Source organism: Malania oleifera, chromosome 2, assembly GCF_029873635.1.
Source record: "Malania oleifera isolate guangnan ecotype guangnan chromosome 2, ASM2987363v1, whole genome shotgun sequence".
Taxonomy (NCBI): Eukaryota; Viridiplantae; Streptophyta; class Magnoliopsida; order Santalales; family Ximeniaceae; genus Malania; species Malania oleifera.
Genome location: NC_080418.1, coordinates 70835057 through 70907145, shown reverse-complemented (window position 1 = coordinate 70907145; position 72089 = coordinate 70835057). Strand labels below are relative to the sequence as shown.

The 72089-nt window shown below is 35.2% G+C and overlaps 2 protein-coding genes across 8 annotated transcripts; both read right to left on the bottom strand.

Moving 5' to 3' along the window:
• Window positions 1-11971: 11971 nt before the first annotated feature.
• On the bottom strand, window positions 11972-50168 carry LOC131148685 (tetraspanin-19). The gene is made up of 6 exons (XM_058098569.1): window positions 49856-50168; window positions 48568-48667; window positions 42079-42159; window positions 41850-41954; window positions 13657-13851; window positions 11972-12277 (listed from the first exon to the last, which is right to left on the bottom strand). Exons 1-5 carry the CDS (start codon window positions 50020-50022, stop codon window positions 13687-13689), a joined length of 618 nt encoding a protein of 205 aa, XP_057954552.1. The 5' UTR covers window positions 50023-50168; the 3' UTR covers window positions 11972-12277; window positions 13657-13686.
• Window positions 50169-51847: 1679 nt separating this feature from the next.
• LOC131148684 (uncharacterized) lies at window positions 51848-62466 on the bottom strand. 7 transcript variants are annotated; one of them, XM_058098567.1, is made up of 4 exons: window positions 62232-62436; window positions 60875-60979; window positions 54259-54543; window positions 51848-52031 (listed from the first exon to the last, which is right to left on the bottom strand). In XM_058098567.1, the coding sequence occupies exons 3-4, from the start codon at window positions 54509-54511 to the stop codon at window positions 51997-51999; spliced, it is 288 nt and encodes a 95-aa protein (XP_057954550.1). In that variant the 5' UTR covers window positions 54512-54543; window positions 60875-60979; window positions 62232-62436; the 3' UTR covers window positions 51848-51996. The 7 variants fall into 7 exon arrangements, with proteins under 7 accessions (XP_057954550.1, XP_057954548.1, XP_057954547.1 ...); XM_058098565.1 differs by lacking the exon at window positions 60875-60979 and having other exon boundaries at window positions 62232-62466; XM_058098564.1 differs by lacking the exon at window positions 60875-60979 and having other exon boundaries at window positions 51848-52240; window positions 54259-54557.
• Between the last annotated feature and the right edge of the window lie 9623 nt (window positions 62467-72089).

Below are 72089 nucleotides of genomic sequence, written 5' to 3'. Positions count from 1 at the left end.
AATTAAGTTTTTACAGTCAACTGACCTTGGAACTTTGCCTTTTTGTATTCCCCAGTCAACCGACACTGTTCACTCGACCGACTGGCTCTTGTGGACAGCCGAACGAACTAACGAAGGGTTCGGAATCTCCTTTGGTTAGCCGACTGGCAATTTGCTTAGTCGACTGAGCCCCTAAAAACTTTGAATTTTTAGCTTCAATAAGCCGACCGACGAAGTCGTCAATCGATTGACCCTTTCAGGTTGCCAAATTTTTTAATAATTCCCTCCGTGTCCCTAATGGTCAAATTTTCTGGGAACTCTATATATAGTCCATTCATAAGCTTGATTAAAAACTTTGATTAGCCAAAAATCCTCTCAAACTTTTTGGGTATTTTTCTTTCGGAAAATCAAAGTTCCCCCACATTTTATCTTACAAAAATCTTTTTGGGGCAAAAACTTATACTCTCTCCTACTTTCTTTGTTTTACAAAATCATTTGAGAGAGATTATTTAATTTCTCATACTCCTTTATTTTGAATATAATTTGGAGAAATTAATTTTTAAGTTATTCAAAAAGGCTTGAGTAATGTATTCAAAAGGCTTGAGTAATGTATTCAAGTTCATATATGTTTGCTTGAAAGGGTTTTTATTTTATTTATTTCATATGCTTCAAAGATAAAATTCTCTCATATTCTTCTTTTGAAAAATTATTTTTGAGAAATTATTTGTTCTTCAAGTTGGGCTTGAGCACATATTTTCATTTATATATATGGTGCTTGAAAAGTCTATTTGCATTTGTGCTTTCATAAAATTTTCTTAAAATCACTTGAAAGCAAAAACCCTAAGTTCTCCTACTTTTTATTAAAAACATTTTTGGAGAAGTATTTTGTTAGGGTTTGAATCTTTGAGTATTTATCATATAAATCTGATTCAAAGATCACATAAATTATTTTTGGTAAAAATACACAAACCCTATTGAGCATCATTTCATATCATTTAAGAGTGCATTTAGATCTTCAATTTGTACATCTTTGCTTATTTTGAAAAGCAATCATTTTGTACAAAAAAAAACTCATATTTGAGTACTAGTTTAACTCAAGTCCGGTGAGGTGAGCTGGGGAGACTCCGCCTCGTAAGGAGGAACCAGTTTGGCTCAGCCTAATAATTGAGCTGGGGAGACTTTGCCCCGTAAAGAGGAACCAATTTGACTCAACCTAGTAGTTGAGTTAGGGAAACTCCGCCCCATAAGGAGAAGTGTAAACGGCTTCTGCTCTACCCGTTTAAGTGAGCAAGTTAGTGGAATCTTTAGGGGGTTTGCCCAAGGCGGGGATGTAGGCAAGATTAGCCGAACCTCAATAACAAATCTTGTGTGTGTGTGTGTGTCTCTCTCTCTCTCTCTCTCACTATCTCTTTTAATTTTTGCACTTTAAATTATGTACGTGTTTCTTGTTCATTCAATGTTATGATTATTTTGTATGCACACATTTAATTTAAATGAGATATACTCTACACGTGTATGCTTGTACTCATTACTTAAATCATTTTACATACACGCTTATATTTTGAACAAAATATGATTTTTGGTGAATGGGAAATTTAATTTAGCCAAAAAGTTTTAAAACCCAATTCACCCACCTCTTGGGATCACACCATAACTGTCAATTGGTATCAGAGCCTAGTTGTAATAAGCTTAATCGTTTTTGCATAAAGATTGCAAGGGCTCATATTTGGTGTATCCCTGTTTTGAGGGTAAATCCTTTGCGAATTCTCCACTGCCTTCATTGTATGGATTTTACCATTTGAATATTGAAATATTTTTATTTTATTTTATTTTATTTTGGTAAAATCAATTGATGGGAGGATTTTGTTAGCTTTGGTATATTTCCAAGAGGGGGGGTTAATTGGGTATTTAAAAATTACTTCCTAGGTTAAACTAAATCAACAGCAGCCTTACACAAACCTAGGGTTTTTCTATTTAATTAGAACCCAATCAACACATGCATTACCTACAATGAATTAAGCATACAACATACATATGCTGAAAAATAAAAGTGCGCAAAATAAATTTGCAAAAATGTAAAGAACACGCACGATATATTATCAGGGTTTGGCCAACTCTGCCTACATCCCCGCCTCTAACTCGCAAGCCCGAGGATTCCACTAATGCTCACTTAATGGGTGGAGCGACACCGATTACAACCAGGTCAATTAGCACAGGGCTGACCTCAACCTTTATAAATCTCCTTGCAGGGCGGAGAAGGCCCTAGGTCAAATTCACAAGGCTGACCCTAACCTTTACACAATCCTTACCGAGCTGGATTACCGCCCCCTCAAGCCACGCCTGGAAATACAACAGATGTGCAGTACAATATAAATTTTGTGTACAATTTTAGTGCTTCTCCAACAAGAAGATTTGTACCACTACGCACAGTCACTAAACAATGCACATCAACACGATAGGAGCTATAAGCTCAGTGATGTGAATGTGTGCAATCTACACTCACTACAATGTGTGTTCTCAAATAAGCACAAGAGTGTATACTAGAACTATCTTTGAAACTATATATCAATATATCTCAATCGTAAGTCTAGGGTTTCAAAAATGTCTACCAAGAGTATTCTGAATATATCAAAACAATATTTTCTCAATATTCAAGCACAAGGAGATATTCAAAAAATAAGTTTGTAAAATATTTTTGCACACAAAAATATAAGCCCAAATGAGTCTTGCAATAATAATGTAAAGACCCACTTAGCTATAAGATTTTTCCCACACAAAGATTTATCGAATTAAATCAGTGGAAAAAAATTTTGCTTAACTCTCAATATGAAAATCAAATATCAACAAATGTAATAAGAGTTATAGCTTTGTAGGATCTCTCAAGATATACTTACTCAAAAGGATTTGGTAAGGGAATGATAAAAGAATGAGTATATGGGATGTGAATGAAGAAAAGACACTCAAAAATTTAGAGAAAATTCTTCTTAATCAAACTCCCTAATCTTATCTTAATTTTTGCAAATGAGGGTCTATATATAAAGATAGGAAAAATTATAGTCATTGGGGACATATAGGGTATTATTATAATTATTTTAAAACATATTAACCAAATTAACCCTGTTTAAAAATATTAACCATGGTAAAAATAATGGGGCAACCCGAGAGCACCGGTCGACCGAAGGAAGTTTGGTTGACCAAGTTGCTTTAAGTTCGGTCGACCGGGCATTAATTGAACTACAAGTTCGGTCAACCGGACATGGAAGTCCAAGGGAATTTTTTTCATTTAGCATGGTTCGGTCGACCGAGAACCATTTGAACTAGATAGTTCGGTCGACCATACCATTGAGTTCTCACACGTGGGAACTCGATCGACCAGAGCGTTGTTGTGCATTTTAGGCATGGTCGACTAGATGGTCAATATGTTGACTCCTGGGGAGTTTGGTCGACCAAGGTCAAATGAATTGGGTAAGTTCGATCAACCGGGCTATGGTCAATCTGTTGACCTGGCACCGGTTCGGTCGACCGGAAGGATTTTGTACTTGAGAGTACGGTCGATCGAATGTTCACATTTAGTGCATTTCGATCCTGTTTAAGCATGCAATCACCCTATTCAAATAACCATATATATATATATATATATATGCATGAGTGAGTGTCCCAGGGTCATTTTTATGTCTTTTTGAGGACACCAAAAAAATTCAGCGACGATCGACCTCGGTCGACCGAAGGGTGTTTCTTAAGGTCTCTCAAAGGTTATGATTTTGTGTAGGGACCTAGAGTCGTTCTAAGGTCTTTGAGCTTGTAGTTCATGCATGCATAAAATGTAGATTATTACAGACCTTTTCTTAATAAAGATTACAGACCCAAATAGAAATTACAACAAATAAATTACAGCTAGGGTCTTCAGCGTCTTCATTTTCCTCCGGGTCTCTGAGTGCCATCATATGATATTGTCAAGATAAACCTACAATTCAACTCGGCAGACATTAAATACTTGAATATTTGTCATAATAAAAACAAGGTGTGACCCATAGGGTCAACAGATTTGGAAAGTATTGCCAAAAGATTTTTATCCCAATGAAAATATTTTTAATGCATAAGTTCTCATAGCGGAAAATGAATTGAATGAGCATGACATGGTTTTAATGCATATAAATTTGTGTGCCACGCATTTTTTATGTTGTGCCTTAGTTATTAATGTTCTTACAAATCTTATGATTTATACAAGTACTAAGAAAGTTTTAGGAACAATGAGCGGTATGAAAGACCGAGAGAGAGGAGAAAACCACTCTAAGCTTAAACGATTAAGGAGTAAAATGAAAAGGTATATATCTTTCTCCTTCGACTTTATTTGATGTTTTGATTCACATGTTGTATATTTCATGGTTTTTTTTTTTTTTTTTTGTGAATCTAGTGATAATAGCATGCTATCTTATGGGGTGCTTAAAAAGGAATTTCATTAATACTCATAAGATATTAGGATTTATAATATATATATATATATATATATATATATATATATATATATAAGGGGTTATAATGCTTTAAATGTTTAAATAGTGTTTTGTGCTTAAAATTTTAAATTTTAGTATACACTATTGTTATACTAAGATTTTTAGAAAAACAAACTAATATGAAAAGCTTAATTGATAATATCCAATCTATTTCCTTAATATATATATATATATATATATATATATATATATATAATTAGTGAATATATGAATATATTGGCTATCCCCTACAAATTGGACAGAGTTATATTTATTTTCTAAAAAATTTTTAATGCTATATATAGGCTTAAAGTATTAAAAATTTTAAATATAGCATATTTTGTCCATCACATAGATTTGAGGTTTAGGGAATTAATATTGTGTATATTATATAACCCTAAACTCATAATGGAGCTCAAATGATCAAACATATTCAAACACATTTGAAGCTCATTCCCCCATTAGAAATTATTAGTTTAATTTAATCATAAGATGCCAAAGTTAACTCATTGAAAATATAGAGCCTTGGCCAAGTTTTTCTTTTGATATAAAAAATGAAAATTGAGAATATGAAGACTGCAAAATTAAGGGGGAGCAGCAAAATTTAAAATTCACTTGATAAACCTTTTATGGCAATGTGCTTATTTTCAAAACACCATTTTATGGCTATATTTTTGCCTTTGTGTTATTTGCACTAAATGCTACCATCCATTCTTCATTTAAAGTTTGATCATACTAGATGGATGGACTATATTTTTTATATGATCTGCTATTGTGTTGAATGCTACTATCCATTGCTTCATAAATGCTAAATTATTTGATGGATAGTTTATAACTAAATTAAAATGAATTGTATGGTAATTTGAACTGAACATTTACTATCCATAATGCATTAAATGATTAAATCTCTTTGAAGGATGGTCTTACTTTATATGAATTGTTGATTGTACTACTGGAGTGCATGCTAATTGAACTGAACGCCACCTACATGGTTGATACAGTGAATTGTGAATTGCATGCTGGTAGTAGATCTAGGTTGTTGCATGCTTAATGTGAATTACTTGATGAAAACAACCAGATTTTTGTGCATGAATTTTTGGGAAATGTTCTCTTTACATACGACATGCTATCGAAATTTTGTTAGATTTTTCCCAAATAATCAAATCCCTAAAACATGCACTAAGATGATTATGATAAAATGCATGATAAAATAATTTTTGAAAAGATGAGTGAATAATAAAAGAATATTAATTTTTATCCTTAATTGAAAATGCATGCTTAAGAACATATAGGGGAGATAAGCTCCATTCCTAGAGAAAACACACAAAGGACTCATTTGCATCACACGTGTTTAGCTTTTTGAATATTGAGGCTCATCTGAAAACCCTGAACATCATATCTGACTTGTATGGCTTTATATCTAGATATGGATTGTTCATGGTGATGTGCAATACAGTACTCCTTAATATCTATTTCTGAAGCACTTGTGGCTTATAGGGAAAACTATACTGGTCATGTGATAAAAATGGTTTAATAGATACCCAATATAGTTGCTTTATATGATTTAGAATGATTGCTTATACTACTTGGGATATTTAATGAGATTAGTCGTTGATAAGCATAAACACCTCATTTCACTTAAGTTAGCTTTCAAATCTAAAGGGGGAGATTTTATAAAATTCTATTTCATATGTTCACCCTACATCTAGGCTTAGATTTCTAATTAAAAGCTTTTTGTGACACTCCTTTAAAATACAATCTTATCTATCACAATAACTGTTATAGCCATATTATCCCTGTTTTAAATTTTCTAACATGTTATGGGATCTATGTGATTGACTTTTCTGGTAACTATAATTTGAAATGTTCCTAAATGCCTATACTATCTTGCATGCTAAGTTTTGTTATGAATGATGAACATATGTTGAATGTGCTTAAATGAAATTCATCCTTGACTGTAAATGCACTTATGTGTGCTTGAGAATATACTGGGGAGCTTAAGCCCTATCCTTGAGAAAAGGATTAAAAGCACCTTACCCATGAACTCACATTTTCATTGTTTTTACTTTTTAAGTCCTAAACTTTTAAATACATTGAACTTCATAGTGTTTTACTGGATGGATAAAAATATCACAATCAATATCCGGTAAAAATATTTTTAAAGGTTTAAATTTGTTGCTTATACTGATGTACTTTTAGCAGTATAAGTGATTTGTTGCATCTAAACTAGGATTCAAATCGAGAGGGGGAACATCTGAAAATAAATTTTTATCTTGTTAAACTCACCAACATTTTGGCTTAGATCTATATTAACTTTTCTGTGGCATGTGCTTAAGTGTAATGCTTTTATTGAAAATCTTTAATTAAAATATTACTTAGCCACATTGTTTCATTTCGTCATATGATCTTGCATGTGATTGTTAAATTTTTTTTTTTGGATCTATATGGTTGTCCTTTTCTGATTAGAATTCAGTGTGTGCATAAATGTAAACTAGAAAAACAATGTTTACTGAGTTTCGTATTAAAGTTTATTTTTCAGCAAGCAAAATGGAAATTTCTTTCACAAAATAAATTCTTGGCAAGAAGTTCTTTTTAATTGGAATGTCTTATATCTAGCCTATATGATTAAACGCTTTCATGACATGTGCTATTTCTATTTTAAATTTTCTTTTATCATGGAATTAAACTTATTTTTTTTTAAAAAGGGCATTGCATGATTGGCTCATTAATCATATACTGAAAGACATGTCAACTAGTTAAATTGAATTTATACTCAAACTTATCTTTGATTTCATATGACATATGTTCTGAACTCAAATATTTTACGAGTCTTATTAAATATTTGAACTGCAATGGTTTGGGAATATTTCTGGTCTGACCATGTTTAACATGTGCTTTCTATCTTTAATGGTCAGTTGTACTGTTGTTGTGTGTTCAAAATTGCATTTTTTTATATACATTTTTCTATGCCCAGTTTTTGAGTTAAAAAGGGGGAGTAAATTTTAAGTTAAGCTTAACCCTTTTTATGATGCCAAAAGGGGGAGAGGATGGTTAAGAAAAATGGAAAAGTATTTTTATACTCACTGCTTATTTAATAGGGCAAATAATTATTTTAAAGCGGTTAAATATCTAAGCTGCAAGCATCATGTATCTGTGCTTTATTGCCCAAACTAAATGTATAATTTGAAATGTCTTCATTCTTGAATATGTTTGAGTTATATTGTCTATATTTTAAAGTATGCATATTGTAAAGGAAAGCCTTTTCAGGTTGCACCCATTTTACTCTCATGTGTTTGTCATCATCAAAAAGGGAGATATTGTTGACTTTTTAAGTCCAATCCCTATTTTGATGCTGATAAAACACAATTATCTCATGTGTGCATTTTGTGTTTGAACATGTCTATATCTAAACATGCACATGTGGTAAAGGGAAAATGGAAGCCGGAAGGGACTTAAAGAATACATCATCTGGCATATTCCATGAAAGACAGAAGAGCAAAAAAGAAGAAGGCATATATTGTTTTAATTTGTAATGCATTTAGGACTATCTATATTAATGCATATTTTGCATGATATGAATGGATGCTCAGTGATGACCATAGACAAACCTTAGGGGACCCAACGTTTCATTGAAAAATCTTTTTCTTAAAAATTAGAATCATACAAAGGGGTTTAAATCATTTGAGGATCAAAAATAGGGTCAAACTTACATTTTAACTAGGCCCGGTCGACCGACCCCTTCACATTTAAACAAGCCCCAGTTAACCGACCATGCATTACGCCAGAAGTCAAAGTTTGACAGGCTTAGTCGACCGACCAACTTTTTAATTAAGTTTCCACAATCAATCGACCTTGGAACTTGGCCGTTTTGCATTCCTTAGCCGACCAGCACTTTTAGAATAAAATAGCACCAGTCGACCAACACTGTTCGCTCGGCCGACCGGCTCTTATGGACAGTCGACCGAACTAACAAAGTGTTCGAAATCACCTTTGATTAGCCAACCAACAATTTGTTCAGTCGATCAAGCCCTAAAAAATTTTAATTTTTAGCTTTGATCAGTCGACCGACCCTCTCGGGTTGCCAAATTTTTTAGCACTTAGACGCAATTATTTTTGGGTTAAACAATTTCAATAATTCCCTCTGTGTCCCTAACAGTCATATTTTCTAGTAACTCTATATATAGCTCATTCATAAGCTTGATTAGCAACTTTGATTAGCCAAAAAATCCTCTCAAATTTTTTAGGTATTTTTCTTTCGAAAAATCGAAGTTCCCCCACATTTTATCTTGCAAAACTTTTTTTGGGGCAAATACTTAAACGCACTCCTACTTTCTTTGTTTTACAAAATCATTTAAGAGAGATTATTTAATTTCTCCTACTCCTTTATTTTGAAAATCATTTGGAGAAATTAATTTTTTAGTTATTCAAAAAGGCTTGAGCAATGTATTCAAATATGTTTTCTTGAAAGCCTTTTTATTTTATTTATATCATATTATTCAAAGATAAAATTCTCCCATATTCTTCTTTTGAAAAATTATTTTTGGAGAATTATTTGTTCTTCAGGTTGGGCTTGAGCACATATTTTCATTCATATATATGGTGCTTGAAAAGTCTATTTGCATTTGTGTTTTCATAAAATTTTCTTAAAATCATTTGAAAGCAAAAACTCTAAGTTCTCCTACTTTTTATTGAAAACATATTTGGAGAAATATTTTGTAAGGGTTTGAATCTTTGAGTATTTATCATGTACATCTAATTCAAAGATTGCATAAATTATTTTTGGAAAAAATACACAAACTCTATTGAGCATCATTTCATATCATTTGAGAGTGCATTTAGATCTTCAATTTTTACATCTTTGCTTATTTTGAGAAGCATTCATTTTGTACGAAAAATCTCATATTTGAGTACCAGTTTGGCTCAAGCCCGCTTAGGCGAGTTAGGGAGACTCCACCCCGTAAGAACGATCTAGTTTGGCTCAGCCTGATAATTGAGTTGGAGAGACTCCGCCCCGTAAGAAGGAACTAGTTTTGTTCATCCTAGTAATTGAGCTGGGGAGACTCTGCCCCATAAGGAGGAACTAGTTTTGCTCAACCTAATAATTGAGCTGGGGAGACTCCGCCCCGTTAGGAGAAGTGTAAACGGCTTCTGCTCCGCCCGTTTAAATGAGCAAGTTAGTGGAATCCTTGGGGGGTTTGCCCAAAGCGGAGACTTAGGAAGGATTAGTCAAATCTCAATAACAAATCTTGTGTATGTCTCTCTTTCAATTTCTTTTAATTTCTACGCTTTAAATTTTGTAAGTGTTGCTTGTTCATTCAATGTTATAATTATTTTGCATATACACATTTAATTTAAATGAGATATGCTCCACACGTGTATGTTTGTACTCATTACTTAAATCATTTTACATACATGCTTATATTTTGAACAGAATATGATTTGTGGTGAATGGAAAATTTAATTTAGCCAAAAAGTTTTAAAACTCAATTCACCCCCCTCCCCCTCTTGGGATCACACCATAACTATCACTCTCAACACGAGTTGTATCAAAAGCTTATCATGTGATTCCATTGAGCTACAAGCATACACCATCTTAATTAGTAATACCTAAAAAAAAAAAAAATGGCTTGCTATACACACAACATATTGTCCCTAAGCACATATATACATCGACTACACTAGCTAGCAAAATCATTCAACCTACATCATGCTTCCAAGAAGATCTTGCTTGCATCAATGCAAGCTTTGTACAAGTAAAATGGTAAAAGTAAGGTCACTTACGTAAGAGTAATGATAGATCAAAGCATTCCCTCAATGCACCGGTTTGCCTAACCTAATACTTGTTCTAGAGTCGAGCCCTGTCTCGACCCTTCATAAATTGACTCCACATAAATACAGGTTGTTATGGTCATGCCTATACAAAATACTGCAGTGCCTCCGATGTTACCCTTTTTGAAGAAAAAGGAGGGGATAGAAGGAGAAAGGATAAAAAAAAATGCATATAATGACATGTAAACCTGTGATTAGATGCTAGGCTACGATTCATGTACAAGGTGATCTCGTGATCATTGTGATAAAGTATACCCTGATTCCCGATCGTGCTCCGGACAATTGGTGCTTTGAGAGTCAACAAAGCATCACGAGCAGTTGAGGAATTAACAACCTAAGTCATACATTCCTTTGTAAGAGAAAGAGGAATAAGGCCAACAGTTTCATATGTATACAGATGATATAAACCTAAATTTTAACCTTCTTCATTATTCACCAAATTTGTAAAGTTTCCCCCATTCTGCGCCCTGCTGTACTCGCACTATATCACTGTCCTCCTTATCAAATTTAACTCTTAATTGTTTAAATCTTACCCTATGCTAATTCATGGAATGTCTATTTCTAGAAATAGATTAGTTATAATAGGTCAAATAAAATTAATTATACAAAAAACTATGTTGGTACCACAAAATAAATAATCAGATGAAATTTTTTATGAGTTCATAGTAAAGAATAGATAAGAAACAACTATTCCTAAATTTCATCATTAACATGCCTATTCCTTTCTTTTCCCTTTTTTTTTTTTTTTTTTTTTTTAATCAATGAAGAGAACAATTGAACTAGGCATCAAGGGGATGCCACCCAAGTAAAAAAGAAATGAGAAACACCATTATTGAAAAGTATCAAGAAAATCAAGGATTATAAAAAATTCCTTTCAACTAGCCTAGAATGCTAGCTAGAGATCATAGCAATCAAATGCCTCATAAGAGCCTAAATAGGAGAGAGAATTCCTTGAAAGGCCCTTCTATTCCTCTCTCCAAATTTGCCCAAAAAATAGCAAGGGGAATGAGGGAGAAGGATCTTCTCCCTTATTAGATCAAATCCCCTTTCAATCTAATTCGCCTCCCACTATAGTAGCAGTGACCTTATTATTATTTAAAATCAAGATGGCCAAGTACTATAATTTCTTGGTCCATGAAAGGAGTATGTGACCAATTGATTCCTCCTGCTCCAAACATAAAATGCCTTTATTGACAAAAGGGAGACATTTTTTTAATGATTGACTATTTTTAATGATTGACTATTAAACATTTTTCCTAGAGTAGCTTCCCATGTGAATAAGGCAACCCTTGAGGGGGCTTTCATTTTCCAAATCAGCTTCTAAGGAAAGTTAGTGCTGCTCCTAAACAAGGAACAGGTGTTTATAGAAAGAGTTGACAATGAAGTTCCCATCATTCCTCAAACCCAATTGGGCTCTTCGGAACAGGCCTGACAATAAAACTTACCAAGTTCCTTTCTTATTACATGTTCAATAAAATAAATAAGAAAGATATAAAGAATTGTTGTTGCCTATATTGTAATAATGTAATATATATTTCACCTTGTTCTAAGGAATATCTATTCCGTGAACCAAACTAGCCATTAATGTCTCAAGACCCTATAAAATACACCAGTCATCAGCAATTCCCACCGGACGTCTCACTATGTACAGTAGAAGAACAAACAAGGTAGAAAGGGAAATCATTTCTATCAGGTTAGAATTCAAGGGCTTACAAGCATACCAATGAATCACATTCATTCAAAGTCGTTCTATCAACATAATGAGATATATATCATGCAAATATTGAAGTTGAGATTTGGGTAAAACCGTTGAAGAATGTTACAGCATATGTACATGTTTGTGACCATCACAAGATCCTTTGCAAGTCCGCCGAGTGCTTTTTTCTTTTTCCGCCTTGAATGCTCAATTGCTCCTTTGTGCCGATACATTCCTTTCATCCAGATGTCAGCTCCCACCAAAGCAGACCCCTTTACCTCTTTTTTTTTTTTTTTGGCAAAAAACACAAGCAAAAGTTGTTAATTCTGCTGCAGTGGCAAGAACCTAGCTACTAAATTCAAGGAAGGGTTTAGGGAATCAAAACTGAAATCCAACAGGTTTCTGTTGAAATGAAAAATGCTAAAAGATGCTTCCCTAATTCAACATCACAGTTATGTGCAAAGGCAGCTCATTTTTCACTAAAAAGTAGGCTTGCACCAAATTTTGGTGAAGGCTCTAAATTTAACTGTTCTTTTACACTACTTGGTTTGCAGAATTGAATTGAGGGAAACAGAATTGAGGCAGAAATGAACTTGCTAGTGAAATACAATTACTGTGAATCACAATTTCAATTCCTTCCAAATATTTGATATTTTTCAATAGTGACTACAACGGAATGAAAAGTGATTCACTCTTCCAATAAAAAATTATTAAATTTTGTAATCTTTCGAGTACATGACTTCAATACAACTTTATTTTACTGGAATCTTTGGTCCTCCAGTATAAATTTAGGAAACTGGTAATTGGGTTTTGCTTGAGCTTCAAGGCTTTTAATCCAACAAATATATGACTGCACAGGGGATTCTAGCTGGAGTTGAATAATATAAATTGGGTTTAAAGTCTGTTAGATTTTTCCCTTCTTTGTGAGGATGTAAGGTCCAGCATCAACTTTTTTTCAGGCTTATCAATCACCCACCCCAAAACTTTCTAGCCACAACAGGCTTACATCAAGGGTTGAGAGCTCCCATCGTTGTGCTGCATGGTTTTGATAATTTTAACCATAACAGAATCAGAAAATATGTAAGCATGACCTGCCCTGTTGACAACATAGTTTACGTAAGACAAGGGTATAGTAAATAGTAAGAAGCTCCTCTCTCAAATGTGCAGCCCGCAAGCAAGAAAGGAACAGTACACCTAGAATTAGAGTTGCGTGAATAGAGTGAAGAACTTCCAAGAGTTTTGCGGCCAACGAACATTATCAAATTAAAATTAGTATACAGGTTCGAGTCTTACAAATGTATAATGCTAAACTATTGCTAAAATGAAGAAAGCATGTCCAAAATTGTGCTTAGCCATTGAATATTTACAGTAGATGAGGAACAAGGAAAGGGACCAAAACAGAAAGGAAGCAAATTATTTGTTTATAAGACGTACAAAAATCTAGATCATGTACAAGGGAAATCCATGAGCAAATGGGAAGTCAAAGCAACTGAAGCTGAAGGTGCTCGGAGGAAAAAGAACAAGGCTGAAGGTATAAGGGATAAATGGCAACTTACAACTTATCATAGTGTGTGGGCCTAACTAGAGGGAAGTAGAAAAAGTGTACATGCAAAATCCAATCAAATAAGAAAGAGTCCAAATTGATTTCATTATCTCTACCTCTTTCATCCTTAAATTAGAAGCATCATCTTATTTCTTAGATCCATAGACAGGGTCACCAACAACATAAGGAGGTGGATGAACAGAATTCTTCAAGAGTGGAAGCCTGGCAGGAGCAAAATCATCATCACTTTCATCACATCCACGATGTGGACCAAGAGATTTGAGTATCAATGCCAATAAAATTGACAGTCCCTGCAAGAGAAAAGCCCATGGACAATAAGCATAACGAGGATGTGCACCTCATTTTAAAACATAAAACAATAGCTCCAAAGAACCATTTTTCAAAATCCTACAAATGTAATCTGCCAATAATCACTTCTTGCATGGAAAAAGAAAAATTAATCACCAATAAATAATCTGAAAAGTACTCACGACCTTCTTCAAATCAAAAACAATGTGAGGTCAAACCAAAACAAAATGACAACCTACAAAAGAGTTACCAGAAGGAAACAATGCAACCGAAATTTTGACAAAAAACATGGTTTCATAACATAATTGGTGCAAACATGCAATATGAGTGGGTTACTAGCAAATTCCTGACTAATTTATTCTTGTGAATAATACAATACCACAATATTCACATGATTTTGTTCCAGACGAATCCATATTTTACAACATTGTAACCCATTTTATTTTTTATATTATTATAATTATTATTATTGGATAAGAAGGTATGCAATCAAGGCCACTCAGAGGGTGCCAACTACCAGTCCACATAACAAAAGGAAGAGCTATACAAAAAAAAAAAAAAAATCACGCATCAAAGAGTTCAATCCAAGATAAAGGCATGATTATTGGTGCCCCAGAAAATACTGTTCAAATCAGAAAAGTTCTCCCATTTTGTGAACTGGCATCTCCGTTCCAATAAATGCACTGCTACTCCTTTCTCCCAACCATACACCAGAATAGGTAAAGAGGATCTAACATTGCCCAGCATGAACCACTGAACCGCAAATCTGGCAACTAATGTAAGAGAAGATTGAATGGTTCTCAAATATTCTTGCACATGAAGCACCAGCTGACCAAGTTGACCCCATCCTTCTAAGGTTACCCACCTGTGAGTATGCCTTCCTACACATGGAAAAAAGCTCACTTTTATGAGATATTTAGAGTCCAAACAGATTTCCAAGGAAAATTCTTAGCCCCCTATCTGTCAGGAGATTATATATAATTTGACTGAAAATTCCATTTACCACCCTTCCGTTTTGACAGCATCCTCCTTCAGGCAGTCAGGGTTTATTCCATGGAGAACTCTCAGCAGATTTTCCACTTAAGTCAGCTCCCAACCATTGCATTCCAGCGGAACTGAATGTCCCATGGGATTTGAGTTTGAACCAAAAGAAACTACATTTACCACCAGCACTTCCTCATTATTTTAAAGATTAAACATGGCTGGGAAAGCATTTTTCAGAAATGTATAATCCACCAAATGTCCAACTAAAATCCAATTCTATTGCCATTCCCAACTCCCAAGCCAATAAACTTCATAGAAACTGCCTTGACCTTCCAGAATACCTTTCCAAACTAAACCCATAAGAGCTTCATACCTCATTGGAGAACCAAACTCCTGAGCTGCCATGTTTGGCTTTAGGAACCTTCTTCCAAAAAACTCCACTCTGATCAGCAAATCTCCAAAGCCAATTTGCAAATGAAAATATGAAGCATCCTCCAAGCCCAGCCCACCCCAAAAATTGGATCAGAAATGAAACTGCACCTCAATTAACAAATTGTTCATTTATTCAAAATCACTACTGTTCCAATCTGTTTACAACCACAGCCAAAAAGAGACATAAATAAGTTGGTAAACTAGAGGGAACACTTCAAGTCAGTGTCAGTCCTCCCCATAGTTACCAGAAAATGCTAACACCCTATCAAACCACGTATTAGTACAAAAGTTGCAAAACATAGTACATTTTCATTCCAAAACACTAAATCTAATGATCCTAAGTTTTAATTCAATATATTTCACATAACATATTTTACATCAGTTAAAAGTAGAGAATTATCACATTATAATTCCATCCTAGTTCATTATTTACTATACCACAAAAGAAAATCTCTTCTAGATTTTGAAACACTTCAACAATCTCCCCAAAATACACAAGTCCCATCACATATTTTTCACCAATATATTTATAGTAGTATACACCCTAATGTACCACATTTTAGAGCATATGCTGTACCACAATCCCGTTCCCATTCCATGAACCGGAACGTTCCACATTCTAGATAACATTGGTGCTCCCCCTTCGGATAAATATTGTTTTTCCACTCAATGAGTTTTTTTTTTAATCTCTTCACCACAATAACCCATCCAGTCTTGGCTTTGAATGGAGCACCAAGAGACATCCCCAAGCTGATGGTTGGGAAGGTTATCAATCCTACAGCTCAGGTTGAAGGCCAACATGTCCACCTCCTTGACATCCCCCACAGACACGATCTCACTTTTCCCTACATTCACTTTAAGGCTTAAGATAGGCTTCAAACAAGAGAAAGTCACACCTGACCTGAGATATCTCAGCTGGTCCTCGGAATATAATTGCCTCGTCTGCAAAAGCAGACAAGCTACCTGCAAACCAACACCTGCAGTAGCTCCTACTACCTTCTATGAAACCGCCCCCCATAATTCTCCTCAGTAGCAGGACAATGCCCCCATAACAATAATGAATAAATAAGGTGAGAGTGGATCTCCCTAAGGCCACACAAATTGGCAAAGAAAACCTTTAGGGGATGAACCATGAACCATTAAGCATTAACCACAAACCATTAGCCATTAACTATTAGCCATAACATTTAAGGGATCCACTAACTATTAACCATGACAGAATAACTAAAAGAAGAAATGTAGAACCTAATCAGCCCTCTCTACTTAAGCCCGAAACTAAGTCCTCCTGGCATTTAGAGAAGGAACTCTCAATTCACATGATCATGTCTTTTCAATCTCCATCTTACAGATCATTCTTTATTCAGCCCAAGAGTGTGCCCACACTCATTTGTGACAAGTGCAGCATTCAAGATCTACCCTACAGGACCCCATTTGCATCAAGGATTTTGTTAAATGAAAAGAAAGGAAAATAAGAAGAAAATTCATTTTCCATTGTATTTTCTTTCTCTACCAAAAATGAAAAATTGTTCTACTAAAATTAAAATTAAGAAATATCAAATGTTAATGATGTGTCAAATCAAAAATTTACCCAACAATTTGCTATACATTTTATTTTCTCACTTCCTTTGATTACCAACTGTTGGCCTAACATGGCTTACAAATCTTGTTTTGATGATAACAAATCAAAAGTTATTTAACATGTTTTATTGTGAGTAAAAATACTTCACGAAACAGGTGTTTCAAGCTCAAGTTCAAGTATAAGCAAAGCTCATTGCAAGACTTCATATGAAAGGAATATGAAAGCTCAAAGAATATGAGAGCATGAATACCAAAGAGGAATTGATGAAAGCTTAGAGATTTGAAGCTCAAAGACAAAAATGACTCAACAAATAATAAGCATGAAGACTTCAAAGCTTAGACTGTGTTTAAAGTCTTAAGAGAATCTCTATGTAAGTACTTCATTCAAATGATGATTTGATTGGGTTTGAAGCTCATTAGGAAATTTATTAACTTAAAGACCATGTTTTAAAAAACTCGGAAAATTCTTTTCAAAAGTCTTAAAATATTTTGAGGAAAGTAAAAGAGCAAAATAAATTTGGAAATAAGTTGAAAAAGCAGTTGTTGGTCTGTCCAGGCGACTAACAAGAACTTCCCAAGCTACTGACAAATAAAATACCTAATTTTGAAACAACCCGAGAGGACCCAGGCGACTGACTTGTGATTTCCCAGTCGAATGACTCCTTCTATATTTGAAAATCTCTGTTTTAATGTTTCTAGGCGACTGACTCCTACTTTCCCAGTAGACTGACTCTTCGAGATTTTAAATTTTAAACATAACAAGAACTTTCCGAATTTGACTTTTTGAATTCTAAAAGTCATGTAAACTTGGGAAACACTCCAAGTCACTTGGGGAACACAAAATACTCATGAATAAACATCTATAAATACCTCCCCAAGACTAAGGATTCAAAAACACCAAACAAATACAGCATTCAAGCTCTCTCGTTCACAAAACTCTCAAAGCTCTCTTGTGCAACCAAATTCTGAATTTCTTTACTGAGGTTTGCTGGGAATCTCTCACAAAATTCTAAGCATACTCTGAATTCTTTCAATCAAGAAAGAAAGCTCACGGTGATATACTTCTAAAGGCTTCAAACTCTTTTAATTATTATTTTGAATTGAAGTATATTTTAGTGCTAAATTATTGTACTAATCTACTCTTGTTGAGAGTATCTTTGTACACCAAAACTTATTCTTGTATTGTAGAAGGTTCAGTTTCTTGAATCGTTGTTTGACCAAGTGTGGAGTATCGTTTGGAGAGGCCTAGTCTAGCCTATTGAAGGAGAGATTGTAAGGTTGCTCCAGCCTGTAAATGAGTGGTTATAGTGGAATCCTTAGGTGGTGTTGCCTAAGGGGAGGACGTAGACAGGAATAGCTGAACCTCGTAAAAAGTCTCGTCTCACTCTCTTCCCTACTCTCATTTAAATTTCTATTAATATTAACTACGTGGTTGGATTTTAATTTTTCAGTTATACTAAGTGGATTGGATTATAAATAAACTGAAAATTAATTTGACTTTGGGATTGTGGAAACCAAAAAGGGAGTACGTTGGTTAATCAATACTAATTGCGGAAACCATAAAGGAGTACGTTGATTGGTTAACACTCAAAAACTCATTAATTGAAAGTTTAATTAAAATCTAAGTTTTTGGAAGAGTGTTGGAAGTTTGAATTATACTTCATATTGAGAAAACAGGTTCACCAATACAGGGCTCTTTATAAAAAACATACATAAACTCTACCTTGAGTTACTAAAGTGCTGAAACTTTGAAAGCATTGCTAGGATTATTGCTTATTGTGGATTGTGTTGTGATTGAGTTGGTTGGATTGTATTAAATTGCTAAAAGGAATATTCAACTTGATATATTCATTCATAAAGGTTTTAACCAAGTTAACTTTCCACTGAACTTATAATTGAAAAATAACTTGGCTTGTGTGGTGGCTGAACTTACAATAAGTTAAGAAAGAATCAATCAAAGAAATTTTAAAATCCCAATTCACCCCCCCTCTTGGGCATACACCTTACTTTTCAATTGGTATCAAAGCCAGATTATAGCAAATCTTAATTAGAAGCTACATAAAGATCTAAATGGCACACCTAGGTGTATCCCCTTTTGCTAAGGGACAATCCTCAACTTGACCCCCTATTTTCTGCGGTGTAAGCTATACCTTTTGGAAACAAAGAATGAGAATCTATATTCAAACTATGGATTAGAAAGCACGGAAAGTTGTCACACATGGTGACCACATTCCTACTAAATTAGTATATAGTAAAGAAGTGCCTAAAAAAAACGAGATTTGACTGATAATGACTATAAAATAATGCAAGTAAACTCAAGTGCCATGAATGCACTATATTGTGCTTTGGACGTTAATGAATTCAATAGGGTCATGGCATGTAAGTCAGCTAAAGAAATATGGGATAAGTTAAAGGTAACCTATGAAGGAACGGTAGATGTTAGAAATAGTAGAATCGACATGCTCACTAGCGAGTATCCTTTAGGATGAATCCTGATGAAACTATTACTAACATGTATACTAGATTTACTTATATAATAAATTCCTTAAATGCTTTAGGAAAAAATTATTCAGCATATGAAATGATTCGAAAAATCCTTAGAGGACTTCCTCCGATATGGGAACCGAAGGCCACAACAATCACGGAAGGAAGAAACCTAAAAAATACCTCCCTCGATGAGTTGATCGGATCCCTTCTCACTTATGAGATGGCGATAATTGAAAGAAATCCAGAGAACAATAATAAAAATAAGAAATCTATAGCCCTTAAGGCTGTCAAATAAAGTTCTAGTGATGAAGACAAAAATAATGAATTAGATGATGAATAACTAGCCTTCATTAGTAAAAGACTTGGAAAATTTTTCAGAAAGAATAGGAAATTCCCTTGGAAGTTCAAAGGACCAAAAACTAACAAAGGAGAAACAAACACAAAGGAAACTAAGAATGAACCACCTACATGTTATAACTGCAAGAAGGTTGGATACATTAAACCTGATTGTCCACAGCTGAATAAAGACAAGAAGAAGAAAAAGAAGGCAATGAAAGTTACATGGGATGACACAAGCTCAAACGAATCGGAGAATGAATCAAGTAAATAAGAAGTTGTCAACATGTGCTTTATGGCGCACAATGTTAAGGTAAACTCTCACTATAGTTCATCGGAAGAATCTAGTGGAGAGTCTTGTAATGATTCATGTGATAGTATGTCTTCATACAAGGAAATTCAAACTAAATTATTCGCCTTACACAATAGGTTCATTAAAGTAACTAAAAGGAACATAGCTTTGAAAGAACAAAATGAAAATCTTAAGAATCAGCTAAAATCCTCTAAATCAGCTGAAAAAGAAAAGGAATCTCATATTGATGACCTAATGAAGAAAATAAACAACATGTCTCAAGAGTTGGCGAAACTACAAGTAAACGGTAAAAGCAAGAAAGACTTAGAAATAAGTAATCTTAAAAGTAAAATTGAAGATAAAGACAATCATTTATAATTTTACTAGAGGAAAAGAGAATTTTGAAAAAATGATTGGACAACAAAGGATGATTAGTGACAAAGAAGGAATTGGTTACAATAGAATTGAAAACAAAAGGAAGAACTTATTTATGGGATATTTTTTAAAAGAAGCAAAATACAATGCTACTACATCTTCTCCAAATATTCATGAACACACTACTTGCTTCTTGTGTAGGAATAAGGGACACATAAAGTTTAATTGTCCACTTAAAAAGAAGTATGTCAAAATCAAAAATGAATGGAAAGTAAACACTAAAAATAGATATGACTTAAAAAGAATTAAGAAGGTTTGGGTTCCAAAAGTAACACCGTAAATCCTTCCTTGTAAGTATACTTTAGGACCACTCCATCAAAGGAAAAATGGTACTTGGACAGCGGGTGTAAAGACATATGATCGGGGATAGAACAAAGTTCACCACCCTAGTTCAAAAAGATGGAGGGTATGTGACCTTCGGTGACAACGCTAAAGGTAAAATCGTCGAGATTGGTAAAATAGGTAAAGAACCCTCCCTTACAATTGATGATGTTTTGTTAGTAGATGGATTAAAGCATAATCTTTTAAGCACAAGTCAACTTAGTGATAAAGGGTTTGACAAAGTCTTTAAGCAAGATAAGTGCATAGTTCAAAACTCAAGAAAACATGAAGTGTTATTTACAGCTTATAGAGTCAATAATGTATATTGTATAAACCTTGAAAACTTAATCTCTCAAGATGTAACATGTTTAGCTGTCATGAATGAAGCCAATTGGCTTTGGCATAGAAGACTAGGACATGCAAGCATGGAATTATTATCAAACTTATCTAGAAAGAAGTTAGTCAAAGGTTTACCAAGCACAAAATTCATAAAAGATGAAATTTGTGATGTTTGCCAACTTGGAAAGCAAATTAAAACAAGTTTTAAAAAGATAAAACATATTTCTACTAGTAGACCCTTAGAACTTATTCATTTAGATTTGTTTGGTCCTACGAGAACTCAAAGCATAGGAGGTAAGCAATATGCTTTTGTCATAGTTGATGATCATTCTAGGTTTACGTGGGTACTATTTTTAGCCTCCAAGGATGAAGCTTGTAACATGTTAATAAATTTATGTAAAAAACTTCAAAATGAAAAAGGATATAGTATTTCAAATATAAGGAGTGATCAAGGAAGACAATTTAATAACAAAGAAGTTGAAAAATTTTGTAATGAATATGGAATTAATCATAATTTTTCAGCACCTAGAACTCCACAACAAAATGGAGTTGTTGAAAGAAAGAATAGAACTCTTCAAGAAATGGCAAGAACGATGCTAAATGAACACAACCCACTAAAGTATTTTTGGGCTGAGGCGGTAAATACCGCATGCTATGTGATAAACAGAGTATCTATGAGATCAAATTTAAATAAGACTCCTTATGAATTATGGAAAGGTAGAAGGCTTAACATCTCTTACTTTCATGTTTTTGGATGCAAATGTTTTGTATTAAATGATAAAGACGATTTAGGTAAATTTGATGCAAAAGCTGATGAAAGTATATTCTTAGGGTATGCATTAAAGAGTAAAGCTTTTAGAATCTATAATAAAAGAACTCTTACAATTGTAGAATCAATTCATGTAACATTTAATGAAGAAAATCTATTTAATAAAACAATAAATGTTGAAGAAACTAATCAAAATCCAAAAGACTTAGAAATTATAGAAGTAGAAGAAGAGAAATATGAATCAACTTCAAATGATGATGCTACTGAAAATTCTAAATTACCCAAAGAATGGGAATATGTAAGAAATCATCCTAAAGATCAAATAATAGGAGAACCATCACGAGGTGTAACTACTAGATCTTCACTGAAAAATCTATGTAATCATTATGCATTCTTATCTCAAGATGAACCTAAGAACGTTGAAGAAACTTTAAATTATGATTCATGGATAGTGGCTATGCAAGAAGAATTAAATCAATTTGAAAGAAATAAAGTATGGAAATTAGTTCCTAAACCAGATAACCATTCAATTATTGGAACTAAGTGGGTATTTAGAAATAAAAATGATGAAAATGGAATTGTGGTAAGAAATAAAGCTAGACTTGTGGCTCAAGGATACAACCAAGAAGAACGAATAGACTATGATGAGACATTTGCTCTCGTAGCTAGAATGGAAGCAATAAGAATGCTACTAGCCTATGCATCTCATAAGGAATTCAAATTATATCAACTGGAAAAGTGCCTTTTTAAATGGTTTTATAAATAAAGAGGTATATGTAGCACAACCACCGGGCTTTGAGGATATTCAAAATCCTGATTATGCGTTTAAGTTAACTAAGGCTTTGTATGGATTAAAACAAGCCCTTAGGGTTTGGTATGAAAGATTAAGTGGATTCTTACTAGAAAAAGGGTTTTCTAGAGGAAAGGTTGATAGTACTTTATTTATCAAAACTAAGAAGGAAAAACATGCTTATAATCCAAATTTATGTAGATGATATCATATTTGGTGCAACTAATAATGATCTATTTAAGGAATTTGCTAAATGTATGCAAGAAGAATTTGAAATGAGCATGATGGGAGAATTAAACTACTTCCTAGGATTACAAATTAAACAAGCCAAGAATGGAACTTTTATAAATCAATCCAAATATATAAAAGACATGCTTAAGAAATTTGACATGGAAAGTAGCAAGCCCATAGGAACTCCCATGAGTACTTTCATAAGCCTTGACAAAGATGAAAAAGGAAAACTAGTAGATATGAAATATTATCGAGGTATGATAGGAAGCTTGTTATACGTAATAGCCAGTAGGTCGAACATAATGTTTAGTGTATGCATGTGTGCACGGTTTCAATCAGCACCCAAAGAATCTCATCAAATAGCCGTGAAAAGAATCTTAAGATACTTGATAGGTACAATTGATTTAGGACTTTGGTATCCTAAGGATACCGGATTCAAAATGATTAGTTATTCGGATGCCGATTACTCAAGATGTAAAATTGATAGAAAAAGTACAAGTGGTACATGTCACTTATGTAGCAGCAGGGAGTTGTTGTGCACAAACCTTGTACATGAAACAACAATTAAAAGACTTTAACTTAGAATACTCAGCTATTCCAATTAAGTGTGATAATACAAGTGCAATAAACATCTCTAAAAATCCAATACACACTCAAGAACTAAACACATTGACATAAGACATCATTTTCTAAGAGATCACGTACAAAAAGAAGATATACTACTTGAGTTCATAAATACAAACAACCAATGGGCTGACATCTTCACAAAACCCCTTCCAGAAGAAAGATTTATATCAATTAGAAGAGCACTTGGTCTATTACACAATAGGGAAGTGGTTTAGAAAGAATACAAGAAGAGAAAAGAAGAAAAATTAAAATTCTTGGGAAGTCAGGCGACTAAGTCAATTTTCCCAGTCGACTGACATGCCTCTGTGTGCTGAATTTCATTTTTTTTGTCAATCAGGCAACTGACTTCTGAGATCCAGTTGACTGGATCATCGGGGTTTATAAATTTTTTAGCGCGAAACCCTAATTTTTGTATTTCCAGTCAACTGGACTCTGCTCCTCCACTCATCCGAAACCTCCTTCTTCCATTCCCCTTGCTTCTAAACCTGAAATCCTTCCATCAAACGAGTAAAGATCATCTTCACACATTTTCTCCTTCAAATTTTTAGGATTTCTTCCGAAATTCATTCATCAATATGCCACGAACCAAACAAGCTGCAAATCAAGGTTCTGCCTCCAATCAACAAGAAGATGATAACCTTGATCAATGGTTTGTTACTCCTCAAGCCAAACAAAGATATCAGCTTCATCTTCGAGCAACTGATCCTTTACTTGGTAAGATTATTGACACGGCTTTCTTTGAGGACGATTTTCCAAATATTCTACCTATGTTTAGGGCAATTGGATGGAAAAACCTTGTGGTTTTTCAAGCAAAGGGTCTATACCCTAATCTTGTTAAGATTTTCTATGCCAACATGACTCAAAATCAAACGGCACTCACCACCGAAGTATGAGGCCATAGAATTTTGTTAACCCCTCAAACCTTGGCCCCATTCTTCATATTGATCAAGGTGAGTTTGAGTGTCCTGCATTTTCATGCACTTGGATCATGGATCAAAGATTCACCCCAGAAGAATTTTTACCTTTAATTATGGTAGCAGCACCGGAAGAATTTAGGACTCCTCCTAAGTATACTCAATTGACCCTTCAAGCACAAATCCTTCAGAAAATCATTACATATAACATCACACCTCAGGTCAGATCACATGATTATTTGTCATATGCGGACTGCTTTATCATGTGGTGTCTTTTGAAAGGAAAGAAGCTTGACTTGTCCAGCCTGGTTTTGAAATGGATGTGGACAAGGTTGGAAGCATGAAGGGTTACTTTTCCATACAGAGGCATTCTCAATGCTTTGTTTTCTCATCTAAGTATCATCAGTCTAACTGAGTTGTTCATCAAAAGAACTCGATACGATCTTTTCAACTCTACAACTCTAAAACAGATAGGCTATGCAAAGTATGAATAAGGCTGGTTTCAAAGAGGAAGAAGACCACCTAGACCAGCTCCTGAACAAGCACCACCTCTTGAACAGCAGCCCGAACCACAGCTTGATACTCCTACATGGTTCATGCCATTCCATCATTCTTTTCACCACTTTCAGTAGTGATGTACACTTAGGTTTTCAATCTCTTAAGGAAAGTCATTCCTCCCATCAATCTAGTATATCCTCCATTGATCAGAGACTTTTCCGTTTAGAGCAATACCAGGCTAGTTCCTCACATTATCCTAGTGATGATGCTTCTGAAGAGGAATATGAGGAGGAGAAAGAAGAAAAAGATGAAGGAGATAATGAAGGCTCTAATGATGATGATGCAGCTACTGCTAATGCTTGATTGATTTTATTATTATGCTATGTATTTTAGTGCTCCATCAGTTGTTTTTGTGGTCTCTCTCTTTCTAATTCAGTTTATCTATGTTTCGGATTGTATTTCAGTTTTTTTTTTATATGTATCTCAAGTTGCACTATGTACACCTATGCTTTCTATAAATATCATCTTGTGTATATGCTTTGTGTCTACCTTAGACTTTGATTGCTATATATTTTCTCTTTTTGATTGGTGTCAAAAGAGGGAGAAAAGATTGAGCAAAATTAAGCATAAAGTTGCAATGTAACATTGAGATGATTGAAAGTGATATATGCTGAAATATGATGAAATATTGATATATGAAATATGATGAATATAAGCTCTTGCAATATGAACTTACATAAAACTGAACAAGTTGATATTATTGAATGATTATTGTACTTTCAAAACAATGTTATAAATATGCTTATTCTAAGGGAGAGCCTTTTCAAGGTTCACTCATATTTTGCTCCTTATTTTTTCATCATCAAAAAGGGAGAGATTGTTGGCCTAACATGGCTTACTAATCTTGTTTTGATGATAACAAATCAAAGGTTATTTAACATGTTTTGTTGTGAGTAAAAATACTTCAGGAAACAGGTGTTTCAAGCTCAAGTTCAAGTATAAGCAAAGCTCATTGCAAGACTTCAAGTGAAAGGAATATGAAAGCTCAAAGAATATGAGAGCATGAATACCAAAGAGGAATTGATGAAAGCTTAGGGATTTGAAGCTCAAAGACAAAAATGACTCAACAAATAACAAGCATGAAGACTCCAAAGCTTAGAATGTGTTTTAAGTCTTCAGGGTCTCTATGTAAATACTTCATTCAAATGATGATTTGATTGGATTTGAAGCTCATTAGGAAATTTATTGACTTAGAGACCATGTTTTGAAAAACCTCGGAAAATTCGTTTCAAAAGTCTTAAATATTTTGGGGAAAGCAAAAGAAAAAAATAAATTTGGAAATAAGTTGAAAAATCAGTTGTTGGCCTTTCTAGGCGACTGACAAATAAAATACCTGATTTTGAAACAACCCGAGAGGACCCAAGCAACTGACTCGTGATTTCCCAGTCGACTGACTCCTTCTGTATTTGAAAATCTCTGTTTTAACGTTTCCAGGCGACTGACTCGTACTTTCCCAGTCGACTGACTCTTCGAGATTTTAAAATTTTAAACATAACAGGAACTTTCCAAATTTGACTTTTTGAATTCAAAACGTTATGTAAGCTTGGGAAACACTCCAAGTCACTTGGGGAAACACGAAATACTCTTGAATAAACATCTATAAATACCTCCCCCAAGGCTAAGGATTCAAAAACACCAAGCAAATACAGCATTCAAGCTCTCTTGTTCTCAAAACTCTCAAAATTCTCTTGTGCAATCAAATTGTGAATTTCTTTACTAAGGTTTGCTGAAATCTCTCACAAAATTCTAAGCATACTCTGAATTCTTTCAATCAAGAAAGAAAGCTCGCAGTGATATACTTCTAAAGGCTTCAAACTCTTTCAATTATTATTTTGAATTGAAGTATATTTTAGTGCTAAATTATTGTTCTAATCTACTCTTGTTGAGAGTGTCTTTGTACACCAAGACTTATTCTTGTTTTGTAGACGGTTCAGGTTCTTGAATCGTTGTTTGACCAAGCGTGGGGTATCGTTTGGAGAGGCGTACTCTAGCCTATTGAAGGAGAGATTGTAAGGTTGTTCCTACCTGTAAAGTAGTGGTTATAGTGGAATCCTTAGGTGGTGTTGTCTAAGGCGAGGACGTAGGCGGGAATAGCCAAGCCTCGTAAAAACTCCCGTCTCACTCTCTTCCCTACACTCATTTAAATTTCTGTTCATATTAACTGCGTGGTTGGATTTTAATTTTTCAATTATACTAAGTGGACTGGATTATAAATAAACTAAAAATTAATTTGGCTTTGGGATTTTGTAAACCAAAAAGGGAGTACGTTGGTTAATCAATACTAATTGCGGAAACCATAAGGGCATACGTTGATTGATTAACACCCAAAATTCATTAATTGAAAGTTTAATTAAAATCTGAGTTTTTGGAAGAGTGTTGGAAGTTTGAGAAAACAGGTTCACCAATACAGGGCTCTTTATCAACAACATACATAAACTCTACCTTGAGTTACTAAAGTGCTGAAACTTTGAAAGCATTGCTGGGATTATTGCTTATTGTGGATTCGGTTTCCTTCTAATGTTTTCCAAGTTTCAAACAGAACCTCAAGGAACAAGTGCATTCTAGGCTTCAGAGACCACTTCCCACAACCTCCTTCAACCTGAGAACAAGCACCTTTGCAATTAGCTTGTAAAACACTGCCAACCAGGCATATCATATGAAAATTTTTCATGTCATACACCCTTTCTTTCTTTGGGATATGAAAATTCTGCTTCGCTCAACTTATCAAGCTCAAACAACTTGTTAAATTGCTAGAATGTCATTTCAAATGGTACCCAAACATGGCTTGAATAACTCCATGGTCACTCCATTTGAGCCGGGTGCCTTATTTCAACTACAAGAATTCAACGTCAATCCTCTTCTTCCCTTCTCTATGTTCTGTCTCTATTTTCTATTCTGTGACTTCTTGTCTCTAATTTCTGTTCTGCCTGCAGCAGTTTTTCTTCTTCTCCCTGCATCCTTTTTCTCTTTCTGTTTCTCTCCCATAAATCATAATTCTCTCTTTATTTATATCTCTCACTGTCCTACATCAATTTGATATTAGAGAAAATTTTGATTTAGTCCCATAGTCTTCCTTGTTGCAGTTTGTAACTGCTCTTCCATCACTCAACTGCCACCATTGTTGTCTCACAACCACATTTCTTGTAATCCCTTCAACTCACTTGAATTTTCAGCAAACACTGTTTCAAACCAGATAATTCCACCAATTTAGCAAAGAAAATGAAATTGGAAATTTGAAGCACTGCTCATCTTATGCAACTTTTCTCCAAAAATGAACCACCCCCCCCCCCCCCCGCCCCCCCCCCCCCTCCCAACCCAAAAATTCAAATACTAACTTCCAGGCATCATTTCATTGCACCAAGGTTTCAAAGCTTTAAAGGTATGAAAATTTCAACAGAAATTTCAATTTTGATGTCAATTTCAATTTTGATCTAGAAAAATGATGGAAATTAGAAATAAAGTATGGAATTTTTTAAGAAACTTTAGAAATGGTTAATGCACATATAATGTTTGTTTTAGGACTAATATGTTCCAATTTAAACACATCTATCTTGTGTATGAAGTGCAATAGTTGTAATATAATATGTATATTAAACATATTCATAATATAATATGTATCCTAACAATATTCAGTAAACATAAATAAAATTCATAAATCAATTAAATATAATTTATTATACAAATAAAGATAATTTAGACATGAATGACTTAATAAAATGTTGTAAGTTTATTTTTCATATAATTTCAAAAATCTCTTGTAATAATCTTTTGTTTCAATTTATGTCTAAATCTCACATTTGAGTTCCAAGAGAATTTCATTCTATAGTTAAAATTTCAACAAATTTCACTAAAAGTTTGAGATTTTGATGAATTTCAGACAGTCTATGAAATTTCGATGGAATTATGCAAGATCGAGATCAACTACCATTTCAATTTTGAGGGTGATCGAAAGTGGAAATTTGGACAAATTTTGGCAATTTTGTAGAAATTTAAGACCATGATTGCACTTCCATCACCATTGAAGGTAGTCACCACGGAAAGGCCTTCTCCTGAAATTTCACTGGCATCTGACCACCAGAAAAACTCCACAAGCCACCTGAAGCTTTTCCAGCTCTCATCCCTACAAATCTGCGACGTAAACCACCCTGCAGTCTACCACCATCCAAAAAACCATTGCCAGATGATCAACACCAGGAGCACACACGCCCCACATGCCAGTGATGCGCATGTGAGAGACTGCTAGTTTCTTCTGCATCTTCCAGAATCACAAGAAATTGAATTTAGCCACATTATTTTGAATTTTTCTTAATACTATGACTTGGCTTATATTTAGACTTATACTAAAGGATCTTGGACTGTCAATGCAAATTTCAGTGCTTTGAAGGCTTGCCAGCACTCAGATTGAAGCCCCCCAATGGGATGCTTTTTACTAATTGGATGACTGACAAGTATGATGTATCCTTAATTTATCCTTCGTGAGATTTTGATATTGGTCTGAAGAAATCCATCTTCAAGTGCTTGATATAGATTGGCTTGCTTTGTTAGTGTAATTGGTGTTAAAAGAGATGCCATTTTGGGGGAGAAATTGGATGATTTTCATATTCATACTGATAAATTTGAAGGTGATAAGGTTTATGCTTGTCAAAAGGCAGCTTTGAGTGGTTGATATATGCTCAAGAATGGGGGGTTATATTTTCTTTTTCGTAGAATCCAAGACTTTTGAATTCTCAGTTGAGGAGGGTGGTTCTTATTTCATGTTACGCATTTTTTAGCGAAATCGATACTCTCTCCGATCAGTTTGCATGGGCAAAGAGAGTGCAAAACGTTTGCTAGCTATTGTGGAGGAGCTAATGTCCAATGTAATTCTTCGTAATTTTGCACGAACATTCAGAGATGGTGAGAAAGTATTTATTTTGCAGTTGGGAACCAATGCACATCGTTGTTTTTTAATGATCTCGAAACTTATACATGATCATCAGAAAGGATTTCTAGTGATTCCAGAAGGAAAACTGGGCAATGGGTGGAGAGGGTTTGGATTTCATCTACGGAAAGCCATTGCTCCCGAGACGTTAGCTAGCAAACCGACATTAGCCAGCAAACAAACATCCCAATCCGCACTTAAACTCAAAGGGGAGAATTCCAAAACTTTTCTGTTGGCAGCGGTAGAGGGGGGTCGGAGAGATGATGGTGGTAGCACGAATGGAAAGCAATCAATGCCATATTCTCAAAATTCAAAATTGAGAAATCATAGCCACGATATACGTGATTTGGGTACTGCGAAGGAACAAGCAAAATCAAGGGCTAATGTTTCAGTGGAAATTACTGAGAATGTTAGTGGTAACACAAACTCTTATGTATCTCTGAATATAAGACTCAGATTGCATAGTGGGCCGGATGGAGAATGGGAGGTAATATGGTCCAAAGTTACTCAAGCTCAGGAAGTGGGTTGTACAGAGAAGATCAAGGAAAACAATAAAAGTTTAAAGCCCAAAGCTCCCTTCAAGCCAAAGCCCATACCTAATCCCAAACCCATCTCAGTCTGGCAGCCCAAACCAACACAAGCCCTTCAAAACAATAAGACCAAGAATCCAGAATCGTCATCTTTAGCCTTGGGGAGTTCAATGAGAAGGGGCAATGTTGTCGATTCGAAGCAATCTGAAGTTGATCACCGAAGAGCGTCGATGAAATCTTCCGAAGACACCAAGACTGGCAATATCGTCGCCGATGAGACCGATACTAAGCTATTAGGCTCCAACAAGAGCGATACGGAACACTTAGGCTATGATGAGGCCGATAAAGAGTGCATCGGCACCGGTGAGTCAGTAAACACATCCGATGGTGAGGAAAACTTGCAGCGAGACATCCAATTGATTCTTCAAGAACATTCCGGCAATATTTTCAGGAAGTGGGGAAATTTTGAGGAGTGGGTGCTTGAGCTGTGAGATGGAAGAAGAGTTGCGGTTCCAATTCAGATTTCTTTGCCACCTGGTGAAGTCACAGAGGGTTTGGAAGAGCAAAATTAATTGTCCTTGGTTTCGTTGAAGCCTGTAGATATTTTGGAGGTGTTACCAACTCAGTTTGATGGGAATGATGTACTTGTGGAAGATTGGGCCTCGGACAACAATATAGAAGTTGCTGAGCTACCTAACGAGAGGGATTTGTCACCTTTAGCTATGGAACCACTAGCCTATTCTTTACCCTTGACTATGGAAGGATAGGAAGTTGTGGATTTGGAGAGTCCAGTGAGGGAAATACCTTATTCCAAGTGGTTCCAAAGAAGATTTAAAGGGCTTGACAAATTTCTAGGCGTCTTCACAAGGTTTGGAAAATCAAGTAACCAATTTTCGCAGGCTATTGAGGTTGAATTACACCGCAGGGCTACTTTGGAAAAAAATGCACGTGACTTGAAGAGAACTGGTGCGAAAGGTTTAAGAGAACTGAAAGGTTTATTCAGTTCAATTAATTATGGTTCTACTTCATCTAGGTGCAATGGTATTAATAGGGAGCAGGCTCTCTCTATTTCTAAATGAATCTAAAGATACTTTCATGAAATGTTAAAGGATTGAAAGAGGTTGCGAAGAGGCTTCAGATTCGTAATTTGTTGCGTACATGGAAACCTAATATTGTATGTTTGCAAGAGACTAAACTTGAATGGATTACTAAAGGAATTGTCCGAAGTATATGGAGTTGTCCATATGTAGACTAGTTGTACTTAGGTTCAGAAGGTGCTTCTGGAGGTATTGTCCTGATGTGGGATCAAAGGGTAGTGGAAAAGGTGGAGGAAGCAGTGGGGTATTTTTCCGTTTCATGCAAATTTAAAAATGTTGGTGATCAATTTGAGTGGGCTTTCACAGATGTTTAAAGGCCAAATTTGAACAAGAGGCGTAGGAAAATGTGGGAGGAGCTGACAGGGCTGATTAGTTGGTGGGATTCAGCATGGTGCCTAGGAGGTGATTTTAATATAATCCGCTTCCCATCAAAAAGACTAGGGGCTGTAAGTTATACTCAGGCTATGCATGAATTTTCGGATTTTCTCTCTTTTCATTGGCTGATGGATATATCTATGGAAGGAGGCCTTTACACCTGGTCCAATTCTTTCTCCGCTTCTAGAATAGATCGGTTTCTTTTCTCTCCGTTCTTGGCGGATCACTTCACTCAATTTTCACAGAGAAGGCTGTCCAAAATACTTTCTGATCACTACCCGATTCTGTTGGAGGGGGGGAGTCATCGGAGAGGTAGAACGCCTTTTCGCTTTGAAAATATGTGGTTGAGGGTGGAGAACTCTGTTGATAAAGTGAAGGAGTGGTGGGCATCCTATTCGTTCCAAGGAAATCCTAGTTTCATACTGGCTAAGAAATTGGCAGCATTGAAGTTGGATTTAAAAAAGTGGAACGAGGCAAAATTTGGGAATGTCACTTTAAAGATACAACAACTTTGGAACAAATTGAATGACTTGGATGTTAGAGAGGAAACTCATCCTTTAATAGCTGAGGAAAAGTTAGAACAAGCTACTCTCCGCACCAATATTGAAAAGCTCACTCTTTTAGAAGAGATTAGTTGAAGGTAGAAGTCTAGGGTGCTACATTTGAAGGAGGGGGATGCAAATACCAAATTTTTCCATAGAATGGCTAATTCTAATAGAAGAAATAATGGTATTGAGAGCCTTGTCATTGATAGTGCCTTGTCCTCCGACCAAGGTATGATTGCTGATTACATCACTCAATTTTTCATGAATTTATACTCTGAGCAACAAGTTAGTCGATCATTCCTAAAAGTTTTAGTATTTCCAAGAATATCCAGAGACAATGCAGATTGGCTAGATAGACCATTTGAGGAGGCGGAAAATTTTTTTGTCATACAAAATTTTAATGGTGATAAATCTCCTGGACCAGATGGATTTACAATGGCCTTCTTCCATGCTTGCTAGGGGATTCTCAAACCTGATCTTATGGCTGTGTTCCATCATTTTTTTGCTAAAGGCCAGTCTGAGAAAAGCCTAAATGCTACTTTCATCACTCTCATTCCTTAAAAAAAAATGAAGCAATTGAAGTAAAGGATTTTCGCGCTATTAATCTTGTTGGAGGGCTTATAAGATCATTGTTAAGGTCTTAGCCACCAAACTTCGCACGGTTATGGAAGATATAATTTCAACTTCGCAGAATGCTTTTGTGAGGAACAAGCAGATTCTTGACCCTGTACTTATTGCTAATGAATGCCTTGATAGTAGATTGAAAACTGGGGTGCCAGGGCTACTTTGCAAATTAGATGTTGAGAAGGCTTTTGATCATGTAAATTAAAGTTTTCTTATGCAATTACTAGAACGGGATGGGTTCTCTGCCAAATGGAGGCAGTGGATTTTCTTTTGTATATCTACAGTTTGTTTCTCCATTCTGATAAATGGCACTCCTTGTGCGTTTTTTGAGAGCTCTAGGGGGGCTTGAGACAAGATGACCCATTGTCTCCTTTGTTGTTTGTCTTGGTTATGGAAGCCCTGGGGAGAATGTTGGATAAAGCTGTCCATGATGGTCACATGTCAGGGTTTGGTGTGGGGCGTATAGAGGGAAGAGCTTTGGTGGTGTCTCATCTTCTCTTTGCGGACGATACTCTAATTTTTTGTGACGCTGATCTGGATTAGATTTTGTTTCTCCGTGTGATACTTATGTGGTTTGAGGCGGTCTCCGGTTTAAAGATAAACTTGGGCTAGTCAGAGTTGATTCATGTTGGTACGGTGTTTAATTTTGACTTATTCATGCACATCCTTGGCTGTAAACAAGGTTATCTTCCTATGAAATATTTGGGTCTTCCTTTGGGAGCCAAATTCAAGGATAAGACAATATGGAACCCAATTTTGGAGAAGATAGAAGAAGGTTAGCAGGGTGAAAACATTTGTACTTATCTAAGGGAGGTAAGAGTCACGTTAATTAAAAGCACTCTATATAATTTACCCACTTACTTTCTATCTTTATTTCCTATTCCTACTGCTGTGGCTAACCGTATTGAGAAACTTCAAAGGAATTTTTTATGGGGTGGCATTGGTGATGAACCAAAATTCCATTTGGTTAAATGGGATATTGTTTGCACTCCCATTTCTTCAGGTGGTTTGGGGATAAGGAAGGTAAGACATTTTAATGAAGCTTTGCTTGGGAAGTGGTCATGGAGATTTGGGATGGAGAAGGCTGCTCTTTGGAGGCAAGTGATAGAGGTGAAATACAGCTGTGAATGGGATGGTTGGTGTACTAGGCTTGTTAATGGTCCACATGGTGTTGGCTTGTGGAAAAATATTAGTTGGGGATGGCCTTCGTTTTCTTGCCACGTTCTATATGATATTGGAAATGGGTCTAAGGTGAAATTTTGGCAAGACCATTAGTGTGGTGAGACGTCTCTTGCAGTCAACTATCCTGATTTGTATTGATTTTGCCGAGATAAAGAAGCTAGCGTGGCTGATCTAATGAAGTTTGATAATGGAGTCTTATTTTGGGATGTAAGTTTCTTTAAGGTTGTGCATCTTCGGGAATTAGAGGCCTTGACTGGTTTTATGGATACCATATATGGTGCATCGGTGAAGGGGTTCGGTGAGGATAAGATGTGCTGGAAATCTGATAGAGAGAAGGGCTTCTTGGTTAAAGGTTATTATGGTATTTTAATGGGCACCAAAGATTGTGGCTTTCCTTGGAAAAGTATTTGGAAACAGAAAATTCCATCTAGAGTAGCTTTTTTCGTTTGGACTGCTGCTTTAGGGAAATGCTTAACAATTGACAATTTACGAAAAAGAAAGGTTTGGATATTGGATTGGTGCTACATGTGCAAGTGTAACAATGAGACGATTGATCATCTTTTTATTCATTGTCCGGTTGCAATGGACTTGTGGGTTATGGTGTTGGGTTTGTTTGGAGTGAGCTGGGTAATGCCGCAATCTGTAGTGGGACTTCTATTGGTTGTCATCGAAATGGGTTTATTTGGTTGATAGTTCCTCATTGTTTATTGTGGTGTCTTTGGAGGGAGAGAAATAGTAGGTTTTTTGAAGATAAGGAAAGATCCATTTTGGACCTGAAGCTATTTTTCTTTACAACTTTGATGGATTGGTTGGCTGCTTTGCGAAACCAATCATTTTCTTCTGTTTTTGATTTACTAGATTCTTGTAATTTCTGTTTTTGATTTGTTTACCCCATGTCCACTCCTTGTGTACTTGGTGTTCATTTTTTATATCAATAAACTTATTACTTATCAAAACTTGGACAACAGAAATTGATCTAATGTTACTTATCTAAATGGTACCTATTTGAATTTGCAGCAGCCCATATTTGCTCCCCAAAAAAAAAATTGAGGGGTCAAGTCCACACATCTAGTTTCCCACCTAGCTGAAAATTCTCAACAATTGATAAAACCTACATGTTCTGATTTTGATGGTTGTTCAAGTCCTCAGTTTTACTTGAATTGTTCGGAAGGGATAAAGAATTATTTTAATTGGTATGAAGTGTGACATGAGTACCTACCTTGCTAAATCAAAACTTCTTGTTTTAGTCTTGGAGAACTTATGCCTCATGCTCTTATAGGGAGCAATTAGTGGACCAGCTATTTAGTCCAAGGCAACTTTCTTCTAGTATTGCAGATTATTACCTTAAATTTAGAGACCTCATGTATCACCGTGCTCTTAGTGAGGAACCTAGAGTGGCGACTATGTTCAAAAAAGGGTTGAGAGATGAAATTAAAAATTATATTATTTTGTAAAACTGAAAATATTCCAGCACTCTACTCGAGGCTTACTGTGTGACTTTGGAAGCTAAGAGATTTCTCCAACTACCGACCCATAACATCACTTCTAATGTTAAAAGAGTTTCAACCTGGATTAATTTCTCAATGGTCACGAGGTAGGCAAAGACCCAACCAAGATGTTCAAGAGAAAACTCCAATTGTTAAGAACAGACAATCAAATATTAGAACATCATGCAAAATGTTGTATAATTGAGTCTCACAACTACAGAAATGATTTACATACTATTAGTGCACAATTTTGAGTCTTCATTGGACATGAGTCATTCATCTTCTTATCATAACAGAGCCTCAGATTTGTCCTTTTTAGAAACTCCAAACACTGTTGCTGCTTCCAGGCCAGAAATGGACCTCGATTTGTCACCAAACTTAATTATTGAGACTCGCAGTGAACTTCAAGATGAGTTGCCATGATGGGGATCAGCATGCCCTACCTACGTCATTTTCAGATATTGTGACACATGGACGGCCTCCCAATGTCCACATTTCATTTGCCAACATGATGACACGCAGGACGACCTCCCGATGTCCACATCGGTTCATAATTGTTTGTAAATTTTGAATGGATTATTTGAAGACTTATTTTGAAGACTTTTCAGACCCAAGTAGAGATGCCGAAGCAAGTCCGAATTCAAGACCCATGTGAGCCCCACACGGCTCCATTGGGCCCACACGAATTGGGCCTCCCTTTGACTTTTGTTTGTATTTAATTTGTAAACATGTAAGACAACTTGCTTGCATGTGTATGTTAGGAAATTGTGTGAGTATGTCTAGTGAGTTGGAGTATTAGTAAGTTGTGCTTAGTATTTATTGTGTCTAGAAAGTTAGAGCATTTATTTTGTTAGTAACTTGTAAGAGTAATTATGTGTCTAGTAAGTTGGTGTCTTTATTATTTGTGTCTCCCATGCTTGTGTGAGAATTGTTAGTTGTTTAATGTCTTTGTCCCCCCATGCTAGCTAAGCTTATTAATGTTTTGTCCCCCCATGCTAGCTAAATATATACCCCTTCATTTTAAGAACTATGTAGAGAGAAAAATATTAATATTGAAAGGAAATTCCTTTGTTGAAGCTTGTTAAGCTTCGTCCAATCCTTGTGATTGTGTAGTGAGAGGCTACGTCATTCTCCTCAGAGATCAGGTGGTGAGAGACCACTATTCCCAACAACTCCATCCCTATCCCACCTTCACGACTTCCCTCCACCACCCACACGGCCGTCACCAAGTTACACCCCAAGGCCACCAATCCATCATTTCATTTGCTGCATACATATCCATATTTCAAAGTGTGCACGAAGAACTTCAGACGAGTTCTAACTATCCTCCAACGCATCCACACGGCCACTCCAAAATACCCCCCCCCCCCCACACGGCCACTTCCCCTCCATTACATTGCTGCGTTCGTCTCGATGTTTCAAAGCTTGTTCCAAGGAATTTTCAGGCATGGTCTAAGACTTGTGTTGAACAACGTCAAGCATCCATAGATTCTCGTGGTAACTTCAGTTTCTATTTGAACCCCTGTTATATCTTACAGCCCCTGCTATTATTACTAAACCTTAGTTTCAAATTCTGCACTTTCATATTTGATAAACCCTTTGCCTGAAATTCTGAATTCCAAAACTTGAATAGCATATCTAAATCCTTAGACTTTCAATATTACTGCTTGCTAGTCTAAATTAATTGTGGAATACTATTGTGCTAAACACATAACTTATTTCTTGAAATATCGAAAGAACATCTTTGTTGCATATAACTTGATTCCTTTGTGAAAGAACTCTTGGGACTTATTTCAGAACAGCATCATACATCCTTTCAAAATCCCGAAACATGTGAAATGTCCTCTGGTTTATTGTGTTTATGTTTGGATAATTAAATTATTAATTTAAAGTGTATTGAGTGTATGTGCTTGTGAGGGTTGAACCGTAGGACTAGACCACCCTTTCCCGTCCTACATTATGCCAACTACTAAGACTTTTTTCAATAACCCTACTCTTCAACCTATATCTTACATTTCTAACCCATCGAATGAGCAACAATTTGTTACTCTAGAGTTATTGAAAATTCTTCAATCATGGAAAATGTTATCTCCTCCAACAAGTAAATATGTGCCTCCTTCATCCCTCACATCTTCTCCCTCCACATCTTCTTTAACCAAATCTATTAAAACATTGTCTATCACTCCAGAATATGGACTGAACGCGTATTTTCTTTAGTTGCCAATAGATTGATTGGGTGTTAAATTGATTTCTACTTCGGAGGACTAGTAATTTTAACAATGGACACTGAAGCCTTCCATGCTACTTGCAGTCAGGTGATCTTTCAGATACTCTCCATGATGATTGATGATGCAATGCAGTTTGTGCCATTTGTGCCACCTCTTGATTGTCCTATATGTTTTACTTTGTTTCCGCTAGAGTTAATAATGCAACTACTCCATTTTTAGAACTCAAAGGTCAAGTTTTCTCTAACAAGGGGAGTTCGATGGAGAACCACCAGTGGAGAATCTTAGATGCTTAATTGTAGCTATAGCCTTAGCAATAAGGATTTTTATTTTAGTTAGGACAAATTCTGATTATTTTAGAAGTTTAGTTAATTTAAGGGCATTTTATGTATTTTAAGTATTTTGGGGTTACTTCGTAATTGCTTGATTTAGTTGCAATGTTGGGTGTATGAGTACTTTGTTTATGTGTTGTATTCGGCAGTTATCACATTTAGAAAATCCGAACTGCTTCCTGTTCCATATCTCCCTCTCTCTACGTCTCTCATGCAGCCTTCTCCCTGTTCTTCTTTTCTCCTTCTTCCCTTCTCTCTGTTCTGGCTCTAATTTCTGTTCTACCTGATGCAGTTTCTCTTCTTCTCCCCTCTTCCTCCTCCTGGTTTTTTTTTTCTCTTCCTATTTTTCTCCCTTAATTCTCTCTTTCTTTCTGTTTCTCTTACTGTCTTACATCAATCACTCACTTCATCTTTGAAGTATCCATCGCTTCCTCCTATCTTTCTCCGCTTGGGTGATAATACATACCTCTTCCATGGAATCCAGCCCCTTCAGGTCCTCCAGCAGACTAGTTAACTTGATACTACTATTCAGAATACTTCTTTGTTCCATTTCCTTGTACCTTGCTTCAACAACTTCCACTCTTTGGCTAACGAGTTGTTGGGAGGCCCCCCTCCACTCTACGCCTACCAGCCACCACCAGCTCTGGATCAGTTTTCATGTTCCTTCTTCTTTGAGCCACTTTTTCTCAAACTTAGAGGACACAAGCCCCTATAAATGCTACAACAGCAGAGGAAAGCAGTCAAAAACTGGCCTTTCAAAGCACAACTGAACCTGATCAGGCAAGAGCTCTTCCCATTCCATGGACACCAGAAATTTATCAATTCTTGCGAGGGCTGCCACCTCCATATTGTTTGACACCAAGTGAATTAGCTTTCCTTGCAAGGGGATCACCCTCGCAGGTGGAGTTGCTCTGCTACAGCCCTTTCTTACACAGAAATCCGGCAGTGTTGAAGCCACCTCCAATGCACCCAGGCAGCTCCCATCGAGACCTCATCATCTTCAGTTGAGCCCAAAGCTCCTCAACTCTATCCTCCACTGGCACATACACACTGAGAAGACCCATCTGATATGATTATCTGCGTTTTCAATGGAACCAAATTTCCTCCCACCTTAACATCCAGCTTGTTGAACAGTCCATTGTCCCAGATAATCAACATGTACACTGCATCCTCCACAGCTTCCTTGAAGATCCAGTCCACCCTTCTACCAACCAAATAGAGTTCATGATCCCCCAGCAAAGTCACCCATCTTTGTTTCTTGAATGCGAACCACGTCTGGCCTCCACTTCTTCAAGAGCCCCACAATTACTCTCTTCATATTTTGATCATTTAGACCCTTGACATTCCAAGATAATATTTTACACTTCAAGAATCATTATTCCTGAAAGGTAAACCCCCGCTCTCCCATCCTCACCTGCCCCTCACTTGAAGTTAACTGATTAGGCTAGCCTTTTGATTTCCCTCTACCCCAATTAACACAATTTTGCTCCCTGCCTCTATCTTCTCCTCTGCTGTTCCCTCTTCACCCATTTTCTAAATTAAGTTATAGTTCAATCGCCTCCTAGTAACCTTCCAATGAGACACCCAAAAAATTTTTTCAAACCCCATGAATCTTCTCCCATCCCACCTGCACACATCCCTATGAGGATACACCTCCTCATTCCCTCAACAGCTGACTACCAAACTGTTGTTGAGATCAATCACATCTGGGGGCTTACCAGCAATTACTCCTCTCACCTGCTTATCTACTTGAAAAATAGTTGTGTTCATTTTATCTTGCTCAAGCTCATCAGCCTCCATGCCACTAGCACAGAATTCCCCAACTTTTCTTAGTTCAACAGATCTCGCTGCCCAAATCCCATTGGCACTAAAAGCTTTAGCATCCCATGGTGATTCATTGCTGGCATGATCCCCCATCGTCCATGAAACTGAATCAAGGGTTTCCTCAACCACCAGCCTTCTTAATCCTCACGACTTCATTGATGCCTCTAAACCGAGCTCTTGAAAATGGAACAAGGCCCTTTACAATGCACTTACGGGTCTCGATTAAAGGCCTTTTCAATTTTCACCAACTTCCAAGTGCTAAGGCCCACAAACCACTATCCCCCTTGATATTCTAGGCCCATTGTTTTTGAAACGCAAAAACAAAAACAGGGTTCTTTGATCTCCTAGCAGGCCCCACACTCTCTAATGCCCTTCCCACCAACATGCCTTCTGCTCACATGCCTATCACACTACATCCCCCAGCCCCTTATTCATCGATCATTGAGCTCATCCCCCACCTTCATCACATGGATGGACTCCTACCATATGGGGATCTCAACCACCCATAAGCCCACCAACACCACCATCACAGCTGGAATTTTGGCATTCTGAGCAAGAGCCAAAATCAGAGCCTATTTGAGATGGCTCCTTGCCCTCACAGCCTCATCAATCTCCAAAACCCCTCCCTCCTCCCACCCCAGGCTCCCCAATTTCCATGAAAATTATATTGTCCCACAAATGCATCAGTGGATCTATGGTTTCAATACAGAAAGTCTTTGGTGGATCAGAGGACAGATCCTTGTTGCACTTAGCTGCCAAATATCACCAATCCAACATCCAAAGGCCCCTTTAGCAAATTATTTGAGAAAATTATTTCAATGGGAGGGTAAAATGAGAAATCCATGATATTTACTACCTTCCAAAGGAACATCAAAGGGCTAGGAAACAGCGACACTTCTGGAAGTTTGTAGTGTCTGATAGTGACAATCGCCAACATGTAATTAATTATTTTATTTTTATTTTTGAACACAGCTAAGACACTTCCCAAAACTTCATGACATGGCTAGGACAACTCCGAAACACTTCTTGCACCAAAAGGCAGCATTTTGTTGCCCCTCTTCAGTTCTGTTAACAAAATCCAAAGAAAAAAACTGAGCATAAGTTGAGAGAATCAGTTGCGGTTTTTTGACATTGGAGTGGTTGGACTTTGGAGCTGTAACTCCACTGCGCCAGCCTTGAAGAGTACAGTCATACCACCCACAGAATTTTACCCCTCTTTTCTAAAGCCATAGCTAGTTTGCCACTCTCTGTTAAGCTGTTTCTTTTTCCACCTTTTTCCATTTTCATGATGAGCCATGCCCATTGCCCACCATCAGTCATGCCGTCAAGTTGTTCTTCTTGTTGACCAATACCCTATCATATGAATCTTGTTGATGATTCTGTAAGTGTACCTTGTGAAATGTATAATTGATTGCATACACGGTGCTTATATTTCATTTTAAATCAAAACTGCCACAATTTTGCCATCTAAAAGGAAAAACATGCCTAAATATATATATATATATATATATATATATATATATATACATATATATATGTATAATTAACAATTAACGAATCCCCGCTGTGCCGCATCCTCATTTTTTTCTAAATTGCCGTATTGTTGTGTTAGCATCATGTTGTATCCATGCCTCACGTCGTTAATGGTGCTTCCTAGTCAAAGGGTCTGGCTGTGGATGGGTGGGTAAGCAGGTGGGCTGTGGGTGTGGGTGTGCGTGTGAGTAGTGGAAGGGGAGAGGGTTGAGAGAGAGAGAGAGAGAGAGACCTGTACAGACACAATAGTCAATCCAATCCATTTGCAAATCTCAAAATTTGACCTGACAAAATCTTTGAACTCATCAAAAGTCCCACTTGGGTCCACTGGAAAGTCCTAAAACCAAGTCAAATCAAATCAAATCAAACGTTAATTACAAGGTTTGTCAAAAACATCTATAACACGCAAATAAGTTGTAAAATCAAATTAGAATGCATAAGGGTTGCCATATATATTATACCTCTTCCCAGTTGTGGTTAAGAAACACATCAACAGTCACTGCAGCTTCCACCATGATCAGCAAAAAAACAAACAGCATGTACTGTACTCATTCAAGGCTAACAAGAAAGTCAAACCTACATTTTTTTTCTTTAAAATGAAGCTCCACAAAAAACTCATTTGCCTATTCCCATGTTTTCTTAAATTTTGCACTTACATAATTATTATCACAAGCAAGGTTTTAAATTTCAACTTCGACTATGATTTCAAGCCTTCAAAGCTTTGGAAATTTTGATGAAATTTTTGCTTCAGCTTCGATTTTGACTTTGATTTTAAAAATGATGGAAATTAGTAGTAAAGCTGATTTTTTATTTTATGAATCTTTAGAAAATCTCAATAAGCATAATAATACAAAATTTATAACAAAAGTATTGTAAATAAAGTACATCAATGACAGGTATGTGGCGTACAAGGTGCAATAACCAATTTAAAACTATTCAATTAATATAAATGAAATTCATAAATTAGTTACATGTTAGTTATTATACAAATAAAACTAATTTAAAAATAAAAGGCCAAAACAAATGTTGTAACAAATATCTAAGTTTAATTTTGCAAAATATTCTGGCAATTTAAAGGTTTTCATTCATACCTTCTAGTAATAATCTTTACTTTCAAAAGGAAAACTAAGATTTATTGAAATAATTTTATTCAGGTTTTGAATCTCAGATTTCAATTTCAAGGAAACTTTGTTCTGCAGTTAAACTTTTGACAAATGTCTTTGAAATTTCAAGGTTTCAAATTTTGGATGATTTGTGAAAATTTTGACAGAAATTTTAATTTCACCTGAATTTTGATACAACAGAAATTGTCCATCATTGTGATTTCAAGGATGGTGGAAAGCAGAAATTTTGATGGAAATAATAACAATTTCATGGAAATTTAAGATCATAATCACCAATAAATTCTACAATGTTAATGATCAATGTTGCAGTTCCATTTTGCTTGGGATTTTTTTGATTTGTTTTGAAACAGGAAATATCTGTAACAAATTACTCTCCTGTTCTGCTTTGAGTTAGCTTAAGTCTTTCATCTTGATAACAAAAATAAGCAAAAGTCAAGTCAATAAAAAATTGACAAATTACCACTAATCGCAAATGCCTAAAATTCTGTGATCACCCTGTTATTAATTTTTTTATATATTACATCATATGCATGTTCCAAATTCATAAGTCATACACATGGTCATACTCCTCATTTGGCTGGCCAACCATGTGCATGTAATTCTATTTTATGTTGTTCAATATCAGGAGCATGGTAGTTTCAACCTAGGCCATTCAGCACACATAAGGCAACAAATCCCAGAAGCCTAAGGAGATGAGTGAGTAATTTAATTATTTTATAGATTAGTATTATAATATTATCCAGCAAAAACAGAACAGAATCTTCACCAAAATTTCAATATCATTAAAATATACATAAATAAACTATTTAAATAAGACACAAAAAAGTTCGTAGAAAGACCTGAATTTCAAATTAAAAGATTAATCAAGAAAAATACTATTAACTAGACAATAACCCACACCATGCGCAGAATCTGTAATCATGCATGAATAAAAATGGCAATAAAGATTAAAAAAAAAGTATGTTATAAATTAATAAAAATAAATCTCAAATCATTAGAGCAATAAAACAATATTATCACATACAGAAAATGTTATTCAAGTTTATGAAAATAACATTTCAAATTCTGCTTGTGACTATTTAATCAATTATTGGATATAATTATAACTAAATGAATCACAAAACAAAAGATGACAAATAAATTAATATAATTTTCAGGCTAGTTGAGTATTTAGTCTATGAATTTCATATTTGATTTAATTACATTTTATGCTTTAGGTTAGTCGCTCATTTAGACTACAAATGTCATGCATGTGATTTAATTAAAAAAAAAAAATTTGATATTGGACAAACAAAATTTCACAAATCTTCAACATTAAATCATTTTGAGTAAACCAAATTGAACTTCTGATACTACCAAGAAACCCTGCACACAACAACAAAATTAAATAATAAATGCCAACAAAAAACAAAGAAAAAACATTTCTTCTCTAACAAAAGAAAATATGGGTTTCAAATTACAATAAAAAAAATTAAACAAAAAGATTAAATAGCAAAATATTAACAAAATTAATTACTAAACAAACTTATCACATTTCTTGGCATTTTCCTTTATTTTCCTCTTTAATTTTTCAGAAGATTTCATCCATTTGTTGAGAGAGCCTTTGTCTTCTCTCACAAGCAAAGATCAGCCTGGGATATCTTCTCGATTCTGCCAGTGACATTTTCCAGCCACTAACATTTGAAGAAAGAAGTTAAAAGTTGGACAGCAGAAAAATAAGGGTCAGCAAGATCCTGCAAGGATTTTGAGGTAACCGGTCTGGATAGTTTGTACATCAATGTATCAACGATCATAGCACTGAGCAGCGCGACATGGCAGTAATAGCACACAGTGGAGATGGAAGCACCTAGTCAGATGTTTGCTACTGGTGCTTGTGGGATATGCCTTTTTAGTTTAAAACCACTGCAAAATCTTCTCAGTATTAAACACATCCATCCTCCATGTTGTGGCAAAAATTAATGTCCTAAGAGATAACATTGATGAAATATGAGAGCGATCTATCAATGAGGGGTCAAGTGAGATAAGAAGCTAAGGCTATGAAATTGGAAGCACCAAAGGTTCTATAAATATATACACTGCCGAGCAGGATACAAGGCGGTTGGATGGGACGGTAAATGGCTCAGGAAAGGCATATGGGAACCAATATGATGAGATGAAAAGCGATTTTGGAAATAGAACACTGTGGTCAATGAAACAAAGAGAAAGGTATTGGGATCTACAGGGTGTATTTAATGCTAAAAAAATGATCAAGAGAATATGAAGGCAAAAGAGGAAGAGGGGAAAGGTCATGGAAGCTATTCACAGAATAGACTGACATGTAACAAAAGCTCAGAACACCCTTACTTGAGCTTCCATGATTCTATATATTATTAGATTTGTATCGTGTGACCAATAAAGCAGAACATAGAAGAAGCTACTGCAGAAACAATTCAATAGATCTCTCTTTCTCATTCTGCAAAACTGATATTGATATCAAGAAGGAAGCTGGGTGATGCAAGACCATATTTACTCACAAATAAGGGATAACCCTAAAAAAAAAACTCAATTCATAGTATTTAACTCCAGACAAAATTCCCTTACAATCATAAATTCATAGGACAAATAGACCTGGAAATCAAGTAAAACCCTGGAATTAATATCCCGAAGACTCCTTAGAATATCTAAAAATAATACAGTTTCCAAGAAAACAACAAAATTCAAATATTTCCCAGTAATTCTGAATGTTAGGCTTCTCAATGAATTTGTATTTTCAGTCACTATCCTATGGCTAGAAAAAATTCAGCTCCAAATTTTAAATATATAAAGGGCTAAGAACCAGGGAATCAAGCCGTCGTGTAGATTTGCAAGACAGTTTCCACGCCTCAAAATTAAATGGGGCCGTATATTGAAAGAGTCATTGAATGCAAATTGATCAAGATTGAATTCCACATTAGCAAGCTTTCTTATGTCTTTAGACTTGAATACAAGAGACTTTTCCTTGATGGATTGCATACATCTCACAATCTTCTCTCTTTTTGATGCTGATTCCAGCATTGACACATCCCTTATATTCGTGGGCTCTTCTTTTGGCTAAATTGGTAGCCACTCACTTTTGAACACCAGCTCACTCAACATTGCCATGGGCCTTTCCTCTTTTTCTTCAATATTAACAAAAATCTCTTTTCCTTCAATCCCTTCTTGCTCTACTAGGATAACCAAATGAGCTATAAAAATATCTAATTTGTTTAGTTCTGCAATTGATCAAGTAGTTCACTTTTCACCTTTCCATGAGGTTTTAGCATGAAATGGCTCCACTTGATCCTCATTCAACCAGGAAGCATCAATGCTCCAAGAACCTTTGTATCCAACACAGGTCAGGATCGACACACATCCAACAGCCCAACACGCTTCAAAATTAGATTAATGAATTTTATTTTCAACATGGGCCTGACACTTCCCAAAACAAACTCACACATCCCTTTTGTTTTCCTTGTATTTTGTCTATAGATTTCTACTTGTTCTTGGACCTTTCATGCCCCTTATTGCTAGTTTCCCAATTGTTCTTTTTTTATTTGATGATTTTTCATTGTTTATGCTACTTCTATGTTAACGGTATAAATTTGATGGTGTTTTTATGGATGTATCGTGGCAAACTATAAAATGAATGTAGACAACAAATTTGAATGTGTAATTTTAGGGATTTGTAAAGTGTCAAGTTATATATTGGAAGAATGTGCATTAACAATGCCTATAAGTCATAAAAAATTACTTATCTCAATATTTCACATCTAAAAAAGGAAAACCCTAAACCAAATATGCCTAAATATGTATTTTTAAAAATTAATTAGATGTATCCCTGCTGCGTCTTATCTTAGTTTTTGACAATTGTCGTAATGCCAAATCAATACCATGTCACATCCACGTGACATTTTGATGTTGGCGGTTCTTTGTTGGTCACTATGTTCTTGTATTGTTTTTTCCATTGCTTTGGGTCATGTGTCAATAAGGTAGGTCAGGTTAGTGGAGTTGACCTTGGAAAGAAAGATAAATGACAGGCATAAGTAATAAGACCTATGCCTCCCCTTTCTAACTGCTTCCCTTACCCAGGGTCAAGAGGGGAAAAACTGTGATTATAATGAGGAAAGCAACACACCAACAGCGAGAAAGCTCCAGGGTTGTTAAAGAAGATGTCATTGAATGTGAGGGCATTGCTGGTGACAGGAATGATGAGAGAGAATTACGACTTTGAACAATACTGTGACAAGCCTAAAGTACTTCAACTGGGTGTGAAGAGGTAGGGATGGGATTGTGGATATAGGAGCTTGGATTTGGGGCCGTGGAAATGAAGAAGTGATAAGAGTTAGTTGAGGGTTTCCTATGCAGCTGGTTTGCACATGTGGTTTTGATGGGGAGAGAATTAGCAGGTGGGAGGCTGGGAGCTTTGTTGGTACAGAACAAGAAGATGGAGTTTCAATGGGTTTCAACTTAAATCATGATGCACAATTCAAAACTCTGAAGAATCTTTGACGTTGGTTGGAGGTTCTGGTTGTCCACAATTGTGGACATCTTGCTAGAGTGATGATCATTATGATGGATTGCAAAGGTGTACCTGATGATTGAGATGGTGGTGGTAGCAGTGGTGCACTGATGGTAGTACAACACAGCCAACAATTGCGGTGATGAAGGATATGGTGGAGCAATGTGAACAGATGGGCCACAGCAAGCTTACCTGGCTCTAATAGCAACTGATCCAGGAACCTTACATCCTCACAAACAAGGAATGAGCCTCAAAAACTTTAAACTAAATTCATATTACTCAACTCCAATTAATATCACCCTTACAATCACATAATTATAGGATAAAAAGACTAGGAACTCAAGTAAGATCCTAGAACTAATTCCCCAACTAAATAAAAATTCTACAATAAAAGATTCCCTAGCACAACTAAAAAATAATTAAATTGAATAACTTCCAAGAAAACCTCAAATTCTAAGGACTTTCCACAATTCTGAATCTTGGGCTTCCGAGCTGAATTTGTATCCTCAATAACAATAAGTAAATTACATTGTAGGGGAGTAGAAACATTAGCAAAATCACGCAGCTCTAAAATTAAAATGTTTTAGCTGTAATTCTTGAACACAAAGGTTGAGATACAAAGAGAGGATGCACAAAAGAAAATGTTTCAAAGGCAGTAAGTCACTATTTTAGGTTTAGCCTCATAAATATTGAAACAGATCTTGAACATATTGCCTACATTTTTTTATATTTTTTTTTCATTTTTTTTTTTTACATATTTCCTCTCTTTTGTTGGTAATTGCCAATTACTTATAATTTTTCACATAAAAATATTTCTTACCAGTTCTTGTATTTCATACAATATAACAATTCAATCGTTTTGTAACTAATCGCACTAGCTACAGTACTGACATTGACAAACATGAATGGACAATACAGTGCATCACCCATAAAGAAAACCAAGGTACTCCTTCATCCTCTTTCAAAAATCATCAAACTGGCAAGATACTGACAATTTCTTGAAACATTCCAAACTAGAAAAACAAAGTGACTGATGTGATGGACAAGGGGAATTTATCTTATTTTATAATTTATTTTGTGTAGTAGGATTGAGGATATATTAGATATAAAAAATATTTAATATAATGGCCTTCCATAATGTGCACCCAGCCTCCTACAGTTGTAAACCAAGAAAAATGAAAAGGGCAAGAAGCTAAGTAGCAATTTAAGAAAACAAAAAAGGCAAGGAACAAAATAGTAAATTGAGAAAAATAAAAAATCCAAGAAAGCACGGATCAATTTTGAATCCAACAAGTTCATTCAAAGGATACAAAATAAAGGCATATCCCATTTGCAGTCTCCGCAGCAATATGACCTGAGCATGTGATCACAGACAAAGTGATTCCAAGGCCAAGAAAAGTGTAGATGAACCTGCAGTTCATTTATTTAAAAGAAATGTCATAAAGACAGACTCCAGGATGGAATTCTAACTTTTAATCCCCCAAGGATGCATTATGATAAGGTATTTGTAAATTATTGGAATTCATAAAATAGAAGGATAATAAATTATAATTATCTGGTTTGGATGCTTTGTCAGGAATTTAAAAATCTCATTTGTAATTTTTAGAATAATAATAAAGTCATTATTTATAAATATGGTGGTGTAAAAGGACAAGTTCAGTGAATCAAACCCAATTTTCATCGGGTGGTGCAACTCAATGGTATAGGGTGGGTGTAACCATGTAAATTGACCTAGATGACGGAGCAAGGGAAGTAGACACCAAAAGGGTTTTCATAAAACAGACCAATCCTGGTGTTCTTCAGGAAGAGATTTCTGATTAGCATAAATATCCTCCAAAAATCACCTGAATTTTGTAGATTCTCTCTTGAGGCATCCAAACAATATTTTTAATAGAAAATTATTTTTAATAACTTTTACAAATGAAATACCTGCTTGAAACACCCTATCCAAATAGCACTTAAATTTCTTCTCTACTACAACTACATTTTGACAAAGCTAGTTTTAAGGGTCAGGTGATCCAAAGCATCATAGTTTACTTAAAGTTTTAAAGGATATACCAATCCACTTTTCTTCCAAAAAAAAGAAGAGAAATATATTAATCATTTTTCGAAAGTCAGCTTTAACAAGATTGTATCAGAATTCTCAATCCTCCCAAAAACCCCAAAAAAGCAGAATTCCTTTCCCCTTTGAAATGACAGGAAAACAATCTGATAAAACCCCAGGTTAGAGAAACATCCAAATTACCACAGATTTATTTAGCAAAAAATAAACCATGCCTATATTTATGTGCTCCGCTTGGTTGCTGATAGACTGCAGGAAATTAAAAGAATTAAAATTTTGAATCCTCAAACTCAAATTATTTAATAACAAGAAGACAATAAACCTCAACCCAACCAAGTGGCCCAATACAAAATGAATTGTTTTTTTTTTTTTTTTCCTCTCTCTTTAGAAAGCCAAAGCAGCGTAAAACATGATACTCAAAATCGCAATTTATCTCATTTCCCCTAGATATTTCAGCAATCAAACAGGAAAACATTAAACGGAAAAGAAAGTAATCACACACGCACACACAAGTTAAGAAGCAGTTCAATTCATACCATGGAGACGGCGTATCATCGGCTCCAAAGGGAGAAGAGCCCATATGCCTCTCCCAAACCCTAACCATCCACAAAGAGTAGAGAATCATGGCGATCCCCACCATTGCAGTGACGGCGTTCACAAGCTTCAGGAGCGACTGCACGCAGCTCCTAACCATTCGAGCCATCAGGATTACCAGAGCCAATGACGCAATTGATGGAAAAAGCAGAGAATCACCGGAAGAACCCCTGGGACTGGGAGGCCTGTCGCCTATCTCATCCTAAAATGTTTCTTTTATTTTTTTTCTTTGGTTTTTCTTTTGCGTACCAAAACAGGAAATTAGTTAGGGCCGTTTTAGTTACGTTTACTACCGTCAAAAATTTGAAAACAAAAATTAAAAATAAAATTCTTGATTGAATACAATTTTTATTTTTGAAACAACAAACAATTAAATTACATATCCCTAAATAAGTATAAATTTTTGTTCTTTAATAATTGTTATAAAACATGCATATTTACTATAAGTTACAACTTTTAGTATGCCTAGATAAGGGTTCATTATGTGATTAACCTTAAATGTTTTACAACAAAATAAGATAATAAAATGATTAGCAACATCTAGTTCTCGGAGAACTAAACTGTTACATTTCTATATTTCTAAATTTTTTTTCCTCTTTTATTTCATCTACAACACATTATCAAGTCTCTAATGGTATAACAAGTTTCATTAGTATTATTCTATGATAAAAATCTTGTTTCTTTGAACATTTATTATCTATATAATTTTAGTTTTTTATCAAACTATATTTATATGTTAGTTATATCTCTTATCTTGAATATGTGTCCTTAAATATTTTTATGATGGAATATGTGTAAGAATAACATTTTCATTTAATATTTACCTAACTTTGAATTTTTATTTATTTTCAAAGTGACTTTTTGATGTCAAACCTCACAAAACTTGAATTCGTTGTCCTTAATATTTTTTGGAAGAAATTATCTGCCATGGATATTTGATGCTAAGATTCATTTTAATGTTATGAATCTTGAAAGTACAATTGAAAAAGGAAATCAAGCATCTCTCCAGAATCGTGTAAGGCAATGATTTTCCTTGGACAACATTTACACGAAGAATTGAAAATTAAGTACCTTACTATTAAGAATCCATTAGAGCTTTGAAAAAACTTAAAGGAAAGGTACAAACACCAAAAACGATAATTCTTCCAAACCCACAATTCGAAAATATAACATTGTGTAAAAAATGGTGTGATTAAACAACCTAACCAAACAATTATTTAATATTTTAATAAGCTTAATTAAAGTTCACCTCAAGACAAATTATGCCATAAACGCCTTGATGAGTCTAAAACTCCAAATCTCAATAAAATATCACACTAAAACTAGCGCATTTATTCAAAAGACACTCCTTTGCATTTTCAATGAAGGCTCAACTATTTTAAGCATTCCAATCTCTTATAATAAAACTGACAGAAACTTTTTCTAAAGATGTTTATATAAAATGAATATTCCCAATGAGTTGACTAAGCCTAAAACCCTTAAACCTCCAATATTTCCAAAACAATTGAATCACATTTTAGACCTGAACTCTTTATTGTTATGTAAATATCCCGACTATTTATTTAAAGAATTCAAGTTATTATTTTTTGATCGGCCACAAAATAATCTAAAAGTCATGATTTTTCTTTTGCATTTTGTTTAATTTTCTTATCTTGTGTAATTTTTTAAAACATGTGACTGATTATATAAAATAAAACTCTCAAAAGATGTATACCTTAACGTCTCAAGGCTTACGCTTTGCTTCCATAGGGCTAAAACATTGATTTTCTTCAAACGCACGTTAGAAAAATTTTCAAAGAAAGGTATTTAAGACCCTTCCATTCAGTCCCCAGTCCCCTTTCCCACCAAGCATAGTGTAAGTAAAGGAAGCACTCTTCACATCTCCAGTTATCTTGCTCTCACTAGCCATGACCTTAACTTGTAACAGTAAACCATTTTCCAAGACTTGGATATATTGAAAGTTAAAAATTTAAAAATTTTAAAAATGGAAATTCCAATCATAAAGTAAAAGTCCCTATAGAATGTTCTTTAACTTCATGCAGGAAGATTGTTATTTTCTGCTCCAAAATTGACCATTCCGGGATTACTTGTCGAACTCCCAAATCACGCCCCCATCCTCTGCAATACAACCACAGACAATTAGCTGTAATTAAGCTGAAAGTTGAGGTAAAAAATGAGACGAGGAATTGAAGCATAGTACAGTCCCAAAAAAGAAAAGAACAAATTATGCCCAGTAATTGAATCCAGAACCAGAAACTCTCTTCCCTGCATGTGTATTTGGCTAAACTGCATGCTTTTCACCCAAAGGAGAGCAATTTCCATTTTCACTGCAAAGTCATTTCACAAAATGCATGCGGGCTGGTGAGTACACCATATGCTTCAGATTGAGCATTACTTTAACCCATAGTTGCCAGAAAGCACAAACACCCTTGCATAACCCCGTATTGGTACAAACATTCCAAAACGTCCAGCACACCAATAGTTAACAAAACACACTAACACCCTCGCGAACCACGTGGTAGTACAAACCAATGTTTTAAAAGATGAAGGCATAAGGCGAGGCGTTTTAACCCTCAACAGGCGAGGCGTAAGCCTTAAGGCGTTGGGACGTAAGCCTCTTGAGAATTTGTTTTTTAAGATAAAATATTTGTTAAATAAATTATATATATTTAAAATAAAGTAAAAATTAAGAAAATCAAAAATATAATGTAAAAAAGAGAAACTAGATTACTTTGCAAAATACTTGTTAGCCATTCAAAAACTGCAACTTGAATACATGACATAAATCATGACAAGAGATAACCACACACTATTTTCATGATGTAAGATATCAGTCCAGTTATTTTGGAAAGGTTGAGATTCAAGAGTTTTAGAAATAAACTCATATTAGGACATTCCTCTTGTACAAATTAAAATTTTCTAATCAATTCCAACTTGAGAATCACACACCCAAAATGCATAAGTCTCGACTAAAAAGGCGCAAAAGGCATGCTTTTTATAAAAATGCGTAAGCCTCAGCATGTTAGCCTTTTTGGAATTTGGTATTTTTGATTGAGCCTCAAGGCGTTTTAAGCATGACTTGCCTTGAGGCGAACCTCAATTGAGCTTTTAAAACACTAGTACAAACGTTCCAAAATGTGGTACATTTTCTTTCCAGAACATTAACTTTAACAATCCAAAGTTTTACTTCAATATTTTTCACATAACTTTTTTTTTAGGCAAAAGTGGGAAATCTTCGCATTTTAATTCTATTTCTATCATTATTAATCTATTCAACAGAAAAATCTCTCCTAGATTTAGAAACAGCCCAACATTCTCTCCAAAATATATAAGTGCCATTACACTTTTTCACCAATATATTTAATTAAGTATACCTCTAATGTTTCACATTTTAGAACAGTGGTGTTACTGCAATCCTGTTCCACATTCTTCAACCTATTCACATGATGATTGGCTGCCTATGTACAATTCTAAGCAATTATTCACATCATGATGGAGGAGCGCCCATGGATGATTCTACGCAATCATGTTTCTATTGATGATTTAGAATTTGGGTATTTTGTTTAAAAATTAGGAAATATGCGTTTTTGGAGTTGGGAATTTTAGATAATTTGGATTCTTTATTTTCCATTTAAAAAAAAAAAAACATTTAATGTTGGACATATAAGTTCTTTATCTGTGTAACGCATGGTAATATTTAAAATGTAATCAACTGAACTTGAAACTCCCTCCCCTCTCTCTCTCTCTCTTGATGATGGAGGACCCCCTGTGGATAATTCTAAGCAATTATTCACACGATGGAGGAGCGCCTGTGGATGATTCTATGCAGTCACGTCTACTTGAAGAATTGGAAACTGCGGATTTTGTTAAAATTTTAAGGTAGGCATTAGGAATTAGGAGTTAAGTAATTTACAGTTTTCTTGAATATTTTAGAAACTTTGGGGCTATTTTATAATTTTTTTTCACTTTAAATGTTTGATGTATAAGTGCTTTGTTCATGTGTAATGCATGTTTAGAACGCAACGAAGAATTTAAAAACTTCCTCTCTGCCCTGCATCACTACTTATGTCAAATGGGCATTCCTGTGCCACTCAAATCATATCATTCACAAGAAATAAATGATATAATCCTCCTAAAATATACAAGGCCAAAAGCCATGAAATTTCCACCTGTCCTTTTCCTTTCCTTTCCTTTTTATGTTGCAAGATTTGTTTGAGAAATTTCCAGAACAAAAGCATACTGAACCACCCAAGAATTGTGTTTTAACTTTTGGAGTGAAGGAGGTTACAATTGCCAATTAAAGAAGCAATTAGCAATGAAAAAATTCTAGGAACAGTTGGCATACCTTTAACTTTCTTATTTATCCAAACCTCAATTAGCATCCCAGCACCAACACCAGCAGCAATTATTGATCCGTAGAGTGCAATGGCAGAGGGTAAGGATCTTCGAGGAAGGAAGTAGCATTCTGGAACTTGTCGTATCTTCTTGGGTAGCCGTTTCTTTATAACGGGTCTTACACTTGGTTCATTACGCATAGATTCACCAATGTTTTTCCAGTCCAAATCCTTCAATGGGTCTTTAGATTCTCCAGAACTCATCGTCAAAAAATAATTTGATTCAAAACAAGGATCTGCAAGACCAAAGCTATGATTTTGGTCATAATTGCAACAAATTCTACTTCAAAAGAAAGCTGCTAAAACCAAAGGCACAATTGCGGATGTGATGGAAGAAACTCACATCACAAACATGCATGGGTGTGCATGACGGACCTCCCTGAGGTTTCAAAAATTTCATTGTCCTCCTCTGAGGTTTCAAAAATGTCAGACCTTCCCTTAAAAGATTTGTCTTTTTACAAAATATAAGGGGAGGCTTGTGTCTTATTAACAAATCTCAGGAGAGGTCCCTAGAGTTCTTGAAACCTCAGGGACAGCCAGTGCCTTTTGCCCAAAAAAAGACTAAAAACTATTAAAAGATGAAATTTTAAATAAATTTGTGGACAAAAGTCTCCTTATAAAATTAGAAGTAAAATTCCATAAAACCAACATTCCTGAAAAAGGGAATTTATATACTATATATGAAAGTACGGATGGTGTAAATCATCTTATTACAAATATATTCTTCTCTTGAGAAAGACTAAATATTCTTTAAAGAAGTAAACTTCTATAGTATATATATGTAGAAAGTAAATTTAGTCAAAATTAGATAAAATTACATCTAGAACGTTTAAAAGTTCACTTTTGAAGTTAAAGAAAAAACTTTCATTTGGTTAAAAAATAAAATAAAATAGCGTTATATATAGATACCTACATCTATATCTATACTATAACAAATTAATATGAGTATGAATAAAGTAAACCATTTTTGCAGCAAATAATATTCCTATAGTTTAAAAGTAATACAAAACATTCCTAAAAAAGAAAATAAATTCAATCAAAATCAGATAAAATTACATTTATAAAATCTATTTTAGATATGTTAAAGTTTGAACCTAAAAAAGAAATTCTATTTAGCCAAAAAATAATGGCAGTGTATATATATCATGTATAAATCACAAATAGCGTAAAATAATTTGTAGAAAAAACTTTTATTGCCTTCTAGAAGTAAGACAGTATTTTTAAAAAGTAATTAAATTCAATAACATTAGACGAATCTACATTAAAAATTTGTATTTTAAAGAGGTCATGATTTAGACCTAAAAAAATCCATTTCATTCAAATAAATTAATGCAATGGTATTATAAATGTTAAATAAAATGTACATCCCAAAATAAAATAGGTAAATTCCTCTACTATCTTTTAAAATTATTGTGAAGTGCCTAACATCATTTAGACAAATAATAATATAATTTCTAAAAGACAAATTTTAGAAATGAAACTATAAACCCAGAAGTACCCTTCAATCTAAATTATTTAAAATTTTAAAAACTCACTAATTGATTTTTAAGTAAACAAACATAACAATTACGAGTTTAAATAGTAAATCACAATTTAGAAATTGTACTAAAGTTATTAATATTTTCATGGGAAGAAGCCATACATTGAGATCTTTATAAAATAAACAATAATGAAAAATCTACTTTTTATTTTTTTTATCAATAATGTTATGTAACTATTAAAGTTCAATATTTTTCATAATTTTAGTTATAATATTTGCGTCATACCATATATATTTTTTAATATTTTTCATGTCCCTATATTTACATGGCGTCATAATAGTATCTCATGTTGAAGTTTGTGTTTTATAATTTTAACAAAGTGTTAACTTTTATAAATAACTTTTGATGCTCACACTTTAATATTCGTAAACTAAATTATGGAAATATATTATCAATAAATTTTAAAAATATATCTAAAATTTACTAAAAATTATCTTTTCAAAATTTACACTATTATTCACACACAATCACCTGTAATGCACACCATACATCTAGTGTATAAGACTTATGCCAAAGCATGGGCATCATCCTCAATGAAGCTCTAAAATGAAATAACAGTGTGTGCAGTGGTGGCGAGTATCGTATTACCAAGTAACAAGTTTCTATTGCTTGTGCAATCCACAACATAAAACTAGAAATGAGATGCGGGCTCACCATCCTAATAGTAATAATGAAATGGGTAAATTTGGTTGAATGAGTGCTCCATCACTCATTTTTATTCTTACAGATTAAACCGAAAACAACAGTAGTTTGAGGAAGTATTTTCTTTTGGTATTAAAAAGGAAGTGCAAGATCAGAGCCCCTTTGATCATAATAAAAGGTATAAATTTGGATTCTGGATCACTATCCTTATAATCATAATGAAATGGACATGTTTATTTATATTTTTTATAATAAGGGTATATTTTTTCCCCTTTTTGAATAAGGCAAGAACAGGAATATATAATAGCAAAGGAGAACAATACAAAGGTACGGCTAAAAAACACAGTGAGTAGCAAAACAATGAGAAAACATAAGAAAATAGCAACCAAAGGCCAAAACATCTATTTTTCATGTCAAAGAGAATGCATGACACGGTAGAATCAACACAACATTTGGAAAAGAGTACTCAAAAACAATAGCATTCCCTTGCTTCCAGATGTGGTAGACAGAAGCTGCCCAAGCCAGCTTAATAGTGACTGCATTACCAGAATTACCAATAGAAGAAATTTAAGCTGGATCCTATTCCCAATTAGAAAATCTCCTTCTAATGTTTACAATGCCAAGAACGATACAGGAGACCCTTTTGGTGAAATCACACTTGGAAGTAAAGAAAATTCCAGCTTTTGGTATGGAATTGCAGAATATGCAGCAAGGATTGATAGTGATTGTTGGAATTGGTGTATTCCCAAGAGGGTGGGTGAATTGGGTATTAAAAATTACTTCCTAAGTCAATTCAAATTCCAGCCGCAGTATAACACAACTTAGAGTCTATCTAAGCAAATACCAATTTGCGCAGATAAATATAATATGAAGAACTTAGTTCATGCGCATCATTCACAATCAATTGAATATAACACACATGTGCAGGAATATAAAGTGCAAGAAATTTTAAAGCAAACACGATACGTTATCGGGGTTTGGCCAATATTGCCTACGTCCCCGCCTCAAGCTCACAAGCAAGAGGATTTCACTAGTTGCCCACTTCACGGGGGAAATGACACCATTTACAACACCTTATAGGTTGGTGTACCTAATTCTCATAACCAGGTTTGAACCAATCCAGGACTATTCACAGGGCTAGTATCCCTCTTCCGACCATACGTCGGGAATACAACAGATATTCAATTTTTCGTACAAACAAATAAGCTTCTAATACAAGCAAATATGTACCAATACACACGATGTAATCAATGCACTCACAAATGATAGGATGTGAAGCTCAAGCGAGATTTTGTTAACTAATGTGTTAACTCTCAACAGTAATCTATTGTGTTTTACATTTGAAAAATATTATTGTGATATTTGTTTTGGATTGTAGAGACTTTTTGACTATTCACATTACAAGCATATTATCTTGAAATCAAAAGTCTCACTCTCACATACACACATTGACATACATACTGTTGAGAGTTAACACATTAGTTAACAAAATCTCACTTGAGCTTCACATCCTATCATTTGTGAGTGCATTGATTACATTGTGCGTATTGGTACATATCTGCTTATATTTGAAGCATATTAGTTTGTAAGAAAAATTGAATATTTGTTGTATTCCCAATGTATGGTCAGAAGAGGGAGACTAGCCCTGTGAATAGTCCCGGATTGGTTCAGATCCGGTTATGAAAACTAGGTGCACCAGCCTGTAAGGTGTTGTAAATGGCGTCGCTCCACCCGTGAAGTGAGAAACTAGTGGAATCCTCTTATTTGTGAGCTTGAGGCGGGGACGTAGGCAGTATTGGCTTAACCCTGATAACATATCGTGTCTGCTTTTAAATTTATTGCACTTTATTTTCCTGCACATGTGTGTTATATTCAATTGATTGTGAATGCTGCGCATGAACTAATTTCTTCATATTATATTTATCTGAGCAAATTAGTATTTGCTTAGACAGACTCTAAGTTGTGTTATGCTGCTGCTAGAATTTGAATTGACCTAGGAAGTAATTTTTAATACCCAATTCACCCCCCCCCCCTCTCTTAGAAATACACCAATTCCAACAATGATGTTTCATTTTGAGATTCTATCAAGAGTGCCAAATCTATTATGAATGCCTAGGGTGCAAAATAAAAAAAAAAATCATGCCTGGATATATTGTGCTTGAACCAGATTAAAGAAACCCAGCTGACTTGATCTACTTTGTCTCTGATGTGACACAAAGCTGAAAATAAACTGAATTTCCATGATGACGTAAGACGCCAACATACAGAACCTTTCAGGTCTGAATTGGGAAGGAAATCTGTTTTCATCATTATCTCATTAACTCTGACAGATTGTTTTCTGGGTCATTTCCAATTATTACCTGCAATTAGCTCAGAAACTTTGGCACTGGAACATAGACTAAACTCAAAAGAGATAGTGTGGCCCATCTTAGTCAAAACAACTCAATTGGGATTATCATAAAACAATAATTTATCTTTGTCATTCTCAATATAATGCTCAAAGCAGCCATAAGCTACATCTCTTGCTTGAAGTCCAAGTCCACGAACAGCTAGCAGGTGGCTTTATAGCCCATATATATATATATATATATATATATATATATATGTATCCTTCAACTTACACGAGTGAATGCACCTAACCCAAAGAAGAGGAAGGCCGCAGCAGATTTGCCAAATTAGCTTTACAGCAGTGCTCTTATTCCAATCAGATGGCATTTTGATTCCCAAACCACCTTCACTCAAAGGCTTACAAATGTTACCCCAGTTTATTTTTCCACCTTTAGGAATCCAATCTTTACCTTTCCATATAAAAGCTTTCAAACTGTTTTCAATTCCTGTAGTTACTGCCCTGGGAGGAAACAGTAATGATCCCCAGTAATTTTGAATGCTCACAAGGACAGATCAAATAAAGTCTATTAGTGTAGGTCCGATGCTTGTAAGTCCAGTTATGAACCTTAGCAGTTATCTTCTCAATTAGCAAGGCACAATCAGCCTTTGGAGGATTCGTTGCAACTAGTGGAAGACCATGATATTTAATAGGTAAGGAACAAACAGGGATTTCCAGAATTTGGATAATGCTGACTTTGTCAGTTTCAGAAATTCCAGAAACAAAAAGCTCTGACTTTGTAGGATTACAATGAAGACCATAAAGTAAGAAGAAGAGGTTCAAAAGTCGGGGCAGTTATCCCATGGATAGGAACAATTTCTTCATTATTATTTATTCCCACAAGACTTTGCATTATCCTAAAGAATTGAACATGAGAATTTTCAGAACTGTCTTCCAATTTTTTTTCTTTTTTCAAGCACATATCATCAACCATTGCATCAGCTTTTCCCTCAAGCAATGAAAAAGAATTCTTTTACTGAATATCATTTACATGCTTCTCCTCTTTCCTTAAGCATTTCTTCTTGGTCTTATAATTCCTGTCATTATGCTCCCAACTAGAACAATTTGCACACCTGTGTGGCCTCCAGGAGTACTCAATATCCATAACAACAAATTTCAAGAGTCATTACCTCTACACAGTCGGGCAATCATCATTCACATTGATTTCAATACAAATCTTGCAGTTATTAAGTTCCTCATCATCTTAGTGTAAGAATCCATTTGTAGTGGATTGGCTACTGATTTTGCAAAGTGACTAAGGCCCAGAGGAGTCCAGAAAACTGAAGGTATATTGTGGAACTTAACCCATATAGGAACTTTATCTAACCTTAAAGGTTGTCCCTCAGTGGAAGAGTCCCAACTTCAGAGGCAGCGAGGGGAATTCCTTATTAACCATGGTCCATTCCCAAGATCCATCTCTCATCTCCAAGACTTTTTAATTTGAATACAAAGCAACCATTTGCAACAAGAAAATATCTATAGACGCAGTGATGTAGGACAAGAAGCAAGACATTGGGAAGATCCTTGTTGGATAATAATTAAAAAGTCTTTGGTAAGGGATTGTTGGGTTTAGTTAGTAGTTAATTGTGTGTTTAGATTAGTTAGTATAGGATTATGCATTTGGGGCTTGTTTGTAATATTTTTTAATTTTTTTTATTTTAGGGATATGTTCGTAATGTAATGTAGTTTTAGGCAGGGCTGCAAACAAGCTGAGCCAAGTCGAGCTTCACCAAGCTCAGGCTCGGCTCGAAAGGGTGGGAACTCGGCTCAGGCTTGGGCTCAGCTCGATTCAAGCTCAGAAAGTTACGCTCGAGCTCGGCTCGAGAATAAAAATACTGGCTTGGGCTCAACTCATTTACAAGCTTGGTGTTAGGCTCAAGCCAACAACACCTCCATAAGGCAAGAACGACAGCAACCACGCAATAATCAAATGTGTATTCACAAAGAAAAATGTGCAAAATGAAACCAGTCAAGCTTTCCAGCGAAATAATTACTTACAAGGTGGTTAGAGATGACAATCTTTCCAAGCCAGAGCTGATCTTAGTTTATCAAGCTCATCTTCTACTTCCTTGTATAAAGACTGAAAGGCATCTGATATTATGCCTGAAAACAATCATAGATTCCATGAACCCAGAAAACCAAATCGCATGAAGAAAACAACAAGCCATTCTCAAATCGAAGACGAGAGAGAGTCCGATCTCCTTCATGGTGGCTGATCTCCTAGGTGTGTGCAAGAACGAAAACAAGCTTAGAGAACGATGGATGGTCAGATTGAGAGAGAGAGAGAGAGAGAGAGAGTGAGTGATCTCCTTCGTGGTGGCCGATCTATCATGAGAAGACTGATGGATGGTCAGATTGAGATGCGAGCGAGAGAGAGAGAGAGAGAGAGAGACTAGATAAGCAACTAAAAGGAGTAGCAGTGTAAATGCCAGAACCACAATTTATATTGAAACTCAATGCCGACTTGACCATAAGGCCATTGAGCACTTTGCAAATTTTGGGGCCCCAAATTTTTTTTTAATATTAACATTATTTATGATGTCATCTCTTCGCATATATTGATTTTCTCACCATCTCAAAAGTTTGGGCCCCTAATTTTTTTTTTAATATTAACATTATTTATGATATCATCTCTTCCCATATATTGATTTTCCCACTATCTCAAACGTTGGGGCTCCCAATTTTTTTTTTTTAATGTTAACATTATTTATGATGTCATTTCTTCCCATATATTGACTTTCTCATTATCTCAAAAGTAAATGAAATTGTATTTTGAAAAGTAAAGTAAATGTAATTTAATTCTTTCTTTTTCAAGTCTCAATGTAATCTTGAATATAAAATTTCAATTAGTGATTTTGCATCTCAAAAAGGTAGAAAAATTAATTTGAAATAAAAATAAAAATTAAACAAAATATTAAGGTCCCCTAATTAAATCATTCGCCTAGGGTCTCATATTGTAAAGAGCTGGACCTGTTGAAACTTGTACTAGTGTCTCACTGCCCTTTTAGAAAAAAATTTGATTGATATCCACAATCTGTCCCTGTGTAAATAAATCCCAAGCTGGTTCAAAATGCAGTATTAGAACCAATACACAAAAGCCTAAGGAATCCCAGAATGACTCCAACAAACAAAAGATGATCATCCTTCACAAGCTGAGTTTCTTCTACTTTTATTCAATAATTCAAAATTTCTAACAGATTGCTTGACTAGTAGTGAAACAGTACAGACGCTATGATGTTTATATGATATGCTGAACACTATAACCACAGGAAAATCAACAGCGTATGATCCCCAAATTGCCTAATAAGAGGAGATCTTTAGCAGGGGGAAATGAAAGTGAAGAAGAAGAACTTACTTTGTTTCTGAAAGGAACTAGATCGCCGAGGGAAGTGACGGTTTTTTGGCTTAATTAGAGATAAGCGGGATATCCACGGTCGCGCTCGATGATCTCGTAGACATGGAGCTCTTGAACCTTAGCTGCAGAAAATTGCAAGACGAGAACGATCAAAAGGGCTCGATTTGTAGTAAGCTACTAATCGAACCGACGACATTTAGCAACAAGCAAGTACAGCCATTTGATCTCTAATACCGTAAAGATTCCCTCTTTAAATACTATTTATTATTTAAAAATGATCTTTTAATTACCCGTAATTATTTTAAAATACTCTTATAATTATCTCAAATTTATCTTTATAACTACTTATAATTATCTCAAAATACTCTTATAACTATCTACAAATATTTTTAAATGCCCTTATATTATTTAACTTTTTATTATTTTTCTTAAAAAAAATTTTAAAAAAAAATTTAAAAAAAGAAACTAGTAGTAGTAATGGTGTTGCTAAACTTGCCCCATAAATGAAAGAATTTTTTTTTTCTTGGTCATTCTTTGACGAGAATAGGCTATGACAATCATCTAGATTGGTGAGATAAAGAATATTTTTTAGTGACCAAAGATCAAAGTTCCCGCTACCTTTTGTCATTAAAGATTCATACTATTAATTTTAATATTTTATCCCATGTTTAGAGGTTTTAAATTTAAATTTATATTGAATTTAAATAAGATTAAAATTATATTGAAATATATCCAAATGCACCCAAATTCAAATACAATATATTAAATTTATTCGCCCAAATACAGCATTATGAGATTTTTATTTCCAATCTTTTTTTTGTCAGTGTAGGTATCTCTCACTCTCTTCACTCTATTTTTATTATTAAAAATGTATGAGTGAAAATGATGATTTTATATTTATCTGTATTTTATGTTTTTTGCCGCCGAAATTCATTGAATTCATCCACTCTATTTTGAGAATTGACAATGTATGAGTAAAGATGGTGATTCTATATTTCTCTATATTTTATGTTTGTAGTTGCCAAAATTCATTAAGTTCATCAAAGATTCGAACCAATAGAAATTTAGAATATCTCAAAAATTGTTTTCTCAATAACAAAGTACAAAGAGATATTCAAGTCTGAACTTGTGAAAAATATTTTTGCACACAAAAATACAAGTCCAATGAGTCTTGCAATAATAATGCAAAGACTCACTTAGCTTTAAGATTTTTTCCAACCAAAGATTTACTATATAAAATCGGGGGGAAAATCAAACTAAACCCTCAATCCGATAATCAAGTAAGCAATACACAAATGAGGGTTTTTAGTAATATAGAACAATGAATAAAACACCCACAATGCTATATTTCTCAAAGGAATGGGAGTATATGAGTGTATGGACTTTGTATGAGAGAATAGGATTTGGAAATTTTCTGTGAGTTTTTTGCTGATCAACTTGCTAAGAATCTCCTAATCCAAGCAAATGAACTCCTATATATAGAGAAGGTTAAAATTATAACTGTTGGGGATACACAGGGTATTATTAAATTTATTTTAAAATTATTTAGGAAAATTAATCCTGTTTAACTTAAAATAACCATGGTAAAAAAATGAACAACCCCAAAGTTTCGGGTGCCTAACCTGAGGTTCGGTCACCCAAACAGACACATGAAAAAAAGTGTGTTCTTCAAGTTCAGGTGCCCTAATAAAAAGATGGTTTGCTGAATCGAGACGATTCTCCAAAAGACCGCGGTTTGGTCGCCTGGTATCAAGTTCGGTTTACCAAACTCATGTATTTGGTAGCCCGAGGCAATTTTGATGTGAACGTTCGGGCTGCCGAGTTGGTGGAAAAGTCGGATTATGAGTTCGGTTAACCGGGGATGCTACAGTCCTTTTGGTTCAGTCGCCCGAAACCAAGTCAACACTCTAACTAGTCAATGGTTTGGTCGCCCGAAGTATTTTGAACACAACAGTTCGGTCGCCCGAAGCCTCACTGATTTATCCTTCTAAGTCCTATTTTACTTCAATTAATTCTCCTGATAATATATGTGATAATGGGAACAATCTTACGTGTAAGTGCAAGGACCTAAGGTCTTTCTAAGATCTTTTGAACTTATTTCTTCTATATGCATGATATGTAGTAATTATTACAGACCTTTTCCTATATTACTATTACAAACCCGAATAAAGCATAATATAAATTACAACAAAAATGAATCTTCTAGGTCTTTAGTCTTTAAGTCTTCATATGTCATCAAGTGATCTTGCTAATATGAGCCTGCACATAAACTTGATAGACATTAAATACCTGAGTATTTGTCATAATCAAAACCAAGTATGACCTATAAGGTCAACATTCTTCCCCTTTTTGATGATGTCAAATACATCATGCAAAAAGGGTACAGCCTAAAAAGACCCTCCTAACAATATGCACAATGAGAATTTTTAAAGATTTATAAGATCAAATATTTTTCAAAAGTGCCCAATTTTGTGCCTCTTCTCCCCCTTTTGGTAACAGCAAAAGGGGCTATGATAAACAAAAACCACATAGACATAGGCATTGAGTATGAATCATTTGAATACAAGATATATTTGAGAAAGGTTTTTAGAAATTTCAATGTGCTTTGTTATTAAGAAAACAATTTTTGAGATATTCTAAATTTCTATTGATTCGAATTTTTGAAACGCTAAATCATGATTGAGATTTTATCTTTACATAGCTTCAAAGATAAGTTTGATTGATACACTCTTGTGCTTGATTTGAGATAATCATTATTCTAAGTGTTGATTGCACACATACACCATTGAGCTTATTGTTCTTACATTATTGGTGTGTTCTAATTATCACTGGTGCAAATTTACTTGATTAAGAAGCAGTATATTTGTATACATCTTGTATTGAAATATTGTTGTATTCCAGGTGTGACCTGAGGGGGCGGTAATCTAGCCCGGAAGGATTGGTTGTAAAGGTTGAGATCAACCCTATACTAATTGACCTAGTTGTATTTAGGTGCTGCTCCAACCGTTAAGTGAGTCTTAGTGTAATCCTTGTGCTTGTGAACTAAGGCGAGGACGTAAGTAGTTTGCCGAACCTCGATAACATTTCTGGTCTTATCTTTGTTTACTGCCTTTTTGTGCATGCTTAATTAGTTCACTTGTGAAGTTTAATTTCTGCTGAATATATACATTGATTTATTTTATCCCACTAGATTGACCTTAGACTTGTGTAATACTGCTGCTGGTTGATTGGCCTAGGGGATTAATTTTTTAAAATACCAATTCACTGCCCCCCCCCCCCCTCTTGGGATTATAGTAAAGCTAACATATACTTAGTTTCAAAGATTAGTTTGTTGATACACTCTCGTGCTTGATTGGATATAGTCATTACTTTGAGTGTTGATTGCGAACATATGGCACCGATGTAACGACCTCAAAATTTCACACCATTTTTTTAAAAATAAAATAAAATATAAATAGATTGATAATCATTTACTCCGACACCCCTATAATGACAACTGAAAAACACCTATGCACTGGAAAACATAATATTGTACAACCATATACACAATACTAGAATTCAGTATTTCTCCAAAATATATGTACATAAATACATATCTTTCTCATCTTATCTATCAAAACTCTTGGAGTCTACCCAAAAATACTTCTCCCTGAAAACACTTACCCTACAAGCAGGGCAGTGCAACCGACCTCCCCATCTTCGAGCCTAATCTGCTCGTCTAATTGGATCACCTAAAAAATGTTAATTTACTAGGATGAGACAACTCTCAGTAAGAAGAAATATGCTGTTACTAGTGTGTAGCAACTGAGTTTATATAAATAATTTACTAATAAATAACTGAACCTAAGATAACCTATAGAAATATATCTATAATATCTAAGCTTTCTATTTAATCATGCTTCTAGTATTATAATATATCTATTGTTATCTTGTGAATCTGTATATATGTATCTGTGAAAACTACTCTAGAAATATGTATGTCATGATTTAACTCCTCATAATAAGGTTGTGCAGCTCATAGGCGGGACTTAACTCTGGTTGGCCCACCAGGATAAGTCAACTGAAACTCTATTAATCATCAGGCTGGCCTCCTCAACCTAGAATACTGGGGAGCCTGCAATCCCTCCAGGCACGGTAACTGATCTCTCCCTCGTCAAACTGGCCACCTCAATTCAGAATACTGGGGAGCCTGCAATCCCTCCAAAGGCACGGTTGATGGAAATCCACATACTATCTAAGATATGTGTTGCACTCTAATATGAAATAGCAACGGTACCGTGCTCTGCTGACTGAATCTAACTGAAATAATTCATCTAGGTTTGATACTGTATAATACTAGTGTATATAATTATCTTGTTGTTTCATCATGATTCCAAAATAACCATAACACTATAAAACTGATCTAAAAATACTATAGTATCTGACTGAAATAACTATAATATCTGACTGAATAAACTGAAATATCTTATCTATAATATCTGAACTGAATAAACTCTATTATCTGAGTGTTATTGTCATGAAATTTTGGAAATCATCGTATTCTGTAAATACTGTAAAATATATCTTTGTAAAGTATATGTCTATAAAATATCTATCTATAAAATATCTGTCTGTATATACACTGTAATTCATAATTCTATAAAATCTAGTAAAGCATATTTCTATGCAAAAATATTGTAAATCATGATATTTTGAAAAAATGTATAACTTCTGAACTATCCTGATATTAACTAATGCCACACAATGAAAAAAAATAAAAACCCAAGTACTGAAATATGTATTTTCTGATAATGAAGATATTTTATACTCTGTAGAATTTACCCCGAAACACATATATATTACTAATAAAATTTCTAAAATTCCTAGCATGACATATTTCCCTTACATGACAAACTAGGCTCGTTTACTAATTTCTAACTTACGCCTATGGCATTTATAATTTCACCATCCTGAAATTATACACTTACATATTTTCCTGTTAATAAACTAAACTTTTAGAATAATTTCCAAACTCAAATTTCCTGAATTTATAAACTATTATCATTTACCTGGATTCCTAAGAATACCCACTAGGTTCTCTAACCTGCCTGCAGTATAAGCCCCGAAATCCTGAATTCACAACACTCAAATTTAACCATTCCAAACACCAGTATAACAAAATCTAAAACCAAATTTGGGTTTAGAAAAACCTACAAGCAAAATAACCCTTAAATAACCTACTTACCCTCGTTTTGGGATGGTTGCCAAACTTTTCAAATCGAAATTTTGCTTCAGCTAAGCTGTAAAGAATTTCCCCAAGATCATCATGGTAGATTCTAATTGTTGAGCCGAAGAGAAATGGAACCGAAATCTTAAAGAGAAGTGATAGAAACCGAAAATCTAGTGTGTGTGTGTGTGTGTGTGTGTGTGTGTGTGTGTGTGAGAGAGAGAGAGAGAGAGAGAGAGAGAGAGTCTGTCACGCCCCAAACCCAGAAATGGGCCCCAGGGTGTGATTTAGTAACTTAACTTGTCTCTGTATCATACAACCATCCATGATATTACACAATATAAGAGTCCGACTCCGTAGGGTTCACGTATACCCTATCCACAATCACATGCACAATATACGCAGCTGAATAATTCAACCTATTACATCATATTACCATACCAGAGTCTATACAAAACAGGATCTAATTCCCAAAATACATAACATACCCCGGGTGTCTATATAACCCAAAATGACAACTCGGCCAAAGATCAGTACTTACACAAGTACTTCTACAAACCTAACCAACAACCACGCTCCTAAAACGCTATGACGCTAGTGTCGACTACTCGAGGGACCTGAAAAACATTTGTATGATAGGGATGAGACACCTCTCAGTAAGGGAGAAATAGGTTATATCAGTGTGTAGATACATGAGTGTTATTTCAATAGTAAAACATAAACATTTCACAATTCCAGTATTTTCACAATACAGTTCCAATATACATCTCACAAAACACCTTGGTCTAGTGTCGTCACACTTTTCGTCCTAAGTTGGCCGCATGACCCAGCGCCCCCGGTAACCTAGTGTAGTCTAAGCCCCACAGTGTTCAACCCGTGCAAACATGGTATTTCACACCCTCGACCTCAAGCCAAATATCTGAGCCTACGGTAGTTAACTGACTCGACCGCCTACGTATTATTCCAGCACGCCTCATATCCCAGCCTTCGGTAGTTAACTGGCACGCTTCGATTGTCCTAGGCCTTCAATTTTATCCTGACTCAGCATTTTCATAAAACCTGGAACATTTTGGAACTCACGTTCCTATATCTCATTTCAATCACTTATAACCTACGGTAGTTAACCGGCACGCTTTTCACAAAAACATATCATTCAACATATCAGCTCATTCCACACTTATTTGAGTAAACAAACAATCTCATATCAAATATTCCAAAAATAGAATTTAAATAATCAAAGGTATGGTCATATCTGTATTACAGTTTAGCTAAATATATAGTTTTCCAATAGAAACAGAGATGATACCCAAAACTCCCAATTTTTCCAAAAACTGTAACTCGAAAATCCCGTCATTTCACTCAATATATTTTCCAAAATAAGTAACCAAAACATCCATAGAATCGTAAATCATATTTTTAACGCTTCAGATTACAAAATAACTGATATAAACAGAAACCCCTTACCTTATCCCAAAAACCGAAACACGAAACTAATCGGTCCAAAACAACGACACCGGATACCCAAGACCTAAAAATCGAAGAACAATACTTTAATATAATCCCAACCACTACAGATCTACTGAACCGAAACCAAAATCAGATCCTTACCTCAATTTTGGAACAAAACCTGAAAATCCTCGAAACGAAATTTCAATCTGCTATAAGCGTAAAGATTCTCCTCCTGATCCACGTGGTAATGTCAGATCATTGATTTGAGTAATAAACAACCAGCAATCCTAGAGAGAGAGAGAGAGAGAGAGAGAGAGAGAGAGAGAGAATCTTTCGTTTCTTAGCACTTAAGCAATGTGTAGGATATTTATAACTTAGTTGACCAGGCCAGACTCATCGACGAAGTGGAACGCTCATCGACGAGCAGAAGAAAAGCGTTCGTCGACGACGGAGTGGCCTCATTGACGAGCCTGAAATTTCATAATTCCTAAAATTTCTCGGTATTCACTCATTGACAAACCTCTAAATTTCATCGCCGAGCTGTAAAAGCGACTTCGTCGCCGAGAGAAGAAGCCTCGTCGACAAGCCCTGTTGTTTTCACCTTTTAAAATTCCTTCTCCTTTTCTTATTTATTTAATCTAAAATTCTCGGGTCGAGTTCTTGCAACCTCCCCTCCTTACAAAAAATTTCATCCTTGAAATTTGCAATTTCTCACTCATTAACTCACCAATACCTAAACACATATCCAACTCTAGGAAAAGTCAACTGCCACCCACATAGCAGCCCTATCCCAAATTTATTACATACCCTCACTTATGGCAGAGGAATACTATGGTTACATACACAGTGTCTTGGGAGTTCAAATTATCACAAAAGCCCTCCCAGAGACTACCACACATTATCACTCTAAACAACAGAAACATTACATACCTACCTAACCAACTCTGCAATTTTATTGCTCAGAACAAATGTGGATATTTTTGGCATATTTCCTTTTCCAATTCCAAAGAAGCCTCCTCGACCACATAATTCCACCACAGCACTTTCACTAACGGTATTTCCTTGGTACGCAACTTCTGAATTTTCCGGTCTAGAATCTGAACGGGTATCTCCTCATACGCCAACGAATCCCCAATCTCTAAAGATTTATAACTAATCACGTGTGATGGATCCGAATGTACCTCCTTAACATGGATACGTGGAAAACATCGTGGATCTAAGAGAGTGCTGGGGGTAGTGCAGTCCTGTAGGCTACCAGACTCACTCGTTCAAGTACCTCAAATGGTCTGACATATCTCGGGCTTAGCTTGTCCCTCTTCTCGAATCTCATCACTCCTTTCATTGGAGCGATTCTCAAAAATATCTTACCCCCCACCTCGAATTCCAACTCACGACAGCGAACATCCATGTAACTCTTCTACCAACTCTGAGATGATTTAATTTTATCCCTAATCAATTTGACCTTCTCAGAAGCCTACTGTACGAGTTCGGGACCCAATATCTTTCGTTCACCGACCTCATCCCAGTATAGAGGAGACCGACACCTCTAACCATACAATGCCTCGAACAGCACCATCCCGATACTAGCTTAAAGGCTATTGTTATAGGTGAACTCCACTAAGTGTAGAAACTGAATCCAATTACCACCGAAATCTAACACGCAAGCCCATAACATATCTTCCAAGATTTGTATCTTCCTCTTTGACTGTCCATCAGTCTGGGGTGGGAACGTTGTACTGAAAGTAAGCTTCGTCCCCAGTGGCTCTAGTAAGCTCTTCCAAAATAGAGAAGTGAATCTCAAGTCTCGATTTGAAGCAATGGACATCGATACCCCATGCATTCTGACTATCTCCTGCATGTATAGATCTGCTAGCCTACTCAAGGAGTAGCTAACCTTTATTGATACAAAGTTAGCTAATTTAGTCAACCTGTCCACGATCACCCAGATTGCATTTTTCCCGTGAACTGCTAGTGGTAACCCGATGACAAAGTCCATGGAGATATGCTCCCATTTCCACTTTGGGATACTCAATGGCTGCAATGACTCTACCGGCCTCTAATGCTCAACTTTTACCTTCTAACACGTCAGACATTGCTCTACAAATCGAGTAATCTCTCTTTTCATGCCACTTCACCAGAAAGATTCACGCAAATCACAATACATCTTCGTGCTACCCGACTGTACCGTATATAAAGAACGATGCGTCTCCTACAGAACCGTCCTCCTTATCCCCTCATCATTTGGAATACACAGTCTGTTGACCTCATAGGTCACACCCGATTTTGATAATGACAAATACTCAAGTATTTGATGGCTATCTAGTTTATGTGTAGGTATATAATTAGCAAATCAAATTGATGGCACATGAAGCAGAGCTTGAAGACCTTGAAGAATATATTATGTTGTATTTCAATTCATTTCTTAATTGGGTCTATAATAGTAAATAGGAAATGATTTGTAATAATTAATGCATTACATGCATGATTAGATAGATAAGTTCAAAAAGACCTAGACTAACCTTAGGTCACCCATGCATGCATAAAAGAGTGCCCTATTAAAATTAAGTTTATCACCATATGAATATGGACAACATTTTAAATAAAAAAGACCGAAAATGCCCAAATTGGCATGTTCGGTCAACCGAACTCAATTATACTGAGATCTTCGGTCGATCGAACTCCCATCGGGTCAACAAGTTGATCGGTTGGTCAACCAACTAGAAACATATAGCAACGACCTGGTTGATCGAACTCCCACTGGGTCAACAAGTTGACCGCTCGTTCGACCAACTAGAAACATATAGGCAACACCTTGGTCGACCCAACCCCCACGTGGGAATTTCCAACTGCCTGATTGGCCCAACCTCTTAGTTCAAAATGATCCGGTTGACCGAACCGTGTGGATTGGGAAAATTGCCTTTGAAACCTTCAAGTACGGTCGACCATCTTTTTAGTTCAAAATACTCCCGGTCGACTGAACCAAGACACTCGATCAACCGAATCTTAAGTACGGTCGACCGGTGCTCTCGGGGTGGCAAATTTTACTGAGGTTAAAAATGTTGTTATTTTTATTAACCTTACTTAAATTTTTTTCTAAAATGACTAATATGTCCTGAACGGTTATAATTTTAGGGAATTCTATATATACCGCTTCATTTGCAAAGATTAGTTAATGATTAGCAAACTTAATTAGAAAAAAATCC

Coding starts and splice junctions, on each gene's coding strand:
- LOC131148684 (XM_058098564.1), bottom strand. CDS start 54,511: ATGAGTTCTGGAGAATCTAAAGACCCATTGAAGGATTTGGACTGGAAA. Junction 52,241..54,258: donor GATAAATAAGAAAGTTAAAG/GTATGCCAACTG, acceptor ATGACTTTGCAG/TGAAAATGGAAATTGCTCTC.
- LOC131148685 (XM_058098569.1), bottom strand. CDS start 50,022: ATGGCTCGAATGGTTAGGAGCTGCGTGCAGTCGCTCCTGAAGCTTGTG. Junction 48,668..49,855: donor GATGATACGCCGTCTCCATG/GTATGAATTGAA, acceptor AATGAACTGCAG/GTTCATCTACACTTTTCTTG. Junction 41,955..42,078: donor TTAACCACAACTGGGAAGAG/GTATAATATATA, acceptor ACTTGGTTTTAG/GACTTTCCAGTGGACCCAAG.